Below are 72,089 nucleotides of genomic sequence, written 5' to 3'. Positions count from 1 at the left end.
TTCACCACCCTGGTCAATGTGACCTGACCATACTTCACCACTCTGGTCAATGTGTTCTGACCATACTTCACCACCCTGGTCAATGTGACCTGACCATACTTCACCACGCTGGTCAATGTGACCTGACCATACTTCACCACTCTGGTCAATGTGGACTGACCATACTTCACCACGCTGGTCAATGTGTACTGACCATACTTCACCACCCTGGTCAATGTGTACTGACCATACTTCACCACCTTGGTCAATGTGTACTGACCATACTTCACCACCCTGGTCAATGTGTACTGACCATACTTCACCACCCTGGTCAATGTGTACTGACCATACTTCACCACCCTGGTCAATGTGTACTGACCATACTTCACCACCCTGGTCAATGTGTCCTGACCATACTTCACCACCCTGGTCAATGTGTACTGACCATACTTCACCACTCTGGTCAATGTGTAATGACCATACTTCACCACGCTGGTCAATGTGTACTGACCATACTTCACCACGCTGGTCAATGTGTACTGACCATACTTCACCACGCTGGTCAATGTGACCTGACCATACTTCACCACGCTGGTCAATGTGTACTGACCATTATTCACCACGCTGGTCAATGTGTACTGACCATACTTCACCACTCTGGTCAATGTGACCTGACCATACTTCACCACGCTGGTCAATGTGACCTGACCATACTTCACCACGCTGGTCAATGTGTACTGACCATACTTCACCACGCTGGTCAATGTGTACTGACCATACTTCACCAAGCTGGTCAATGTGTACTGACCATACTTCACCACGCTGGTCAATGTGACCTGACCATACTTCACCACGCTGGTCAATGTGTACTGACCATACTTCACCACGCTGGTCAATGTGTACTGACCATACTTCACCACGCTGGTTAATGTGTACTGACCATACTTCACCACTCTGGTCAATGTGTACTGACCATACTTCACCACGCTGGTCAATGTGGACTGACCATACTTCACCACGCTGGTCAATGTGTACTGACCATACTTCACCACCCTGGTCAATGTGTACTGACCATACTTCACCACCCTGGTCAATGTGTACTGACCATACTTCACCACCCTGGTCAATGTGTACTGACCATACTTCACCACGCTGGTCAATGTGTACTGACCATACTTCACCACCCTGGTCAATGTGACCTGACCATACTTCACCACTCTGGTCAATGTGTACTGACCATACTTCACTACCCTGGTCAATGTGACCTGACCATACTTCACCACGCTGGTCAATGTGACCTGACCATACTTCACCACTCTGGTCAATGTGTACTGACCATACTTCACTACCCTGGTCAATGTGACCTGACCATACTTCACCACGCTGGTCAATGTGACCTGACCATACTTCACCACTCTGGTCAATGTGTACTGACCATACTTCACCACGCTGGTCAATGTGACCTGACCATACTTCACCACGCTGGTCAATGTGTACTGACCATTATTCACCACGCTGGTCAATGTGTACTGACCATACTTCACCACGCTGGTCAATGTGTACTGACCATACTTCACCACGCTGGTCAATGTGTAGTGACCATACTTCACCACGCTGGTCAATGTGGACTGACCATACTTCACCACGCTGGTCAATGTGTACTGACCATACTTCACCACCCTGGTCAATGTGTACTGACCATACTTCACCACCCTGGTCAATGTGTACTGACCATACTTCACCACCCTGGTCAATGTGTACTGACCATACTTCACCACGCTGGTCAATGTGTACTGACCATACTTCACCACCCTGGTCAATGTGACCTGACCATACTTCACCACTCTGGTCAATGTGTACTGACCATACTTCACTACCCTGGTCAATGTGACCTGACCATACTTCACCACGCTGGTCAATGTGACCTGACCATACTTCACCACTCTGGTCAATGTGTACTGACCATACTTCACTACCCTGGTCAATGTGACCTGACCATACTTCACCACGCTGGTCAATGTGACCTGACCATACTTCACCACTCTGGTCAATGTGTACTGACCATACTTCACCACGCTGGTCAATGTGACCTGACCATACTTCACCACGCTGGTCAATGTGTACTGACCATTATTCACCACGCTGGTCAATGTGTACTGACCATACTTCACCACGCTGGTCAATGTGTACTGACCATACTTCACCACGCTGGTCAATGTGACCTGACCATACTTCACCACGCTGGTCAATGTGACCTGACCATACTTCACCACGCTGGTCAATGTGTACTGACCATACTTCACCACGCTGGTCAATGTGTACTGACCATACTTCACCAAGCTGGTCAATGTGTACTGACCATACTTCACCACGCTGGTCAATGTGACCTGACCATACTTCACCACGCTGGTCAATGTGTACTGACCATACTTCACCACGCTGGTCAATGTGTACTGACCATACTTCACCACGCTGGTCAATGTGTACTGACCATTATTCACCACGCTGGTCAATGTGTACTGACCATACTTCACCACGCTGGTCAATGTGTACTGACCATACTTCACCACTCTGGTCAATGTGACCTGACCATACTTCACCACGCTGGTCAATGTGACCTGACCATACTTCACCACGCTGGACAATGTGTACTGACCATACTTCACCACGCTGGTCAATGTGTACTGACCATACTTCACCAAGCTGGTCAATGTGTACTGACCATACTTCACCACGCTGGTCAATGTGACCTGACCATACTTCACCACGCTGGTCAATGTGTACTGACCATACTTCACCACGCTGGTCAATGTGTACTGACCATACTTCACCACGCTGGTCAATGTGTACTGACCATACTTCACCACTCTGGTCAATGTGTACTGACCATACTTCACCACGCTGGTCAATGTGGACTGACCATACTTCACCACGCTGGTCAATGTGTACTGACCATACTTCACCACCCTGGTCAATGTGTACTGACCATACTTCACCACCCTGGTCAATGTGAACTGACCATACTTCACCACCATGGTCAATGTGTACTGACCATACTTCACCACGCTGGTCAATGTGTACTGACCATACTTCACCACCCTGGTCAATGTGACCTGACCATACTTCACCACTCTGGTCAATGTGTACTGACCATACTTCACCACCCTGGTCAATGTGACCTGACCATACTTCACCACGCTGGTCAATGTGACCTGACCATACTTCACCACTCTGGTCAATGTGGACTGACCATACTTCACCACGCTGGTCAATGTGTACTGACCATACTTCACCACCCTGGTCAATGTGTACTGACCATACTTCACCACCCTGGTCAATGTGTACTGACCATACTTCACCACCCTGGTCAATGTGTACTGACCATACTTCACCACCCTGGTCAATGTGTACTGACCATACTTCACCACCCTGGTCAATGTGTACTGACCATACTTCACCACCCTGGTCAATGTGTACTGACCATACTTCACCACCCTGGTCAATGTGTACTGACCATACTTCACCACTCTGGTCAATGTGTAATGACCATACTTCACCACGCTGGTCAATGTGTACTGACCATACTTCAACACGCTGGTCAATGTGTACTGACCATACTTCACCACGCTGGTCAATGTGGACTGACCATACTTCACCACGCTGGTCAATGTGTACTGACCATTATTCACCACGCTGGTCAATGTGTACTGACCATACTTCACCACGCTGGTCAATGTGTACTGACCATACTTCACCACTCTGGTCAATGTGACCTGACCATACTTCACCACGCTGGTCAATGTGACCTGACCATACTTCACCACGCTGGTCAATGTGTACTGACCATACTTCACCACGCTGGTCAATGTGTACTGACCATACTTCACCAAGCTGGTCAATGTGTACTGACCATACTTCACCACGCTGGTCAATGTGACCTGACCATACTTCACCACGCTGGTCAATGTGTACTGACCATACTTCACCACGCTGGTCAATGTGTACTGACCATACTTCACCACGCTGGTCAATGTGTACTGACCATTATTCACCACGCTGGTCAATGTGTACTGACCATACTTCACCACGCTGGTCAATGTGTACTGACCATACTTCACCACTCTGGTCAATGTGACCTGACCATACTTCACCACGCTGGTCAATGTGACCTGACCATACTTCACCACGCTGGTCAATGTGTACTGACCATACTTCACCACGCTGGTCAATGTGTACTGACCATACTTCACCAAGCTGGTCAATGTGTACTGACCATACTTCACCACGCTGGTCAATGTGACCTGACCATACTTCACCACGCTGGTCAATGTGTACTGACCATACTTCACCACGCTGGTCAATGTGTACTGACCATACTTCACCACGCTGGTCAATGTGTACTGACCATACTTCACCACTCTGGTCAATGTGTACTGACCATACTTCACCACGCTGGTCAATGTGGACTGACCATACTTCACCACGCTGGTCAATGTGTACTGACCATACTTCACCACCCTGGTCAATGTGTACTGACCATACTTCACCACCCTGGTCAATGTGTACTGACCATACTTCACCACCCTGGTCAATGTGTACTGACCATACTTCACCACGCTGGTCAATGTGTACTGACCATACTTCACCACCCTGGTCAATGTGACCTGACCATACTTCACCACTCTGGTCAATGTGTACTGACCATACTTCACCACCCTGGTCAATGTGACCTGACCATACTTCACCACGCTGGTCAATGTGACCTGACCATACTTCACCACTCTGGTCAATGTGGACTGACCATACTTCACCACGCTGGTCAATGTGTACTGACCATACTTCACCACCCTGGTCAATGTGTACTGACCATACTTCACCACCCTGGTCAATGTGTACTGACCATACTTCACCACCCTGGTCAATGTGTACTGACCATACTTCACCACCCTGGTCAATGTGTACTGACCATACTTCACCACCCTGGTCAATGTGTACTGACCATACTTCACCACCCTGGTCAATGTGTACTGACCATACTTCACCACCCTGGTCAATGTGTACTGACCATACTTCACCACTCTGGTCAATGTGTAATGACCATACTTCACCACGCTGGTCAATGTGTACTGACCATACTTCAACACGCTGGTCAATGTGTACTGACCATACTTCACCACGCTGGTCAATGTGGACTGACCATACTTCACCACGCTGGTCAATGTGTACTGACCATTATTCACCACGCTGGTCAATGTGTACTGACCATACTTCACCACGCTGGTCAATGTGTACTGACCATACTTCACCACTCTGGTCAATGTGACCTGACCATACTTCACCACGCTGGTCAATGTGACCTGACCATACTTCACCACGCTGGTCAATGTGTACTGACCATACTTCACCACGCTGGTCAATGTGTACTGACCATACTTCACCAAGCTGGTCAATGTGTACTGACCATACTTCACCACGCTGGTCAATGTGACCTGACCATACTTCACCACGCTGGTCAATGTGTACTGACCATACTTCACCACGCTGGTCAATGTGTACTGACCATACTTCACCACGCTGGTCAATGTGTACTGACCATACTTCACCACTCTGGTCAATGTGTACTGATCATACTTCACCACGCTGGTCAATGTGGACTGACCATACTTCACCACGCTGTTCAATGTGTACTGACCATACTTCACCACCCTGGTCAATGTATACTGACCATACTTCACAACCCTGGTCAATGTGTACTGACCATACTTCACCACCCTGGTCAATGTGTACTGACCATACTTCACCACGCTGGTCAATGTGTACTGACCATACTTCACCACCCTGGTCAATGTGACCTGACCATACTTCACCACTCTGGTCAATGTGTACTGACCATACTTCACCACCCTGGTCAATGTGACCTGACCATACTTCACCACGCTGGTCAATGTGACCTGACCATACTTCACCACTCTGGTCAATGTGTACTGACCATACTTCACCACGCTGGTCAATGTGACCTGACCATACTTCACCACGCTGGTCAATGTGTACTGACATTATTCACCACGCTGGTCAATGTGTACTGACCATACTTCACCACGCTGGTCAATGTGTACTGACCATACTTCACCACTCTGGTCAATGTGACCTGACCATACTTAACCACGCTGGTCAATGTGACCTGACTATACTTCACCACGCTGGTCAATGTGTACTGACCATACTTCACCACGCTGGTCAATGTGTACTGACCATACTTCACCAAGCTGGTCAATGTGTACTGACCATACTTCACCACGCTGGTCAATGTGACCTGACCATACTTCACCACGCTGGTCAATGTGTACTGACCATACTTCACCACGCTGGTCAATGTGTACTGACCATACTTCACCACGCTGGTCAATGTGTACTGACCATACTTCACCACGCTGGTCAATGTGTACTGACCATACTTCACCACGCTGGTCAATGTGTACTGACCATACTTCACCACTCTGGTCAATGTGTACTGACCATACTTCACCACGCTGGTCAATGTGGACTGACCATACTTCACCACGCTGGTCAATGTGTACTGACCATACTTCACCACCCTGGTCAATGTGTACTGACCATACTTCACCACCCTGGTCAATGTGTACTGACCATACTTCACCACCCTGGTCAATGTGTACTGACCATACTTCACCACGCTGGTCAATGTGTACTGACCATACTTCACCACCTTGGTCAATGTGACCTGACCATACTTCACCACTCTGGTCAATGTGTACTGACCATACTTCACCACCCTGGTAAATGTGACCTGACCATACTTCACCACGCTGGTCAATGTGACCTGACCATACTTCACCACTCTGGTCAATGTGGACTGACCATACTTCACCACGCTGGTCAATGTGTACTGACCATACTTCACCACCCTGGTCAATGTGTACTGACTATACTTCACCACCCTGGTCAATGTGTACTGACCATACTTCACCACCCTGGTCAATGTGTACTGACCATACTTCACCACCCTGGTCAATGTGTACTGACCATACTTCACCACGCTGGTCAATGTGTACTGACCATACTTCACCACCCTGGTCAATGTGACCTGACCATACTTCACCACTCTGGTCAATGTGTACTGACCATACTTCACCACCCTGGTCAATGTGTACTGACCATACTTCACCACGCTGGTCAATGTGTACTGACCATACTTCACCACCCTGGTCAATGTGTACTGACCATACTTCACCACGCTGGTCAATGTGACCTGACCATACTTCACCACCCTGGTCAATGTGTACTGACCATACTTCACCACGCTGGTCAATGTGGACTGACCATAATTCACCACGCTGGTCAATGTGACCGGACCATACTTCACCACCCTGGTCAATGTGTACTGACCATACTTCACCACCCTGGTCAATGTGTACTGACCATACTTCACCATGCTGGTCAATGTGTACTGACCATACTTCACCACCCTGATCAATGTGACCTGACCATACTTCACCACTCTGGTCAATGTGTACTGACCATACTTCACCACCCTGGTCAATGTGTACTGACCATACTTCACCACCCTGGTCAATGTGTACTGACCATACTTCACCACCCTGGTCAATGTGTACTGACCATACTTCACCACCCTGGTCAATGTGTACTGACCATACTTCACCACTCTGGTCAATGTGTACTGACCATACTTCACCACGCTGGTCAATGTGTACTGACCATACTTCACCACGCTGGTCAATGTGACCTGACCATACTTCACCACTCTGGTTAATGTGGACTGACCATACTTCACCACGCTGGTCAATGTGGACTGACCATACTTCACCAGGCTGGTCAATGTGGACTGACCATACTTCACCACGCTGGTCAATGTGTACTGACCATACTTCACCACGCTGGTCAATGTGTACTGACCATACTTCACCACGCTGGTCAATGTGTACTGACCATACTTCACCAAGCTGGTCAATGTGTACTGACCATACTTCACCACGCTGGTCAATGTGACCTGACAATACTTCACCACGCTGGTCAATGTGTACTGACCATACTTCACCACGCTGGTCAATGTGTACTGACCATACTTCACCACGCTGGTCAATGTGTACTGACCATACTTCACCACTCTGGTCAATGTGACCTGACCATACTTCACCACGCTGGTCAATGTGTACTGACCATACTTCACCACGCTGGTCAATGTGTACTGACCATACTTCACCACGCTGGTCAATGTGACCTGACCATACTTCACCACCCTGGTCAATGTGTACTGACCATACTTCACCACCCTGGTCAATGTGTACTGACCATACTTCACCACCCTGGTCAATGTGTACTGACCATACTTCACCACGCTGGTCAATGTGTACTGACCATACTTCACCACCCTGGTCAATGTGACCTGACCATACTTCACCACTCTGGTCAATGTGTACTGACCATACTTCACCACCCTGGTCAATGTGACCTGACCATACTTCACCACGCTGGTCAATGTGTACTGACCATACTTCACCACCCTGGTCAATGTGTACTGACCATACTTCACCACCCTGGTCAATGTGTACTGACCATACTTCACCACCCTGGTCAATGTGTACTGACCATACATCACCACCCTGGTCAATGTGTACTGACCATACTTCACCACTCTGGTCAATGTGTACTGACCATACTTCACCACGCTGGTCAATGTGTACTGACCATACTTCACCACGCTGGTCAATGTGTACTGACCATACTTCACCACGCTGGTCAATGTGACCTGACCATACTTCACCACGCTGGTCAATGTGTACTGACCATTATTCACCACGCTGGTCAATGTGTACTGACCATACTTCACCACGCTGGTCAATGTGTACTGACCATACTTCACCACTCTGGTCAATGTGACCTGACCATACTTCAGCACGCTGGTCAATGTGACCTGACCATACTTCACCACGCTGGTCAATGTGTACTGACCATACTTCACCACGCTGGTCAATGTGTACTGACCATACTTCACCAAGCTGGTCAATGTGACCTGACCATACTTCACCACGCTGGTCAATGTGTACTGACCATACTTCACCACGCTGGTCAATGTGTACTGACCATACTTCACCACGCTGGTCAATGTGTACTGACCATACTTCACCACTCTGGTCAATGTGTACTGACCATACTTCACCACGCTGGTCAATGTGGACTGACCATACTTCACCACGCTGGTCAATGTGTACTGACCATACTTCACCACCCTGGTCAATGTGTACTGACCATACTTCACCACCCTGGTCAATGTGTACTGACCATACTTCACCACCCTGGTCAATGTGTACTGACCATACTTCACCACGCTGGTCAATGTGTACTGACCATACTTCACCACCCTGGTCAATGTGTACTGACCATACTTCACCACCCTGGTCAATGTGACCTGACCATACTTCACCACTCTGGTCAATGTGTACTGACCATACTTCACCACCCTGGTCAATGTGACCTGACCATACTTCACCACGCTGGTCAATGTGACCTGACCATACTTCACCACTCTGGTCAATGTGTACTGACCATACTTCACCACGCTGGTCAATGTGACCTGACCATACTTCACCACGGTGGTCAATGTGTACTGACCATACTTCACCACGCTGGTCAATGTGACCTGACCATACTTCACCACGCTGGTCAATGTGACCTGACCATACTTCACCACGCTGGTCAATGTGTACTGACCATACTTCACCACGCTGGTCAATGTGTACTGACCATACTTCACCACGCTGGTCAATGTGACCTGACCATACTTCACCACGCTGGTCAATGTGTACTGACCATACTTCACCACGCTGGTCAATGTGTACTGACCATACTTCACCACGCTGGTCAATGTGTACTGACCATACTTCACCACTCTGGTCAATGTGTACTGACCATACTTCACCACGCTGGTCAATGTGGACTGACCATACTTCACCACGCTGGTCAATGTGTACTGACCACACTTCACCACCCTGGTCAATGTGTACTGACCACACTTCACCACCCTGGTCAATGTGTACTGACCATACTTCACCACCCTGGTCAATGTGTACTGACCATACTTCACCACGCTGGTCAATGTGTACTGACCATACTTCACCACGCTGGTCAATGTGACCTGACCATACTTCACCACTCTGGTCAATGTGTACTGACCATACTTCACCACCCTGGTCAATGTGACCTGACCATACTTCACCACGCTGGTCAATGTGACCTGACCATACTTCACCACGCTGGTCAATGTGTACTGACCATACTTCACCACCCTGGTCAATGTGTACTGACCATACTTCACCACCCTGGTCAATGTGTACTGACCATACTTCACCACCCTGGTCAATGTGTACTGACCATACTTCACCACCCTGGTCAATGTGTACTGACCATACTTCACCACCAAGGTCAATGTGTACTGACCATACTTCACCACCCTGGTCAATGTGTACTGACCATACTTCACCACCCTGGTCAATGTGTACTGACCATACTTCACCACGCTGGTCAATGTGTACTGACCATACTTCACCACGCTGGTCAATGTGACCTGACCATACTTCACCACGCTGGTCAATGTGACCTGACCATACTTCACCACGCTGGTCAATGTGTACTGACCATTATTCACCACGCTGGTCAATGTGTACTGACCATACTTCACCACGCTGGTCAATGTGTACTGACCATACTTCACCACTCTGGTCAATGTGACCTGACCATACTTCACCACGCTGGTCAATGTGACCTGACCATACTTCACCACGCTGGTCAATGTGTACTGACCATACTTCACCACGCTGGTCAATGTGTACTGACCATACTTCACCAAGCTGGTCAATGTGTACTGACCATACTTCACCACGCTGGTCAATGTGACCTGACCATACTTCACCACGCTGGTCAATGTGTACTGACCATACTTCACCACGCTGGTCAATGTGTACTGACCATACTTCACCACGCTGGTCAATGTGTACTGACCATACTTCACCACGCTGGTCAATGTGTACTGACCATACTTCACCACTCTGGTCAATGTGTACTGACCATACTTCACCACGCTGGTCAATGTGGACTGACCATACTTCACCACGCTGGTCAATGTGTACTGACCATACTTCACCACCCTGGTCAATGTGTACTGACCATACTTCACCACCCTGGTCAATGTGTACTGACCATACTTCACCACGCTGGTCAATGTGTACTGACCATACTTCACCACCCTGGTCAATGTGACCTGACCATACTTCACCACACTGGTCAATGTGTACTGACCATACTTCACCACCCTGGTCAATGTGACGTGACCATACTTCACCACGCTGGTCAATGTGACCTGACCATACTTCACCACTCTGGTCAATGTGTACTGACCATACTTCACCACGCTGGTCAATGTGACCTGACCATACTTCACCACGCTGGTCAATGTGTACTGACCATTATTCACCACGCTGGTCAATGTGTACTGACCATACTTCACCACGCTGGTCAATGTGTACTGACCATACTTCACCACTCTGGTCAATGTGACCTGACCATACTTCACCACGCTGGTCAATGTGACCTGACCATACTTCACCACGCTGGTCAATGTGTACTGACCATACTTCACCACGCTGGTCAATGTGTACTGACCATACTTCACCAAGCTGGTCAATGTGTACTGACCATACTTCACCACGCTGGTCAATGTGACCTGACCATACTTCACCACGCTGGTCAATGTGTACTGACCATACTTCACCACGCTGGTCAATGTGTACTGACCATACTTCACCACGCTGGTCAATGTGTACTGACCATACTTCACCACTCTGGTCAATGTGTACTGACCATACTTCACCACGCTGGTCAATGTGGACTGACCATACTTCACCACGCTGGTCAATGTGTACTGACCATACTTCACCACCCTGGTCAATGTGTACTGACCATACTTCACCACCCTGGTCAATGTGTACTGACCATACTTCACCACCCTGGTCAATGTGTACTGACCATACTTCACCACGCTGGTCAATGTGTACTGACCATACTTCACCACCCTGGTCAATGTGACCTGACCATACTTCACCACTCTGGTCAATGTGTACTGACCATACTTCACCACCCTGGTCAATGTGACCTGACCATACTTCACCACGCTGGTCAATGTGACCTGACCATACTTCACCACTCTGGTCAATGTGGACTGACCATACTTCACCACGCTGGTCAATGTGTACTGACCATACTTCACCACCCTGGTCAATGTGTACTGACCATACTTCACCACGCTGGTCAATGTGTACTGACCATACTTCACCACCCTGGTCAATGTGTACTGACCATACTTCACCACCCTGGTCAATGTGTACTGACCATACTTCACCACGCTGGTCAATGTGTACTGACCATACTTCACCACCCTGGTCAATGTGACCTGACCATACTTCACCACTCTGGTCAATGTGTACTGACCATACTTCACCACCCTGGTCAATGTGTACTGGCCATACTTCACCACGCTGGTCAATGTGTACTGACCATACTTCACCACCCTGGTCAATGTGTACTGACCATACTTCACCACGCTGGTCAATGTGACCTGACCATACTTCACCACCCTGGTCAATGTGTACTGACCATACTTCACCACGCTGGTCAATGTGGACTGACCATACTTCACCACGCTGGTCAATGTGACCGGACCATACTTCACCACGCTGGTCAATGTGTACTGACCATACTTCACCACGCTGGTCAATGTGTACTGACCATACTTCACCACTCTGGTCAATGTGTACTGACCATACTTCACCACGCTGGTCAATGTGGACTGACCATACTTCACCACGCTGGTCAATGTGTACTGACCATACTTCACCACCCTGGTCAATGTGTACTGACCATACTTCACCACCCTGGTCAATGTGTACTGACCATACTTCACCACCCTGGTCAATGTGTACTGACCATACTTCACCACGCTGGTCAATGTGTACTGACCATACTTCACCACCCTGGTCAATGTGACCTGACCATACTTCACCACTCTGGTCAATGTGTACTGACCATACTTCACCACCCTGGTCAATGTGACCTGACCATACTTCACCACGCTGGTCAATGTGACCTGACCATACTTCACCACTCTGGTCAATGTGGACTGACCATACTTCACCACGCTGGTCAATGTGTACTGACCATACTTCACCACCCTGGTCAATGTGTACTGACCATACTTCACCACCCTGGTCAATGTGTACTGACCATACTTCACCACCCTGGTCAATGTGTACTGACCATACTTCACCACCCTGGTCAATGTGTACTGACCATACTTCACCACGCTGGTCAATGTGTACTGACCATACTTCACCACCCTGGTCAATGTGACCTGACCATACTTCACCACTCTGGTCAATGTGTACTGACCATACTTCACCACCCTGGTCAATGTGTACTGGCCATACTTCACCACGCTGGTCAATGTGTACTGACCATACTTCACCACCCTGGTCAATGTGTACTGACCATACTTCACCACGCTGGTCAATGTGACCTGACCATACTTCACCACCCTGGTCAATGTGTACTGACCATACTTCACCACGCTGGTCAATGTGGACTGACCATACTTCACCACGCTGGTCAATGTGACCGGACCATACTTCACCACCCTGGTCAATGTGTACTGACCATACTTCACCACCCTGGTCAATGTGTACTGACCATACTTCACCATGCTGGTCAATGTGTACTGACCATACTTCACCACCCTGATCAATGTGACCTGACCATACTTCACCACTCTGGTCAATGTGTACTGACCATACTTCACCACCCTGGTCAATGTGTACTGACCATACTTCACCACCCTGGTCAATGTGTACTGACCATACTTCACCACCCTGGTCAATGTGTACTGACCATACTTCACCACCCTGGTCAATGTGTACTGACCATACTTCACCACTCTGGTCAATGTGTACTGACCATACTTCACCACGCTGGTCAATGTGTACTGACCATACTTCACCACGCTGGTCAATGTGACCTGACCATACTTCACCACTCTGGTTAATGTGGACTGACCATACTTCACCACGCTGGTCAATGTGGACTGACCATACTTCACCAGGCTGGTCAATGTGGACTGACCATACTTCACCACGCTGGTCAATGTGTACTGACCATACTTCACCACGCTGGTCAATGTGTACTGACCATACTTCACCACGCTGGTCAATGTGTACTGACCATACTTCACCACGCTGGTCAATGTGTACTGACCATACTTCACCACTCTGGTCAATGTGACCTGACCATACTTCACCACTCTGGTCAATGTGTACTGACCATACTTCACCACCCTGGTCAATGTGACCTGACCATACTTCACCACGCTGGTCAATGTGTACTGACCATACTTCACCACCCTGGTCAATGTGTACTGACCATACTTCACCACCCTGGTCAATGTGTACTGACCATACTTCACCACCCTGGTCAATGTGTACTGACCATACATCACCACCCTGGTCAATGTGTACTGACCATACTTCACCACTCTGGTCAATGTGTACTGACCATACTTCACCACGCTGGTCAATGTGTACTGACCATACTTCACCACGCTGGTCAATGTGTACTGACCATACTTCACCACGCTGGTCAATGTGACCTGACCATACTTCACCACGCTGGTCAATGTGTACTGACCATTATTCACCACGCTGGTCAATGTGTACTGACCATACTTCACCACGCTGGTCAATGTGTACTGACCATACTTCACCACTCTGGTCAATGTGACCTGACCATACTTCAGCACGCTGGTCAATGTGACCTGACCATACTTCACCACGCTGGTCAATGTGTACTGACCATACTTCACCACGCTGGTCAATGTGTACTGACCATACTTCACCAAGCTGGTCAATGTGACCTGACCATACTTCACCACGCTGGTCAATGTGTATTGACCATACTTCACCACGCTGGTCAATGTGTACTGACCATACTTCACCACGCTGGTCAATGTGTACTGACCATACTTCACCACTCTGGTCAATGTGTACTGACCATACTTCACCACGCTGGTCAATGTGGACTGACCATACTTCACCACGCTGGTCAATGTGTACTGACCATACTTCACCACCCTGGTCAATGTGTACTGACCATACTTCACCACCCTGGTCAATGTGTACTGACCATACTTCACCACCCTGGTCAATGTGTACTGACCATACTTCACCACGCTGGTCAATGTGTACTGACCATACTTCACCACCCTGGTCAATGTGACCTGACCATACTTCACCACTCTGGTCAATGTGTACTGACCATACTTCACCACCCTGGTCAATGTGACCTGATCATACTTCACCACGCTGGTCAATGTGACCTGACCATACTTCACCACTCTGGTCAATGTGTACTGACCATACTTCACCACGCTGGTCAATGTGACCTGACCATACTTCACCACGGTGGTCAATGTGTACTGACCATACTTCACCACGCTGGTCAATGTGTACTGACCATACTTCACCACGCTGGTCAATGTGTACTGACCATACTTCACCACTCTGGTCAATGTGACCTGACCATACTTCACCACGCTGGTCAATGTGACCTGACCATACTTCACCACGCTGGTCAATGTGTACTGACCATACTTCACCACGCTGGTCAATGTGTACTGACCATACTTCACCACGCTGGTCAATGTGACCTGACCATACTTCACCACGCTGGTCAATGTGTACTGACCATACTTCACCACGCTGGTCAATGTGTACTGACCATACTTCACCACGCTGGTCAATGTGTACTGACCATACTTCACCACTCTGGTCAATGTGTACTGACCATACTTCACCACGCTGGTCAATGTGGACTGACCATACTTCACCACGCTGGTCAATGTGTACTGACCACACTTCACCACCCTGGTCAATGTGTACTGACCACACTTCACCACCCTGGTCAATGTGTACTGACCATACTTCACCACCCTGGTCAATGTGTACTGACCATACTTCACCACGCTGGTCAATGTGTACTGACCATACTTCACCACCCTGGTCAATGTGACCTGACCATACTTCACCACTCTGGTCAATGTGTACTGACCATACTTCACCACCCTGGTCAATGTGACCTGACCATACTTCACCACGCTGGTCAATGTGACCTGACCATACTTCACCACGCTGGTCAATGTGTACTGACCATACTTCACCACCCTGGTCAATGTGTACTGACCATACTTCACCACCCTGGTCAATGTGTACTGACCATACTTCACCACCCTGGTCAATGTGTACTGACCATACTTCACCACCCTGGTCAATGTGTACTGACCATACTTCACCACCAAGGTCAATGTGTACTGACCATACTTCACCACCCTGGTCAATGTGTACTGACCATACTTCACCACCCTGGTCAATGTGTACTGACCATACTTCACCACTCTGGTCAATGTGTAATGACCATACTTCACGCTGGTCAATGTGTACTGACCATACTTCACCACGCTGGTCAATGTGTACTGACCATACTTCACCACGCTGGTCAATGTGACCTGACCATACTTCACCACGCTGGTCAATGTGTACTGACCATTATTCACCACGCTGGTCAATGTGTACTGACCATACTTCACCACGCTGGTCAATGTGTACTGACCATACTTCACCACTCTGGTCAATGTGACCTGACCATACTTCACCACGCTGGTCAATGTGACCTGACCATACTTCACCACGCTGGTCAATGTGTACTGACCATACTTCACCACGCTGGTCAATGTGTACTGACCATACTTCACCAAGCTGGTCAATGTGTACTGACCATACTTCACCACGCTGGTCAATGTGACCTGACCATACTTCACCACGCTGGTCAATGTGTACTGACCATACTTCACCACGCTGGTCAATGTGTACTGACCATACTTCACCACGCTGGTCAATGTGTACTGACCATACTTCACCACGCTGGTCAATGTGTACTGACCATACTTCACCACTCTGGTCAATGTGTACTGACCATACTTCACCACGCTGGTCAATGTGGACTGACCATACTTCACCACGCTGGTCAATGTGTACTGACCATACTTCACCACGCTGGTCAATGTGTACTGACCATACTTCACCACTCTGGTCAATGTGACCTGACCATACTTCACCACGCTGGTCCATGTGACCTGACCATACTTCACCACGCTGGTCAATGTGTACTGACCATACTTCACCACGCTGGTCAATGTGTACTGACCATACTTCACCACGCTGGTCAATGTGACCTGACCATACTTCACCACGCTGGTCAATGTGTACTGACCATACTTCACCACGCTGGTCAATGTGTACTGACCATACTTCACCACGCTGGTCAATGTGTACTGACCATACTTCACCACTCTGGTCAATGTGTACTGACCATACTTCACCACGCTGGTCAATGTGGACTGACCATACTTCACCACGCTGGTCAATGTGTACTGACCACACTTCACCACCCTGGTCAATGTGTACTGACCACACTTCACCACCCTGGTCAATGTGTACTGACCATACTTCACCACCCTGGTCAATGTGTACTGACCATACTTCACCACGCTGGTCAATGTGTACTGACCATACTTCACCACCCTGGTCAATGTGACCTGACCATACTTCACCACTCTGGTCAATGTGTACTGACCATACTTCACCACCCTGGTCAATGTGACCTGACCATACTTCACCACGCTGGTCAATGTGACCTGACCATACTTCACCACGCTGGTCAATGTGTACTGACCATACTTCACCACCCTGGTCAATGTGTACTGACCATACTTCACCACCCTGGTCAATGTGTACTGACCATACTTCACCACCCTGGTCAATGTGTACTGACCATACTTCACCACCCTGGTCAATGTGTACTGACCATACTTCACCACCAAGGTCAATGTGTACTGACCATACTTCACCACCCTGGTCAATGTGTACTGACCATACTTCACCACCCTGGTCAATGTGTACTGACCATACTTCACCACTCTGGTCAATGTGTAATGACCATACTTCACGCTGGTCAATGTGTACTGACCATACTTCACCACGCTGGTCAATGTGTACTGACCATACTTCACCACGCTGGTCAATGTGACCTGACCATACTTCACCACGCTGGTCAATGTGTACTGACCATTATTCACCACGCTGGTCAATGTGTACTGACCATACTTCACCACGCTGGTCAATGTGTACTGACCATACTTCACCACTCTGGTCAATGTGACCTGACCATACTTCACCACGCTGGTCAATGTGACCTGACCATACTTCACCACGCTGGTCAATGTGTACTGACCATACTTCACCACGCTGGTCAATGTGTACTGACCATACTTCACCAAGCTGGTCAATGTGTACTGACCATACTTCACCACGCTGGTCAATGTGACCTGACCATACTTCACGCTGGTCAATGTGTACTGACCATACTTCACCACGCTGGTCAATGTGTACTGACCATACTTCACCACGCTGGTCAATGTGTACTGACCATACTTCACCACGCTGGTCAATGTGTACTGACCATACTTCACCACTCTGGTCAATGTGTACTGACCATACTTCACCACGCTGGTCAATGTGGACTGACCATACTTCACCACGCTGGTCAATGTGTACTGACCATACTTCACCACCCTGGTCAATGTGTACTGACCATACTTCACCACCCTGGTCAATGTGTACTGACCATACTTCACCACGCTGGTCAATGTGTACTGACCATACTTCACCACCCTGGTCAATGTGACCTGACCATACTTCACCACTCTGGTCAATGTGTACTGACCATACTTCACCACCCTGGTCAATGTGACGTGACCATACTTCACCACGCTGGTCAATGTGACCTGACCATACTTCACCACTCTGGTCAATGTGTACTGACCATACTTCACCACGCTGGTCAATGTGACCTGACCATACTTCACCACGCTGGTCAATGTGTACTGACCATTATTCACCACGCTGGTCAATGTGTACTGACCATACTTCACCACGCTGGTCAATGTGTACTGACCATACTTCACCACTCTGGTCAATGTGACCTGACCATACTTCACCACGCTGGTCAATGTGACCTGACCATACTTCACCACGCTGGTCAATGTGTACTGACCATACTTCACCACGCTGGTCAATGTGTACTGACCATACTTCACCAAGCTGGTCAATGTGTACTGACCATACTTCACCACGCTGGTCAATGTGACCTGACCATACTTCACCACGCTGGTCAATGTGTACTGACCATACTTCACCACGCTGGTCAATGTGTACTGACCATACTTCACCACGCTGGTCAATGTGTACTGACCATACTTCACCACTCTGGTCAATGTGTACTGACCATACTTCACCACGCTGGTCAATGTGGACTGACCATACTTCACCACGCTGGTCAATGTGTACTGACCATACTTCACCACCCTGGTCAATGTGTACTGACCATACTTCACCACCCTGGTCAATGTGTACTGACCATACTTCACCACCCTGGTCAATGTGTACTGACCATACTTCACCACGCTGGTCAATGTGTACTGACCATACTTCACCACCCTGGTCAATGTGACCTGACCATACTTCACCACTCTGGTCAATGTGTACTGACCATACTTCACCACCCTGGTCAATGTGACCTGACCATACTTCACCACGCTGGTCAATGTGACCTGACCATACTTCACCACTCTGGTCAATGTGGACTGACCATACTTCACCACGCTGGTCAATGTGTACTGACCATACTTCACCACCCTGGTCAATGTGTACTGACCATACTTCACCACCCTGGTCAATGTGTACTGACCATACTTCACCACCCTGGTCAATGTGTACTGACCATACTTCACCACCCTGGTCAATGTGTACTGACCATACTTCACCACGCTGGTCAATGTGTACTGACCATACTTCACCACCCTGGTCAATGTGACCTGACCATACTTCACCACTCAGGTCAATGTGTACTGACCATACTTCACCACCCTGGTCAATGTGTACTGGCCATACTTCACCACGCTGGTCAATGTGTACTGACCATACTTCACCACCCTGGTCAATGTGTACTGACCATACTTCACCACGCTGGTCAATGTGACCTGACCATACTTCACCACCCTGGTCAATGTGTACTGACCATACTTCACCACGCTGGTCAATGTGGACTGACCATACTTCACCACGCTGGTCAATGTGACCGGACCATACTTCACCACCCTGGTCAATGTGTACTGACCATACTTCACCACCCTGGTCAATGTGTACTGACCATACTTCACCATGCTGGTCAATGTGTACTGACCATACTTCACCACCCTGATCAATGTGACCTGACCATACTTCACCACTCTGGTCAATGTGTACTGACCATACTTCACCACCCTGGTCAATGTGTACTGACCATACTTCACCACCCTGGTCAATGTGTACTGACCATACTTCACCACCCTGGTCAATGTGTACTGACCATACTTCACCACCCTGGTCAATGTGTACTGACCATACTTCACCACTCTGGTCAATGTGTACTGACCATACTTCACCACGCTGGTCAATGTGTACTGACCATACTTCACCACGCTGGTCAATGTGACCTGACCATACTTCACCACTCTGGTTAATGTGGACTGACCATACTTCACCACGCTGGTCAATGTGGACTGACCATACTTCACCAGGCTGGTCAATGTGGACTGACCATACTTCACCACGCTGGTCAATGTGTACTGACCATACTTCACCACGCTGGTCAATGTGTACTGACCATACTTCACCACACTGGTCAATGTGTACTGACCATACTTCACCACGCTGGTCAATGTGTACTGACCATACTTCACCACTCTGGTCAATGTGTACTGACCATACTTCACCACTCTGGTCAATGTGTACTGACCATACTTCACCACGCTGGTCAATGTGGACTGACCATACTTCACCACGCTGGTCAATGTGTACTGACCATACTTCACCACCCTGGTCAATGTGTACTGACCATACTTCACCACCCTGGTCAATATGTACTGACCATACTTCACCACCCTGGTCAATGTGTACTGACCATACTTCACCACGCTGGTCAATGTGTACTGACCATACTTCACCACCCTGGTCAATGTGACCTGACCATACTTCACCACTCTGGTCAATGTGTACTGACCATACTTCACCACCCTGGTCAATGTGACCTGACCATACTTCACCACGCTGGTCAATGTGACCTGACCATACTTCACCACTCTGGTCAATGTGTACTGACCATACTTCACCACGCTGGTCAATGTGACCTGACCATACTTCACCACGCTGGTCAATGTGTACTGACCATTATTCACCACGCTGGTCAATGTGTACTGACCATACTTCACCACGCTGGTCAATGTGTACTGACCATACTTCACCACTCTGGTCAATGTGACCTGACCATACTTCACCACGCTGGTCAATGTGACCTGACCATACTTCACCACGCTGGTCAATGTGTACTGACCATACTTCACCACGCTGGTCAATGTGTACTGACCATACTTCACCAAGCTGGTCAATGTGTACTGACCATACTTCACCACGCTGATCAATGTGACCTGACCATACTTCACCACGCTGGTCAATGTGTACTGACCATACTTCACCACGCTGGTCAATGTGTACTGACCATACTTCACCACGCTGGTCAATGTGTACTGACCATACTTCACCACTCTGGTCAATGTGTACTGACCATACTTCACCACGCTGGTCAATGTGGACTGACCATACTTCACCACGCTGGTCAATGTGTACTGACCATACTTCACCACCCTGGTCAATGTGTACTGACCATACTTCACCACCCTGGTCAATGTGTACTGACCATACTTCACCACTCTGGTCAATGTGTACTGACCATACTTCACCACCCTGGTCAATGTGTACTGACCATACTTCACCACCCTGGTCAATGTGTACTGACCATACTTCACCACCCTGGTCAATGTGTACTGACCATACTTCACCACCCTGGTCAATGTGTACTGACCATACTTCACCACTCTGGTCAATGTGTACTGACCATACTTCACCACGCTGGTCAATGTGTACTGACCATACTTCACCACGCTGGTCAATGTGACCTGACCATACTTCACCACTCTGGTTAATGTGGACTGACCATACTTCACCACGCTGGTCAATGTGGACTGACCATACTTCACCAGGCTGGTCAATGTGGACTGACCATACTTCACCACGCTGGTCAATGTGTACTGTGTTGTATACGGCCCTTTTTCCACAATTAATATCCATAAGAATATTTACGGATGCATACACCTAGATTTCTTTTTCCTTTCTTTCGTGACAAACAATATATATATTTTTTAATGAATCAAACCAGTAAGCCAGAAACACGAAAAACCAGATGTCGGTCATAAACAGACCATTAAAGAATAAAGAAATAATAAAACTCTCAAGGCGAGGATGTAACAGCTATCGGCGAAAATCTCCAGATGAACAAGAGTTTGATGGGCCCCTTAGGAAAGGTCCCTCCGAGGTCAGAACACCAAGAGAGCAGACACCAGACGCCAACAGGGTAAATCGTATACATATTCTTTTCCTTATTTTCCAGTAAAACAACAAAAAAATTAAAAGGCAACAACAAGAATAAGATAAAATTAGCGATCCTAACGCTCACTCCAATTAAGAACAGGCCACCAGACACAACAGTGAATTATTATCCAATGATTAATTCGCTATCAAATGATTTTCACCTTTAATACTTTTACTGTTAAAACAAAGCTTGGAACAAGAATACCGAGTCACATCAAAGGTTATCGAGAAGGAATGAGACAACGGGCAAACTTGCGAAAGAGTTTAAACAATATTCCAAGCAACCCCGACCACATTTGTCTCTCTCACAGCGCGGAGAAGCAGGAATTGCACCTTATCACAAGGGGCCATCTGGAAAAGCCAGCCGGGTTTGATGAGGAGACACACCCACCCCACACACGGCAACCAGGCAAAGAAAGTTTTAAAGAAAATTGCAAAATAATATTAATAATAACAACGTGTTAACCTTACACGACATTCCATTATAGAACCTTACAGAACCAAGGGATATGGATTCCAACAATCAAGAAACGGACCTCTTAAACTCAGGATGATAATTATTTTTCTTTTTAATAATTCCATCATAACAATTCGAACCTCGGTAAAACCGAGAGGTGTCGGGAGGACGCAGTTACAAACACGAGTCTTGGCGAACATGGGACCAAATGGTATTTGAGCAATATAAGTCAAAAGTATAAAGAGGTGCTCCCGGCCACCTTTGTCTTTCCCTGCAGAACGTGATAAAATGCATACGCTCGGAAGAGCATCTTCACTTGGAAATAAATCAAATACTATGAATCACAAGCAGGATCATAACTGTGTATGATAAGATACCAACTGTGATGTGAAATGTTAAACTTAAAAAAAAATCTTAACCATTTCTTTGTGCGTCGGAACGCGTACGGAAAAGGGGGGGGGAACCCGCCCCTCTCTCTGGGTGGAGGGATTAGACAACCAGACGCCACCAAGATGAATCGAGGTGTCTGTTGTCTTGATGTTTATGGCTTGAGGAAAGACCCGAACAGGGCCATGTCATAAATGACACACACACAAACATACACACTGACACCCGAACCCCCCCCCCACCACCGACACACGAACCCCCCCCACCGACATACGATCAGATCAAAGATAGCTCCACCTCGTGAGGGGGAGCCGAGAAGGGGAGAGATTTTTGGCATAAAAAGGAGCCGTTTCAGCATTGAAATCAGCTCATCAGCCCTCGGGGCCAACTCATCAGCCCTCGGGGGCAGCTCAACAGAAGAAGACTCATCTCAACTCAGCTCAACAGAAGAAGACTCATCTCAACTCAACTCAGCAGAAGAAAACTTGACCTGTCGCTCGCGAGCGCAGCGTCAGCTACTACAGCAGCGGAAAGAGCGCGTGCCGGCGTAGCTCATCCAGCAGTGGAGGAAACTGCTGTCAGCGAATCAGCACGGGCGCGTTCGCGCATCTTCAAGGAGAAAGAGCGCGGCCAGCAACGCCAAGCAAGAGCGTGCAGCAGCTCAGCCAGCAGTGGAGAGAAACTGCTATCAGCGAATCAGCACGGGCGCGTTCGCGCATCTTCAAGGAGAAAGAGCGCGGCCAGCAACGCCAAGCAAGAGCGTGCAGCAGCTCAGCCAGCAGTGGAGAGAAACTGCTATCAGCGAATCAGCACGGGCGCGTTCGCGCGTCTTCAAGGAGAAAGAGCGCGCGCCACCAGCGTGCCATCGGCACCAGCATCAGCACCAGCGCGCCGCTGCGGGCGTGCTTCTAACGCCGTCTCCCAGACGGTCATCTCAGCTACAACAACGCATCTACTCGTTCACCAACGTCCGTCGAGTCCGAACCAACTACTGAAAGAAGAATCAACTGATACGTATGATACACTGCCCCCACTACACACAAACCAGACGTCTGCTTGACGCAAAGAATCGATTCTGAACATTGGCCTACTCTTACACCACTCACACCATTCAACACACACACACGGGTCATTAACAAAGCCTAAAAACCTCAAGCCATTGAACCATCCGTGATTGTGGAAACATCGCAACGACCGAGTGAATAATCCATCGTTTTTAAGAGTGTTCATAATTTTTCTCTGTAATATTGTGCTGGGGCTGTACTTCTAACCGCATAAATTACCAACTGACCCATTAACAAGGATTAATTCTTGGCTCCTCACCACGGAGCGCCGCTCGCGGGGATAGAGAGCTTGTTCAACCGGTTCCCTGTCAGGGGTCTGGCCACAATCAATTAAAAGATTGGCCCGAGATAAGGATCTCAAAAGGAAACATCGCCACCCATTGAGTCGCGTTGAGAAGTTGATTAGGAATACTTGAGTCGTTCGTTAATATTTGTCTTTCTGCATAATCTTGCCGGTATCCACGAATGAAATAACGAATTCAAACGCATATTTGTGCCTCCAAGAATAATACCGGTTGGAGTGCCCTGTCAACGAGTAGCGTTGCATAATAATCAGTCATCCTATTGTTAACAACGTGACAATAATTGCATTAAGGGCCGCGCATGATCAGTGACCGAATGCTGTTTTGTGTGACGATTCAAGTAACGAAGCTTTGTGGCCATCGAGTGGTGTTGATAAGGCAATTAGAAGTATTACAGTCGAACGCTTTAAATTCATAATCGTTATGAATCAGTGAACGAACATCAACGTGGTACTGTGCTGACGATTTCAAGCATAATAACTTCGCATATCAGAATGTATTAAGGATGGGATACGAATCAAAGACCAAGTGCCGTGTTGTGTAACAATTCAAGCATACGAGTTTGCATATTATAAAGTTAAGGTTTGATAGAATAGTTCGCATGTTTTTAATCTCTCTCTCAACAACCGATCGATTGCGTTACGCGTCGGGAATTAACCACAGGTGCCGCTATCGAGGTGAAACAACGCAATCGTGATGGTATCGTGTTAACGCTGTGTTGAAATTCCAAAATCCCGAGATTGAGTTTTTCATATTATCCAAAAATTAAAGTTAGCTAGAAATAAAATTGATTAACGCAGAAGGTTTGTGTGTGATTCTTCCTGAAATTCTGCATAATATTGTTCTGCGTATGAGATCTGAATCCTGGGGACCTATCATAAGCACACTATCACCACATGATCCATAACACACATAATCCGTAATGTTCAATCGAGAGTAATCGTATCCTTATCGATAATACGGAATTGAAGAGCAGAGTCGAATCGTCTCTCTCTCATTCACGCTCACAACGCCTGCGTCACTGCATACGATTAATTGCGTTATTCCAATTCATAACACAATCCTCGTCACCGAGGCTCGACCTGATAATCCATAACGACCTGCATTATCATAACCACGCCCACTCGCATAAATTAATACGATTATCTCTCGAATCAGCATAATTTATGCACATAATTACACTAATTAACATAATTTCGGATACATTATGCAAATTTTAAATTTCATTTAATTTTCATTATTTTCATCAATTTTCATAACACCTATATATACAACATATTGGGCGCGTCGTCCGGGATCTCTCGCAGACAGTTTATGCTTGAATTAAGGAACAAATCACTGTTGTATTAACCAAGGTTATGATCTAACGTTACCCTGTGACTGTAACGGGTGTAAAACAAACAAAAAAAAACGCACTCTGAAGGGAAATTCCAGAGTAGCAGGGTATAACAAAGACAGTTGAAGTAAGATTATTTGCTCGAGTCAAACTGACCACACCCTGTGATACAAGTGTTTTTATACGTGCTCTGAAGGGAATACCAGAGTCACACGAGTCGAACTGATGCATTCTGGATACAACTGTTTTGATATGCACTCTGAAGTGAAATTCCAGAGATGCTCGTATTAAGAGTAATTTTTGAGTGGATTGCGGGATATTGGGAACTTGTACCAAAAAGGTCAGGCCGATCTGCTACAGAGCAAACAAATCAGGGAGACACATGGAAGGGGAGCTGTATTGATGACATTGGGACACTGCTTAAGAACTGGATAAAATGGGAGAAAAGCGAACACGATGTAAAAACATCAGGAATAACTACGCTGAACTCAGACCCTCTCGCACAGACAGACAAACAGAGATTATGGGAGGTGGAAAATTTCGGAAAAGAAACAGGTGGGACTGATAACCCCGAAGTCAGAGTAAGACAGAATATTAAAACTAAATCACCAGGAGATTCTGTACTAATAACGCGAGAAAGGGCGGAGCCGAAGCTCCGAGGCAACTCTCCAGGAAAACGCACACCACGCACAGACGGCCGACACAAACATCGCGACAGGCACGACGCACCAGACAAATATAAATCAAACACCCCACAAAAACCACATAAGTATGAGCCATGGGACAAACATGAGTCACCGAGCAAAGTTGACCCACGTTATAGGCGCAAAATACACTACAAAAATCATGTTAAGCAACGCCACCGTGATGTTAATGACTCATCCGAATCTGACTCGGATGACGATGATCAACTTTCCGAATATTCGTTCAGTAGTAACACTCTGAAATTGATGGACAAAGCTCTCGTCAGAATTCCCTATTTTGATCCACACAATAAGAACAGGGACATTCACACTCACATCGCAACGGTAGAAGCAGAAGCAATGATCAGGGGTCTGAGGAAAACGGATGAAAAAGCGAGTTTGCTGAAACGCAGCTTGCATGGACAGTCCATATCATGGGTAAAATTGCTACCATACGAGGTTCGGAACGATTTTAAAAAGCTGAGCCTGGCAGTGATTCGGAAGTTTGGAGAATATTCAACACTGTCTGAGGGATTTAACGCTGCAAAATCTATGACCCAGTGTGCAGACGAGGATCCTCGGGATTACCTCATGCGATTTAAAATAGCGTACTATGCGGGCGATGTGGATCAGTATCACGAAGGTGACAAAAGGTTCAAAATTATGTTTTTTGGATCTTTGAGTCCAGAGATTACAGAAATTGTGGGAATGGTCTTGAATCCAGAGACAGCCTCCTTAGACCACATAGTGGATCGGGCACACATGGCTTGGCTGTACCGGGCTAAAAACAATGATTTCACAGCACACAGTGAACGGGACAAGGCAACCAGCCTATCAGAGGAAAATAAAAAACATGTGAGGCATTTGATGCACGCAGGCCCACAGTGCAGAAAACAAAAAGCACCCACGGATTACCAACATAATTACATACACGGGTGGTCAGATAACAATTACACGAGACAATGGCACGCAGACCGGGAGCGATCGCAGCGTGCAGGGACGCGTATTTGCGACAATCGCAACGTGTGGAGACCACGAGCAAAGTCGGACCAGTGCCCAATTCCACGGCACACAGAGCAGGAGCGATCGCAGCATGTAGGGACGCGTATTTGCGAGAATCGCAACGCGTGGAAACCACGAGCAAAGTCAGACCAGTTCCCAATTCCACGGCACACAGGCCAGGAGCGTTCGCAGCGTGCAGAGACGCGTATTTGCGACAATCGCCACGGGTGGAAGCAAAGAGCAGGACCATATCTTCACCCAATGCAGCGGCACACAGCCGGCCAAAATTACCCACACAGATGGCGAGATAACAATTACGGTCGACAGTGGCACATAGAGAATGGGCGGCCACGACACACAAAGACACATAATCGCGAGAATCACAGCGTGTATAGGCCAAGAGCAGAATCACGCCGATTCCCCATTCCACGATACACAAGGGGCACACATGGCTTGGCTGTAACAAAGAGGGTGACATGGGCACGTGATAAATCGCTCACACTGGTTGAGAGGAAAATGACAGGGAAAGAGGTGTCCGCTGATCTGAAAAAAAAATCACAGCCCTTGGAAAAAATCAAGCAGGCTGGAGGTTACAAACAGAACCAGGAGGGGAACCATGATTATGGAAAACTAAAAGCGCCATGCACACGCTTTGATGTGGTAGGGAACGCGAGAGTCGCTCCCGTGGTGAACCCACCTATTGAACAAGGAAAATTAACCATGAAGCGTGATCTAACAGGAAATTATAACCAACAGGATCGGGAGGAGAAACATGCTTGTTTGGTAAATGGAAACGCGATCAATTGTGTCGCAAAATTGCGTGAGAGTACAGTAAAAGTGCCAGGGAAACGCGTTACGGAGACAAAAATCCATGATGGATTGGGGAATGTGTGGAAATCCAGCACACGCAAAAACATGGAATCGAATCGAGGCACGGAATCGGATCGTGGTACGGAGTCAGCAAATCTGCACATGGCTGCGGAGAAGGCAAATGACCCCAACAGTCGAGCACGGAAACTCGTGTTGTGTACTAATCCTGGTGGCGTGCGACATGGCTTCACGCCACATAAACCCACAGGGAAGGCGAGGGATAAAAAAAATTACCGATACGAACCAAGGAACCGTGCTCATTTGGCTAAAGCCATACCGACGATGAACCAAAACGACGATGTGATGATGTTGCATGGAAAGGTCACAGGTTACTCGAAAATACCTGGTCATGAGAAAAATTATTCTGTACTTTTGACCAAACGTGGCAGTAAGGTTGCCAATAACTTGGTAAACATTAAACAAAGAGATGCCAGGAGGGAAACGGTGTACCACCGGGCTCGAAACCGCTATCCAGTGTTTCCCAGGAACTGAAACAAAAATCAAAGCAATAATTGATAAGACCCGATGTAACATGTTGCCTTAATTTTTCTCTTTTTCCTGTTCTTTTATTTTCTTATTTCAAATGTAATCATGCTAAGTTGTGACACGTACGCGCGCGTTGTAAGGAAAAATCACAAACTTGAAGACAATCGATAGTTCATGGTGGAAAAAGGCATTTTTCTTTAATATTAAAAATAACCGGTGGCAGACCACCGATCATTTTTAAAAGGGCGGAATGTTGTATACGGCCCTTTTTCCACAATTAATATCCATAAGAATATTTACGGATGCATACACCTAGATTTCTTTTTCCTTTCTTTCGTGACAAACAATATATATATTTTTTAATGAATCAAACCAGTAAGCCAGAAACACGAAAAACCAGATGTCGGTCATAAACAGACCATTAAAGAATAAAGAAATAATAAAACTCTCAAGGCGAGGATGTAACAGCTATCGGCGAAAATCTCCAGATGAACAAGAGTTTGATGGGCCCCTTAGGAAAGGTCCCTCCGAGGTCAGAACACCAAGAGAGCAGACACCAGACGCCAACAGGGTAAATCGTATACATATTCTTTTCCTTATTTTCCAGTAAAACAACAAAAAAATTAAAAGGCAACAACAAGAATAAGATAAAATTAGCGATCCTAACGCTCACTCCAATTAAGAACAGGCCACCAGACACAACAGTGAATTATTATCCAATGATTAATTCGCTATCAAATGATTTTCACCTTTAATACTTTTACTGTTAAAACAAAGCTTGGAACAAGAATACCGAGTCACATCAAAGGTTATCGAGAAGGAATGAGACAACGGGCAAACTTGCGAAAGAGTTTAAACAATATTCCAAGCAACCCCGACCACATTTGTCTCTCTCACAGCGCGGAGAAGCAGGAATTGCACCTTATCACAAGGGGCCATCTGGAAAAGCCAGCCGGGTTTGATGAGGAGACACACCCACCCCACACACGGCAACCAGGCAAAGAAAGTTTTAAAGAAAATTGCAAAATAATATTAATAATAACAACGTGTTAACCTTACACGACATTCCATTATAGAACCTTACAGAACCAAGGGATATGGATTCCAACAATCAAGAAACGGACCTCTTAAACTCAGGATGATAATTATTTTTCTTTTTAATAATTCCATCATAACAATTCGAACCTCGGTAAAACCGAGAGGTGTCGGGAGGACGCAGTTACAAACACGAGTCTTGGCGAACATGGGACCAAATGGTATTTGAGCAATATAAGTCAAAAGTATAAAGAGGTGCTCCCGGCCACCTTTGTCTTTCCCTGCAGAACGTGATAAAATGCATACGCTCGGAAGAGCATCTTCACTTGGAAATAAATCAAATACTATGAATCACAAGCAGGATCATAACTGTGTATGATAAGATACCAACTGTGATGTGAAATGTTAAACTTAAAAAAAAATCTTAACCATTTCTTTGTGCGTCGGAACGCGTACGGAAAAGGGGGGGGGAACCCGCCCCTCTCTCTGGGTGGAGGGATTAGACAACCAGACGCCACCAAGATGAATCGAGGTGTCTGTTGTCTTGATGTTTATGGCTTGAGGAAAGACCCGAACAGGGCCATGTCATAAATGACACACACACAAACATACACACTGACACCCGAACCCCCCCCCCACCACCGACACACGAACCCCCCCCACCGACATACGATCAGATCAAAGATAGCTCCACCTCGTGAGGGGGAGCCGAGAAGGGGAGAGATTTTTGGCATAAAAAGGAGCCGTTTCAGCATTGAAATCAGCTCATCAGCCCTCGGGGCCAACTCATCAGCCCTCGGGGGCAGCTCAACAGAAGAAGACTCATCTCAACTCAGCTCAACAGAAGAAGACTCATCTCAACTCAACTCAGCAGAAGAAAACTTGACCTGTCGCTCGCGAGCGCAGCGTCAGCTACTACAGCAGCGGAAAGAGCGCGTGCCGGCGTAGCTCATCCAGCAGTGGAGGAAACTGCTGTCAGCGAATCAGCACGGGCGCGTTCGCGCATCTTCAAGGAGAAAGAGCGCGGCCAGCAACGCCAAGCAAGAGCGTGCAGCAGCTCAGCCAGCAGTGGAGAGAAACTGCTATCAGCGAATCAGCACGGGCGCGTTCGCGCATCTTCAAGGAGAAAGAGCGCGGCCAGCAACGCCAAGCAAGAGCGTGCAGCAGCTCAGCCAGCAGTGGAGAGAAACTGCTATCAGCGAATCAGCACGGGCGCGTTCGCGCGTCTTCAAGGAGAAAGAGCGCGCGCCACCAGCGTGCCATCGGCACCAGCATCAGCACCAGCGCGCCGCTGCGGGCGTGCTTCTAACGCCGTCTCCCAGACGGTCATCTCAGCTACAACAACGCATCTACTCGTTCACCAACGTCCGTCGAGTCCGAACCAACTACTGAAAGAAGAATCAACTGATACGTATGATACACTGCCCCCACTACACACAAACCAGACGTCTGCTTGACGCAAAGAATCGATTCTGAACATTGGCCTACTCTTACACCACTCACACCATTCAACACACACACACGGGTCATTAACAAAGCCTAAAAACCTCAAGCCATTGAACCATCCGTGATTGTGGAAACATCGCAACGACCGAGTGAATAATCCATCGTTTTTAAGAGTGTTCATAATTTTTCTCTGTAATATTGTGCTGGGGCTGTACTTCTAACCGCATAAATTACCAACTGACCCATTAACAAGGATTAATTCTTGGCTCCTCACCACGGAGCGCCGCTCGCGGGGATAGAGAGCTTGTTCAACCGGTTCCCTGTCAGGGGTCTGGCCACAATCAATTAAAAGATTGGCCCGAGATAAGGATCTCAAAAGGAAACATCGCCACCCATTGAGTCGCGTTGAGAAGTTGATTAGGAATACTTGAGTCGTTTGTTAATATTTGTCTTTCTGCATAATCTTGCCGGTATCCACGAATGAAATAACGAATTCAAACGCATATTTGTGCCTCCAAGAATAATACCGGTTGGAGTGCCCTGTCAACGAGTAGCGTTGCATAATAATCAGTCATCCTATTGTTAACAACGTGACAATAATTGCATTAAGGGCCGCGCATGATCAGTGACCGAATGCTGTTTTGTGTGACGATTCAAGTAACGAAGCTTTGTGGCCATCGAGTGGTGTTGATAAGGCAATTAGAAGTATTACAGTCGAACGCTTTAAATTCATAATCGTTATGAATCAGTGAACGAACATCAACGTGGTACTGTGCTGACGATTTCAAGCATAATAACTTCGCATATCAGAATGTATTAAGGATGGGATACGAATCAAAGACCAAGTGCCGTGTTGTGTAACAATTCAAGCATACGAGTTTGCATATTATAAAGTTAAGGTTTGATAGAATAGTTCGCATGTTTTTAATCTCTCTCTCAACAACCGATCGATTGCGTTACGCGTCGGGAATTAACCACAGGTGCCGCTATCGAGGTGAAACAACGCAATCGTGATGGTATCGTGTTAACGCTGTGTTGAAATTCCAAAATCCCGAGATTGAGTTTTTCATATTATCCAAAAATTAAAGTTAGCTAGAAATAAAATTGATTAACGCAGAAGGTTTGTGTGTGATTCTTCCTGAAATTCTGCATAATATTGTTCTGCGTATGAGATCTGAATCCTGGGGACCTATCATAAGCACACTATCACCACATGATCCATAACACACATAATCCGTAATGTTCAATCGAGAGTAATCGTATCCTTATCGATAATACGGAATTGAAGAGCAGAGTCGAATCGTCTCTCTCTCATTCACGCTCACAACGCCTGCGTCACTGCATACGATTAATTGCGTTATTCCAATTCATAACACAATCCTCGTCACCGAGGCTCGACCTGATAATCCATAACGACCTGCATTATCATAACCACGCCCACTCGCATAAATTAATACGATTATCTCTCGAATCAGCATAATTTATGCACATAATTACACTAATTAACATAATTTCGGATACATTATGCAAATTTTAAATTTCATTTAATTTTCATTATTTTCATCAATTTTCATAACACCTATATATACAACAACTGACCATACTTCACCACGCTGGTCAATGTGTACTGACCATACTTCACCACGCTGGTCAATGTGTACTGACCATACTTCACCACGCTGGTCAATGTGTACTGACCATACTTCACCACTCTGGTCAATGTGTACTGACCATACTTCACCACGCTGGTCAATGTGGACTGACCATACTTCACCACGCTGGTCAATGTGTACTGACCATACTTCACCACCCTGGTCAATGTGTACTGACCATACTTCACCACCCTGGTCAATGTGTACTGACCATACTTCACCACCCTGGTCAATGTGTACTGACCATACTTCACCACGCTGGTCAATGTGTACTGACCATACTTCACCACCCTGGTCAATGTGACCTGACCATACTTCACCACTCTGGTCAATGTGTACTGACCATACTTCACCACCCTGGTCAATGTGACCTGACCATACTTCACCACGCTGGTCAATGTGACCTGACCATACTTCACCACTCTGGTCAATGTGTACTGACCATACTTCACCACGCTGGTCAATGTGACCTGACCATACTTCACCACGCTGGTCAATGTGTACTGACCATTATTCACCACGCTGGTCAATGTGTACTGACCATACTTCACCACGCTGGTCAATGTGTACTGACCATACTTCACCACTCTGGTCAATGTGACCTGACCATACTTCACCACGCTGGTCAATGTGACCTGACCATACTTCACCACGCTGGTCAATGTGTACTGACCATACTTCACCACGCTGGTCAATGTGTACTGACCATACTTCACCAAGCTGGTCAATGTGTACTGACCATACTTCACCACGCTGATCAATGTGACCTGACCATACTTCACCACGCTGGTCAATGTGTACTGACCATACTTCACCACGCTGGTCAATGTGTACTGACCATACTTCACCACGCTGGTCAATGTGTACTGACCATACTTCACCACTCTGGTCAATGTGTACTGACCATACTTCACCACGCTGGTCAATGTGGACTGACCATACTTCACCACGCTGGTCAATGTGTACTGACCATACTTCACCACCCTGGTCAATGTGTACTGACCATACTTCACCACCCTGGTCAATGTGTACTGACCATACTTCACCACCCTGGTCAATGTGTACTGACCATACTTCACCACGCTGGTCAATGTGTACTGACCATACTTCACCACCCTGGTCAATGTGACCTGACCATACTTCACCACTCTGGTCAATGTGTACTGACCATACTTCACCACCCTGGTCAATGTGACCTGACCATACTTCACCACGCTGGTCAATGTGACCTGACCATACTTCACCACTCTGGTCAATGTGGACTGACCATACTTCACCACGCTGGTCAATGTGTACTGACCATACTTCACCACCCTGGTCAATGTGTACTGACCATACTTCACCACCCTGGTCAATGTGTACTGACCATACTTCACCACCCTGGTCAATGTGTACTGACCATACTTCACCACCCTGGTCAATGTGTACTGACCATACTTCACCACGCTGGTCAATGTGTACTGACCATACTTCACCACGCTGGTCAATGTGTACTGACCATACTTCACCACCCTGGTCAATGTGACCTGACCATACTTCACCACTCTGGTCAATGTGTACTGACCATACTTCACCACCCTGGTCAATGTGTACTGACCATACTTCACCACGCTGGTCAATGTGTACTGACCATACTTCACCACCCTGGTCAATGTGTACTGACCATACTTCACCACTCTGGTCAATGTGACCTGACCATACTTCACCACGCAGGTCAATGTGACCTGACCATACTTCACCACGCTGGTCAATGTGTACTGACCATACTTCACCACGATGGTCAATGTGTACTGACCATACTTCACCACGCTGGTCAATGTGTACTGACCATACTTCACCACGCTGGTCAATGTGACCTGACCATACTTCACCACGCTGGTCAATGTGTACTGACCATACTTCACCACGCTGGTCAATGTGTACTGACCATACTTCACCACGCTGGTCAATGTGTACTGACCATACTTCACCACTCTGGTCAATGTGACCTGACCATACTTCACCACGCTGGTCAATGTGTACTGACCATACTTCACCACGCTGGTCAATGTGTACTGACCATACTTCACCACTCTGGTCAATGTGTACTGACCATACTTCACCACGCTGGTCAATGTGGACTGACCATACTTCACCACGCTGGTCAATGTGTACTGACCATACTTCACCAACCTGGTCAATGTGTACTGACCATACTTCACCACCCTGGTCAATGTGTACTGACCATACTTCACCACCCTGGTCAATGTGTACTGACCATACTTCACCACCCTGGTCAATGTGACCTGACCATACTTCACCACTCTGGTCAATGTGTACTGACCATACTTCACCACCCTGGTCAATGTGTACTGACCATACTTCACCACCCTGGTCAATGTGTACTGACCATACTTCACCACGCTGGTCAATGTGTACTGACCATACTTCACCACCCTGGTCAATGTGACCTGACCATACTTCACCACTCTGGTCAATGTGTACTGACCATACTTCACCACCCTGGTCAATGTGACCTGACCATACTTCACCACGCTGGTCAATGTGACCTGACCATACTTCACCACTCTGGTCAATGTGGACTGACCATACTTCACCACCCTGGTCAATGTGTACTGACCATACCTCACCACCCTGGTCAATGTGTACTGACCATACTTCACCACCCTGGTCAATGTGTACTGACCATACTTCACCACCCTGGTCAATGTGTACTGACCATACTTCACCACCCTGGTCAATGTGTACTGACCACACTTCACCACTCTGGTCAATGTGTACTGACCATACTTCACCACGCTGGTCAATGTGTACTGACCATACTTCACCACGCTGGTCAATGTGACCTGACCATACTTCACCACGCTGGTCAATGTGTACTGACCATACTTCACCACGCTGGTCAATGTGTACTGACCATTCTTCACCACGCTGGTCAATGTGTACTGACCATACTTCACCACGCTGGTCAATGTGTACTGACCATATTTCACCACGCTGGTCAATGTGTACTGACCATACTTCACCACGCTGGTCAATGTGGACTGACCATACTTCACCACGCTGGTCAATGTGACCTGACCATACTTCACCACGCTGGTCAATGTGTACTGACCATAATTCACCACGCTGGTCAATGTGTACTGACCATACTTCACCACGCTGGTCAATGTGTACTGACCATACTTCACCACTCTGGTCAATGTGACCTGACCATACTTCACCACGCTGGTCAATGTGACCTGACCATACTTCACCACGCTGGTCAATGTGTACTGACCATACTTCACCACGCTGGTCAATGTGTACTGACCATACTTCACCACGCTGGTCAATGTGTACTGACCATACTTCACCACTCTGGTCAATGTGACCTGACCATACTTCACCACGCTGGTCAATGTGACCTGACCATACTTCACCACGCTGGTCAATGTGTACTGACCATACTTCACCACGATGGTCAATGTGTACTGACCATACTTCACCATGCTGGTCAATGTGTACTGACCATACTTCACCACGCTGGTCAATGTGACCTGACCATACTTCACCACGCTGGTCAATGTGTACTGACCATACTTCACCACGCTGGTCAATGTGTACTGACCATACTTCACCACGCTGGTCAATGTGTACTGACCATACTTCACCACTCTGGTCAATGTGACCTGACCATACTTCACCACGCTGGTCAATGTGTACTGACCATACTTCACCACGCTGGTCAATGTGTACTGACCATACTTCACCACTCTGGTCAATGTGGACTGACCATACTTCACCACGCTGGTCAATGTGGACTGACCATACTTCACCACGCTGGTCAATGTGTACTGACCATACTTCACCACCCTGGTCAATGTGTACTGACCATACTTCACCACCCTGGTCAATGTGTACTGACCATACTTCACCACCCTGGTCAATGTGTACTGACCATACTTCACCACCCTGGTCAATGTGACCTGACCATACTTCACCACTCTGGTCAATGTGTACTGACCATACTTCACCACCCTGGTCAATGTGTACTGACCATACTTCACCACCCTGGTCAATGTGTACTGACCATACTTCACCACGCTGGTCAATGTGTACTGACCATACTTCACCACCCTGGTCAATGTGACCTGACCATACTTCACCACTCTGGTCAATGTGTACTGACCATACTTCACCACCCTGGTCAATGTGACCTGACCATACTTCACCACGCTGGTCAATGTGACCTGACCATACTTCACCACTCTGGTCAATGTGGACTGACCATACTTCACCACCCTGGTCAATGTGTACTGACCATACTTCACCACCCTGGTCAATGTGTACTGACCATACTTCACCACCCTGGTCAATGTGTACTGACCATACTTCACCACCCTGGTCAATGTGTATTGACCATACTTCACCACCCTGGTCAATGTGTACTGACCACACTTCACCACTCTGGTCAATGTGTACTGACCATACTTCACCACGCTGGTCAATGTGTACTGACCATACTTCACCACGCTGGTCAATGTGACCTGACCATACTTCACTACGCTGGTCAATGTGTACTGACCATACTTCACCACGCTGGTCAATGTGTACTGACCATACTTCACCACGCTGGTCAATGTGTACTGACCATACTTCACCACGCTGGTCAATGTGGACTGACCATACTTCACCACGCTGGTCAATGTGACCTGACCATACTTCACCACTCTGGTTAATGTGGACTGACCATACTTCACCACGCTGGTCAATGTGGACTGACCATACTTCACCACGCTGGTCAATGTGGACTGACCATACTTCACCACGCTGGTCAATGTGTACTGACCATACTTCACCACGCTGGTCAATGTGTACTGACCATACTTCACCACGCTGGTCAATGTGTACTGACCATACTTCACCACGCTGGTCAATGTGTACTGACCATACTTCACCACGCTGGTCAATGTGTACTGACCATACTTCACCACGCTGGTCAATGTGACCTGACCATACTTCACCACGCTGGTCAATGTGTACTGACCATAATTCACCACGCTGGTCAATGTGTACTGACCATACTTCACCACTCTGGTCAATGTGACCTGACCATACTTCACCACGCTGGTCAATGTGACCTGACCATACTTCACCACGCTGGTCAATGTGTACTGACCATACTTCACCACGCTGGTCAATGTGTACTGACCATACTTCACCAAGCTGGTCAATGTGTACTGACCATACTTCACCACGCTGGTCAATGTGACCTGACCATACTTCACCACGCTGGTCAATGTGTACTGACCATACTTCACCACGCTGGTCAATGTGTACTGACCATACTTCACCACGCTGGTCAATGTGTACTGACCATACTTCACCACTCTGGTCAATGTGACCTGACCATATTTCACCACGCTGGTCAATGTGTACTGACCATACTTCACCACGCTGGTCAATGTGTACTGACCATACTTCACCACGCTGGTCAATGTGACCTGACCATACTTCACCACCCTGGTCAATGTGTACTGACCATACTTCACCACCCTGGTCAATGTGTACTGACCATACTTCACCACCCTGGTCAATGTGTACTGACCATACTTCACCACGCTGGTCAATGTGTACTGACCATACTTCACCACCCTGGTCAATGTGACCTGACCATACTTCACCACTCTGGTCAATGTGTACTGACCATACTTCACCACCCTGGTCAATGTGACCTGACCATACTTCACCACCCTGGTCAATGTGTACTGACCATACTTCACCACCCTGGTCAATGTGTACTGACCATACTTCACCACGCTGGTCAATGTGTATTGACCCTACTTCACCACCCTGGTCAATGTGACCTGACCATACTTCACCACGCTGGTCAATGTGACCTGACCATACTTCACCACGCTGGTCAATGTGTACTGACCATACTTCACCACGCTGGTCAATGTGTACTGACCATACTTCACCAAGCTGGTCAATGTGTACTGACCATACTTCACCACGCTGGTCAATGTGACCTGACCATACTTCACCACGCTGGTCAATGTGTACTGACCATACTTCACCACGCTGGTCAATGTGTACTGACCATACTTCACCACGCTGGTCAATGTGACCTGACCATACTTCACCACCCTGGTCAATGTGTACTGACCATACTTCACCACCCTGGTCAATGTGTACTGACCATACTTCACCACCCTGGTCAATGTGTACTGACCATACTTCACCACGCTGGTCAATGTGTACTGACCATACTTCACCACCCTGGTCAATGTGACCTGACCATACTTCACCACTCTGGTCAATGTGTACTGACCATACTTCACCACCCTGGTCAATGTGACCTGACCATACTTCACCACCCTGGTCAATGTGTACTGACCATACTTCACCACCCTGGTCAATGTGTACTGACCATACTTCACCACGCTGGTCAATGTGTATTGACCCTACTTCACCACCCTGGTCAATGTGACCTGACCATACTTCACCACGCTGGTCAATGTGACCTGACCATACTTCACCACGCTGGTCAATGTGTACTGACCATACTTCACCACGCTGGTCAATGTGTACTGACCATACTTCACCAAGCTGGTCAATGTGTACTGACCATACTTCACCACGCTGGTCAATGTGACCTGACCATACTTCACCACGCTGGTCAATGTGTACTGACCATACTTCACCACGCTGGTCAATGTGTACTGACCATACTTCACCACGCTGGTCAATGTGTACTGACCATACTTCACCACTCTGGTCAATGTGACCTGACCATACTTCACCACGCTGGTCAATGTGTACTGACCATACTTCACCACGCTGGTCAATGTGTACTGACCATACTTCACCACGCTGGTCAATGTGACCTGACCATACTTCACCACCCTAGTCAATGTGTACTGACCATACTTCACCACCCTGGTCAATGTGTACTGACCATACTTCACCACCCTGGTCAATGTGTACTGACCATACTTCACCACGCTGGTCAATGTGTACTGACCATACTTCACCACCCTGGTCAATGTGACCTGACCATACTTCACCACTCTGGTCAATGTGTACTGACCATACTTCACCACCCTGGTCAATGTGACCTGACCATACTTCACCACCCTGGTCAATGTGTACTGACCATACTTCACCACCCTGGTCAATGTGTACTGACCATACTTCACCACGCTGGTCAATGTGTATTGACCCTACTTCACCACCCTGGTCAATGTGACCTGACCATACTTCACCACTCTGGTCAATGTGTACTGACCATACTTCACCACCCTGGTCAATGTGACCTGACCATACTTCACCACGCTGGTCAATGTGACCTGACCATACTTCACCACTCTGGTCAATGTGTACTGACCATACTTCACCACGCTGGTCAATGTGTACTGACCATACTTCACCACCCTGGTCAATGTGTACTGACCATACTTCACCACCCTGGTCAATGTGTACTGACCATACTTCACCACCCTGGTCAATGTGTACTGACCATACTTCACCACCCTGGTTAATGTGTACTGACCATACTTCACCACTCTGGTCAATGTGTACTGACCATACTTCACCACGCTGGTCAATGTGTACTGACCATACTTCACCACGCTGGTCAATGTGTACTGACCATACTTCACCACGCTGGTCAATGTGACCTGACCATACTTCACCACGCTGGTCAATGTGTACTGACCATTATTCACCACGCTGGTCAATGTGACCTGACCATACTTCACCACCCTGGTCAATGTGTACTGACCATACTTCACCACGCTGGTCAATGTGTACTGACCATACTTCACCACCCTGGTCAATGTGACCTGACCATACTTCACCACTCTGGTCAATGTGTACTGACCATACTTCACCACCCTGGTCAATGTGTACTGACCATACTTCACCACCCTGGTCAATGTGACCTGACCATACTTCACCACTCTGGTCAATGTGTACTGACCATACTTCACCACCCTGGTCAATGTGACCTGACCATACTTCACCACGCTGGTCAATGTGACCTGACCATACTTCACCACTCTGGTCAATGTGGACTGACCATACTTCACCACGCTGGTCAATGTGTACTGACCATACTTCACCACGCTGGTCAATGTGTACTGACCATACTTCACCACGCTGGTCAATGTGTACTGACCATACTTCACCACGCTGGTCAATGTGACCTGACCATACTTCACCACGCTGGTCAATGTGTACTGACCATACTTCACCACGCTGGTCAATGTGTGATGCCGCCGCCACGGAGCCGATCGGCGGGTGGCCCACCTGCGATCTCGCCGCTCCGAGCGGCGAGGCCGACATTGCCCCCCCCCCACCGGAACACACACGCACGCACTCCCCCCCACCATTAGAGCGCGTGGGGAGACACCCTGGCCGACAGGTTTTCACCCAGAAGCCCTCGTAAAGGGATAATCTTCACGGTTTCCTGCAGCCAGGGAATTGGACGGTCTCCCCCGACGCTAACACCCACCGCGGCGCCGTGACTTTGGTTGTAATTACATGGTCACGACGGGGCTGCCGAGCCACCGCGTGTAGACAGCACACACAACACACACGGGTCAGCAGGCAGGTAGGAGGGCAGAGCCACGAGCGGCGGGAAAGCAGGGTCGCCCTCTGGCTGGAGGGTCGCTGAGCAGGTAAATTTAGATGCGGACGTCGCTGAAAGCAACGGCCCGGGGGATGCTGGGATACAGATGGGCCTACCGATTGGCGGGTGATCCCAGCGAGCTGATTGGCCCGCGAGTCGGCACCAGGTAGCCCCTTTGATGTAGAAAGAATAAAGCGGGTCAGGGCGAAGGAAAAAGGCTCTCTGGCTACTCGAGTCGACCCCAGGTCCGTCAACTCCCGAGTCCAGCCGCGCGAACGTCCGTGGGACGTATCGACGCGCCGCGAGGACCAGACGGCAGTGACGACGAACCGTGAGTAAGAGAGAGAGAGGGAGTTGGGACTTCGCTTAAGAGCAAAACAGGAGAGGGTAAAGGGGAGGACAGGTAGAGTGTAGTGCCGACTATCGAGAGATAGATTGGTCCTGCCCCGCTGATCCCGACTGACTCGGTTAAATAAGGGCTCGCCGGCGCGGTGGAATAAATCGTCGGCGGTTACATAACGGACTGGTGTGGTTTTTGCGGAAGCGTGGGTGCGCTTACTGTCGCGGTGGTCGTTACATAACAGACTGGTGTGGTTTTTTGCGCGGGTGTGGAAAGAGAGTGGAAGCGTGGGTGAGCTTGCTGTTTGCGGCGGTCGCCGCGTGTGTGGAGCGGCGCCGCGTGGAGTGTGTGCGCTACCAACCGTCGGCTGGGGACTCCCACGTTGCGAGCGGATACCCATCTCGCACGCATGCCCATCGCATAGCCCTTTAAACCCGTTTAATCCAATCCCCCCAATCGTCGGAGTGAGCACGAATGACGTCGCTTACCCTCCGACCTTTAACCCCCCTGTTACCCGCGTGTGATTGGTGCGTGGGACTGCGCGGGCGGGGAGCGTCGCGTTTGGGTGCCGGCGAAGCGCTAGCGGGTCCCAGGGAGGTCGAGTGGGATGCCCCACCGGCAGGAGACCCGGACTCGGGGGGGGACGGCACAGGGGGGGGAACAGGAGCGCGACGACCTTTCCCCGCCCGGGGAGGAGTGCGGCGGCGGCAGCTCCCACACTAGTGGAGAGTCTGGGAGCGTCGGGACTTCGCGGACAGGGTCGCAGGCAGGGGAGGTCCCGGGGGCCGGCGACCCTAACAACTGTCAGTACACTCACCATACTTAATAACCAGGCTACAGTCTACATTATAGACTGTCAGTACACTCACCATACTTAATAACCATTACTACAGTCTACATTATAGACTGTCAGTAGACTCACCATACTCAATAACCATTACTACAGTCTACATTATAGACTGTCAGTACACTCACCATACTTAATAACCATTACTACAGTCTACATTATAGACTGTCAGTACACTCACCATACTTAATAACCATTACTACAGTCTACATTATAGACTGTCAGTACACTCACCATACTTAATAACCATTACTACAGTCTACATTATAGACTGCCAGTACACTCACCATACTTAATAACCATTACTACAGTCTACATTATAGACTGTCAGTACACTCACTCAGCTTAATAACCATTACTACAGTCTACATTATAGACTGCCAGTACACTCACCATACTTAATAACCATTACTACAGTCTACATTATAGACTGCCAGTACACTCACCATACTTAATAACCATTACTAGTCTACATTATAGACTGTCAGTAAACTCACCATACTTAATAACCATTACTACAGTCAACATTATAGACTGTCAGTAAACTCACCATACTTAATAACCATTACTACAGTCAACATTATAGACTGTCAGTACACTCACCATACTTAATAACCAGGCTACAGTCTACATTATAGACTGTCAGTACACTCACCATACTTAATAACCATTACTACAGTCTACATTATAGACTGCAAGTACACTCACCATACTTAATAACCATTACTAGTCTACATTATAGACTGTCAGTAAACTCACCATACTTAATAACCATTACTACAGTCAACATTATAGACTGTCAGTAAACTCACCATACTTAATAACCATTACTACAGTCAACATTATAGACTGTCAGTACACTCACCATACTTAATAACCAGGCTATAGTCTACATTATAGACTGTCAGTACACTCACCATACTTAATAACCAGGCTACAGTCTACATTATAGACTGTCAGTACACTCACCATACTTAATAACCATTACTACAGTCTACATTATAGACTGTCAGTACACTCACTCAGGTTAATAACCATTACTACAGTCTACATTATAGACTGTCAGTACACTCACCATACTTAATAACCATTACTACAGTCTACATTATAGACTGTCAGTACACTCACCATACTTAATAACCATTACTACAGTCTACATTATAGACTGTCAGTACACTCACCATACTTAATAACCATTACTACAGTCTACATTATAGACTGTCAGTACACTCACTCAGGTTAATAACCATTACTACAGTCTACATTATAGACTGCCAGTACACTCACCATACTTAATAACCATTACTACAGTCTACATTATAGACTGTCAGTAGACTCACCATACTTAATAACCATTACTACAGTCTACATTATAGACTGTCAGTACACTCACCATACTTAATAACCATTACTACAGTCTACATTATAGACTGTCAGTACACTCACTCAGGTTAATAACCATTACTACAGTCTACATTATAGACTGCCAGTACACTCACCATACTTAATAACCATTACTACAGTCTACATTATAGACTGTCAGTAGACTCACCATACTTAATAACCATTACTACAGTCTACATTATAGACTGTCAGTACACTCACCATACTTAATAACCATTACTACAGTCTACATTATAGACTGTCAGTACACTCACCATACTTAATAACCATTACTACAGTCTACATTATAGACTGTCAGTACACTCACCATACTTAATAACCATTACTACAGTCTACATTATAGACTGTCAGTACACTCACTCAGGTTAATAACCATTACTACAGTCTACATTATAGACTGTCAGTACACTCACTCAGCTTAATAACCATTACTACAGTCTACATTATAGACTGCCAGTACACTCACCATACTTAATAACCATTACTACAGTCTACATTATAGACTGCCAGTACACTCACCATACTTAATAACCATTACTAGTCTACATTATAGACTGTCAGTAAACTCACCATACTTAATAACCATTACTACAGTCAACATTATAGACTGTCAGTAAACTCACCATACTTAATAACCATTACTACAGTCAACATTATAGACTGTCAGTACACTCACCATACTTAATAACCAGGCTACAGTCTACATTATAGACTGTCAGTACACTCACCATACTTAATAACCATTACTACAGTCTACATTATAGACTGTCAGTACACTCACCATACTTAATAACCATTACTACAGTCTACATTATAGACTGTCAGTACACTCACCATACTTAATAACCATTACTACAGTCTACATTATAGACTGTCAGTACACTCACTCAGGTTAATAACCATTACTACAGTCTACATTATAGACTGTCAGTACACTCACTCAGCTTAATAACCATTACTACAGTCTACATTATAGACTGCCAGTACACTCACCATACTTAATAACCATTACTACAGTCTACATTATAGACTGCCAGTACACTCACCATACTTAATAACCATTACTAGTCTACATTATAGACTGTCAGTAAACTCACCATACTTAATAACCATTACTACAGTCAACATTATAGACTGTCAGTAAACTCACCATACTTAATAACCATTACTACAGTCAACATTATAGACTGTCAGTACACTCACCATACTTAATAACCAGGCTACAGTCTACATTATAGACTGTCAGTACACTCACCATACTTAATAACCATTACTACAGTCTACATTATAGACTGCCAGTACACTCACCATACTTAATAACCATTACTAGTCTACATTATAGACTGTCAGTAAACTCACCATACTTAATAACCATTACTACAGTCAACATTATAGACTGTCAGTAAACTCACCATACTTAATAACCATTACTACAGTCAACATTATAGACTGTCAGTACACTCACCATACTTAATAACCAGGCTACAGTCTACATTATAGACTGTCAGTACACTCACCATACTTAATAACCAGGCTACAGTCTACATTATAGACTGTCAGTACACTCACTCAGGTTAATAACCATTACTACAGTATACATTATAGACTGTCAGTACACTCACTCAGGTTATTAACCATTACTACAGTCTACATTATAGACTGTCAGTACACTCACTCAGCTTAATAACCATTACTACAGTCTACATTATAGACTGCCAGTACACTCACCATACTTAATAACCATTACTACAGTCAACATTATAGACTGTCAGTAAACTCACCATACTTAATAACCATTACTACAGTCAACATTATAGACTGTCAGTACACTCACCATACTTAATAACCAGGCTACAGTCTACATTATAGACTGTAGTACACTCACCATACTTAATAACCATTACTACAGTCTACATTATAGACTGTCAGTACACTCACCAAACTTAATAACCATTACTACAGTCTACATTATAGACTGTCAGTACACTCACCAAACTTAATAACCATTACTACAGTCTACATTATAGACTGTCAGCACACTCACTATACTTAATAACCATTACTACAGTCTACATTATAGACTGTCAGTACACTCACCATACTTAATAACCATTACTACAGTCTACATTATAGACTGTCAGTACACTCACCATACTTAATAACCATTACTACAGTCTACATTATAGACTGTCAGTACACTCACCATACTTAATAACCATTACTACAGTCTACATTATAGACTGTCAGTACACTCACCATACTTAATAACCATTACTACAGTCTACATTATAGACTGTCAGTACACTCACCATACTTAATAACCATTACTACAGTCTACATTATAGACTGTCAGTACACTCACCATACTTAATAACCATTACTACAGTCTACATTATAGACTGTCAGTACACTCACTCAGGTTAATAACCATTACTACAGTCTACATTATAGACTGTCAGTACACTCACCATACTTAATAACCATTACTACAGTCTACATTATAGACTGTCAGTACACTCACCATACTTAATAACCATTACTACAGTCTACATTATAGACTGTCAGTACACGCACCATACTTAATAACCATTACTACAGTCTACATTATAGACTGTCAGTACACTCACTCAGGTTAATAACCATTACTACAGTCTACATTATAGACTGTCAGTACACTCACCATACTTAATAACCATTACTACAGTCTACATTATAGACTGTCAGTACACTCACCATACTTAATAACCATTACTACAGTCTACATTATAGACTGTCAGTACACTCACCATACTTAATAACCATTACTACAGTCTACATTATAGACTGTCAGTACACTCACTCAGGTTAATAACCATTACTACAGTCTACATTATAGACTGCCAGTACACTCACCATACTTAATAACCATTACTACAGTCTACATTATAGACTGTCAGTAGACTCACCATACTTAATAACCATTACTACAGTCTACATTATAGACTGTCAGTACACTCACCATACTTAATAACCATTACTACAGTCTACATTATAGACTGTCAGTACACTCACCATACTTAATAACCATTACTACAGTCTACATTATAGACTGTCAGTACACTCACCATACTTAATAACCATTACTACAGTCTACATTATAGACTGTCAGTACACTCACTCAGGTTAATAACCATTACTACAGTCTACATTATAGACTGCCAGTACACTCACCATACTTAATAACCATTACTACAGTCAACATTATAGACTGCCAGAACACTCACCATACTTAATAACCATTACTACAGTCAACATTATAGACTGTCAGTACACTCACCATACTTAATAACCAGGCTACAGTCTACATTATAGACTGTAGTACACTCACCATACTTAATAACCATTACTACAGTCTACATTATAGACTGTCAGTACACTCACCATACTTAATAACCATTACTACAGTCTACATTATAGACTGTCAGTACACTCACCAAACTTAATAACCATTACTACAGTCTACATTATAGACTGTCAGTACACTCACCAAACTTAATAACCATTACTACAGTCTACATTATAGACTGTCAGCACACTCACTATACTTAATAACCATTACTACAGTCTACATTATAGACTGTCAGTACACTCACCATACTTAATAACCATTACTACAGTCTACATTATAGACTGTCAGTACACTCACCATACTTAATAACCATTACTACAGTCTACATTATAGACTGTCAGTACACTCACCATACTTAATAACCATTACTACAGTCAACATTATAGACTGTCAGTACACTCACCATACTTAATAACCAGGCTACAGTCTACATTATAGACTGTAGTACACTCACCATACTTAATAACCATTACTACAGTCTACATTATAGACTGCCAGTACACTCACCATACTTAATAACCATTACTAGTCTACATTATAGACTGTCAGTAAACTCACCATACTTAATAACCATTACTACAGTCAACATTATAGACTGTCAGTAAACTCACCATACTTAATAACCATTACTACAGTCAACATTATAGACTGTCAGTACACTCACCATACTTAATAACCAGGCTACAGTCTACATTATAGACTGTCAGTACACTCACCATACTTAATAACCAGGCTACAGTCTACATTATAGACTGTCAGTACACTCACTCAGGTTAATAACCATTACTACAGTATACATTATAGACTGTCAGTACACTCACTCAGGTTATTAACCATTACTACAGTCTACATTATAGACTGTCAGTACACTCACTCAGCTTAATAACCATTACTACAGTCTACATTATAGACTGCCAGTACACTCACCATACTTAATAACCATTACTACAGTCAACATTATAGACTGTCAGTAAACTCACCATACTTAATAACCATTACTACAGTCAACATTATAGACTGTCAGTACACTCACCATACTTAATAACCAGGCTACAGTCTACATTATAGACTGTAGTACACTCACCATACTTAATAACCATTACTACAGTCTACATTATAGACTGTCAGTACACTCACCAAACTTAATAACCATTACTACAGTCTACATTATAGACTGTCAGTACACTCACCAAACTTAATAACCATTACTACAGTCTACATTATAGACTGTCAGCACACTCACTATACTTAATAACCATTACTACAGTCTACATTATAGACTGTCAGTACACTCACCATACTTAATAACCATTACTACAGTCTACATTATAGACTGTCAGTACACTCACCATACTTAATAACCATTACTACAGTCTACATTATAGACTGTCTACATTATAGACTGTCAGTACACTCACCATACTTAATAACCATTACTACAGTCTACATTATAGACTGTCAGTACACTCACCATACTTAATAACCATTACTACAGTCTACATTATAGACTGTCAGTACACTCACCATACTTAATAACCATTACTACAGTCTACATTATAGACTGTCAGTACACTCACCATACTTAATAACCAGGCTACAGTCTACATTATAGACTGTCAGTACACTCACCATACTTAATAACCAGGCTACAGTCTACATTATAGACTGTCAGTACACTCACCATACTTAATAACCATTACTACAGTCTACATTATAGACTGTCAGTAGACTCACCATACTTAATAACCATTACTACAGTATACATTATAGACTGTCAGTACACTCACCATACTTAATAACCATTACTACAGTCTACATTATAGACTGTCAGCACACTCACTATACTTAATAACCATTACTACAGTCAACATTATAGACTGTCAGTACACTCACCATACTTAATAACCAGGCTACAGTCTACATTATAGACTGTCAGTACACTCACCATACTTAATAACCAGGCTACAGTCTACATTATAGACTGTCAGTACACTCACCATACTTAATAACCATTACTACAGTCTACATTATAGACTGTCAGTACACTCACTCAGGTTAATAACCATTACTACAGTATACATTATAGACTGTCAGTACACTCACTCAGGTTATTAACCATTACTACAGTCTACATTATAGACTGTCAGTACACTCACTCAGCTTAATAACCATTACTACAGTCTACATTATAGACTGCCAGTACACTCACCATACTTAATAACCATTACTACAGTCTACATTATAGACTGTCAGTAGACTCACTCAGGTTAATAACCATTACTACAGTATACATTATAGACTGTCAGTACACTCACTCAGGTTAATAACCATTACTACAGTCTACATTATAGACTGTCAGTACACTCACTCAGCTTAATAACCATTACTACAGTCTACATTATAGACTGCCAGTACACTCACCATACTTAATAACCATTACTACAGTCAACATTATAGACTGTCAGTACACTCACCATACTTAATAACCATTACTACAGTCTACATTATAGACTGTCAGTAGACTCACTCAGGTTAATAACCATTACTACAGTATACATTATAGACTGTCAGTACACTCACTCAGGTTAATAACCATTACTACAGTCTACATTATAGACTGTCAGTACACTCACCATACTTAATAACCATTACTACAGTCTACATTATAGACTGTCAGTACACTCACCATACTTAATAACCATTACTACAGTCTACATTATAGACTGTCAGTACACTCACCATACTTAATAACCATTACTACATTCTACATTATAGACTGTCAGTACACTCACCATACTTAATAACCATTACTACAGTCTACATTATAGACTGTCAGTACACTCACCATACTTAATAACCAGGCTACAGTCTACATTATAGACTGTCAGTACACTCACCATACTTAATAACCAGGCCACAGTCTACATTATAGACTGTCAGTACACTCACCATACTTAATAACCATTACTACAGTCTACATTATAGACTGTCAGTAGACTCACCATACTTAATAACCATTACTACAGTATACATTATAGACTGTCAGTACACTCACCATACTTAATAACCATTACTACAGTCTACATTATAGACTGTCAGCACACTCACCATACTTAATAACCATTACTACAGTCAACATTATAGACTGTCAGTAAACTCACCATGCTAAATAACCATTACTACAGTCAACATTATAGACTGTCAGTACACTCACCATACTTAATAACCAGGCTACAGTCTACATTATAGACTGTCAGTACACTCACCATACTTAATAACCAGGCTACAGTCTACATTATAGACTGTCAGTACACTCACCATACTTAATAACCATTACTACAGTCTACATTATAGACTGTCAGTACACTCACTCAGGTTAATAACCATTACTACAGTATACATTATAGACTGTCAGTACACTCACTCAGGTTATTAACCATTACTACAGTCTACATTATAGACTGTCAGTACACTCACTCAGCTTAATAACCATTACTACAGTCTACATTATAGACTGCCAGTACACTCACCATACTTAATAACCATTACTACAGTCTACATTATAGACTGTCAGTAGACTCACTCAGGTTAATAACCATTACTACAGTATACATTATAGACTGTCAGTACACTCACTCAGGTTAATAACCATTACTACAGTCTACATTATAGACTGTCAGTACACTCACTCAGCTTAATAACCATTACTACAGTCTACATTATAGACTGCCAGTACACTCACCATACTTAATAACCATTACTACAGTCAACATTATAGACTGTCAGTACACTCACCATACTTAATAACCATTACTACAGTCTACATTATAGACTGTCAGTAGACTCACTCAGGTTAATAACCATTACTACAGTATACATTATAGACTGTCAGTACACTCACTCAGGTTAATAACCATTACTACAGTCTACATTATAGACTGTCAGTACACTCACCATACTTAATAACCATTACTACAGTCTACATTATAGACTGTCAGTACACTCACCATACTTAATAACCATTACTACAGTCTACATTATAGACTGTCAGTACACTCACCATACTTAATAACCATTACTACATTCTACATTATAGACTGTCAGTACACTCACCATACTTAATAACCATTACTACAGTCTACATTATAGACTGTCAGTACACTCACCATACTTAATAACCAGGCTACAGTCTACATTATAGACTGTCAGTACACTCACCATACTTAATAACCAGGCTACAGTCTACATTATAGACTGTCAGTACACTCACCATACTTAATAACCATTACTACAGTCTACATTATAGACTGTCAGTAGACTCACCATACTTAATAACCATTACTACAGTATACATTATAGACTGTCAGTACACTCACCATACTTAATAACCATTACTACAGTCTACATTATAGACTGTCAGCACACTCACTATACTTAATAACCATTACTACAGTCTACATTCTAGACTGTCAGTACACTCACCATACTTAATAACCATTACTAGTCTACATTATAGACTGTCAGTAAACTCACCATACTTAATAACCATTACTACAGTCAACATTATAGACTGTCAGTAAACTCACCATGCTTAATAACCATTACTACAGTCAACATTATAGACTGTCAGTACACTCACCATACTTAATAACCATTACTACAGTCTACATTATAGACTGTCAGTACACTCACCATACTTAATAACCATTACTACAGTCTACATTATAGACTGTCAGTACACTCACCATACTTAATAACCATTACTACAGTCTACATTATAGACTGTCAGTACACTCACTCAGGTTAATAACCATTACTACAGTCTACATTATAGACTGCCAGTACACTCACCATACTTAATAACCATTACTACAGTCAACATTATAGACTGTCAGTACACTCACCATACTTAATAACCAGGCTACAGTCTACATTATAGACTGTAGTACACTCACCATACTTAATAACCATTACTACAGTCTACATTATAGACTGTCAGTACACTCACCATACTTAATAACCATTACTACAGTCTACATTATAGACTGTCAGTACACTCACCAAACTTAATAACCATTACTACAGTCTACATTATAGACTGTCAGTACACTCACCAAACTTAATAACCATTACTACAGTCTACATTATAGACTGTCAGCACACTCACTATACTTAATAACCATTACTACAGTCTACATTATAGACTGTCAGTACACTCACCATACTTAATAACCATTACTACAGTCTACATTATAGACTGTCAGTACACTCACCATACTTAATAACCATTACTACAGTCTACATTATAGACTGTCAGTACACTCACCATACTTAATAACCATTACTACAGTCTACATTATAGACTGTCAGTACACTCACTCAGGTTAATAACCATTACTACAGTCTACATTATAGACTGCCAGTACACTCACCATACTTAATAACCATTACTACAGTCTACATTATAGACTGTCAGTACACTCACCATACTTAATAACCATTACTACAGTCTACATTATAGACTGTCAGTACACTCACCATACTTAATAACCATTACTACAGTCTACATTATAGACTGTCAGTACACTCACCATACTTAATAACCATTACTACAGTCTACATTATAGACTGTCAGTACACTCACCATACTTAATAACCAGGCTACAGTCTACATTATAGACTGTCAGTAAACTCACCATACTTAATAACCATTACTACAGTCAACATTATAGACTGTCAGTACACTCACCATACTTAATAACCATTACTACATTCTACATTATAGACTGTCAGTACACTCACCATACTTAATAACCATTACTACAGTCTACATTATAGACTGTCAGTACACTCACCATACTTAATAACCAGGCTACAGTCTACATTATAGACTGTCAGTACACTCACCATACTTAATAACCAGGCTACAGTCTACATTATAGACTGTCAGTACACTCACCATACTTAATAACCATTACTACAGTCTACATTATAGACTGTCAGTAGACTCACCATACTTAATAACCATTACTACAGTATACATTATAGACTGTCAGTACACTCACCATACTTAATAACCATTACTACAGTCTACATTATAGACTGTCAGCACACTCACTATACTTAATAACCATTACTACAGTCTACATTCTAGACTGTCAGTACACTCACCATACTTAATAACCATTACTAGTCTACATTATAGACTGTCAGTAAACTCACCATACTTAATAACCATTACTACAGTCAACATTATAGACTGTCAGTAAACTCACCATGCTTAATAACCATTACTACAGTCAACATTATAGACTGTCAGTACACTCACCATACTTAATAACCATTACTACAGTCTACATTATAGACTGTCAGTACACTCACCATACTTAATAACCATTACTACAGTCTACATTATAGACTGTCAGTACACTCACCATACTTAATAACCAGGCTACAGTCTACATTATAGACTGTCAGTACACTCACCATACTTAATAACCATTACTACAGTCTACATTATAGACTGTCAGTACACTCACCATACTTAATAACCAGGCTACAGTCTACATTATAGACTGTCAGTACACTCACCATACTTAATAACCAGGCTACAGTCTACATTATAGACTGTCAGTACACTCACCATACTTAATAACCATTACTACAGTCTACATTATAGACTGTCAGTAGACTCACCATACTTAATAACCATTACTACAGTATACATTATAGACTGTCAGTACACTCACCATACTTAATAACCATTACTACAGTCTACATTCTAGACTGTCAGTACACTCACCATACTTAATAACCATTACTAGTCTACATTATAGACTGTCAGTAAACTCACCATACTTAATAACCATTACTACAGTCAACATTATAGACTGTCAGTAAACTCACCATGCTTAATAACCATTACTACAGTCAACATTATAGACTGTCAGTACACTCACCATACTTAATAACCATTACTACAGTCTACATTATAGACTGTCAGTACACTCACCATACTTAATAACCATTACTACAGTCTACATTATAGACTGTCAGTACACTCACCATACTTAATAACCAGGCTACAGTCTACATTATAGACTGTCAGTACACTCACCATACTTAATAACCATTACTACAGTCTACATTATAGACTGTCAGTACACTCACCATACTTAATAACCAGGCTACAGTCTACATTATAGACTGTCAGTACACTCACCATACTTAATAACCAGGCTACAGTCTACATTATAGACTGTCAGTACACTCACCATACTTAATAACCATTACTACAGTCTACATTATAGACTGTCAGTAGACTCACCATACTTAATAACCATTACTACAGTATACATTATAGACTGTCAGTACACTCACCATACTTAATAACCATTACTACAGTCTACATTCTAGACTGTCAGTACACTCACCATACTTAATAACCATTACTAGTCTACATTATAGACTGTCAGTAAACTCACCATACTTAATAACCATTACTACAGTCAACATTATAGACTGTCAGTAAACTCACCATGCTTAATAACCATTACTACAGTCAACATTATAGACTGTCAGTACACTCACCATACTTAATAACCAGGCTACAGTCTACATTATAGACTGTCAGTACACTCACCATACTTAATAACCAGGCTACAGTCTACATTATAGACTGTCAGTACACTCACCATACTTAATAACCATTACTACAGTCTACATTATAGACTGTCAGTACACTCACTCAGGTTAATAACCATTACTACAGTATACATTATAGACTGTCAGTACACTCACTCAGGTTATTAACCATTACTACAGTCTACATTATAGACTGTCAGTACACTCACTCAGCTCAATAACTATTACTACAGTCTACATTATTGACTGCCAGTACACTCACCATACTTAATAACCGTTACTACAGTCTACATTATAGACTGTCAGTAGACTCACTCAGGTTAATAACCATTACTACAGTATACATTATAGACTGTCAGTACACTCACTCAGGTTAATAACCATTACTACAGTCTACATTATAGACTGTCAGTACACTCACTCAGCTTAATAACCATTACTACAGTCTACATTATAGACTGCCAGTACACTCACCATACTTAATAACCATTACTACAGTCAACATTATAGACTGTCAGTAAACTCACCATACTTAATAACCATTACTACAGTCAACATTATAGACTGTCAGTACACTCACCATACTTAATAACCAGGCTACAGTCTACATTATAGACTGTAGTACACTCACCATACTTAATAACCATTACTACAGTCTACATTATAGACTGTCAGTACACTCACCATACTTAATAACCATTACTACAGTCTACATTATAGACTGTCAGTACACTCACCAAACTTAATAACCATTACTACAGTCTACATTATAGACTGTCAGCACACTCACTATACTTAATAACCATTACTACAGTCTACATTATAGACTGTCAGTACACTCACCATACTTAATAACCATTACTACAGTCTACATTATAGACTGTCAGTACACTCACCATACTTAATAACCATTACTACAGTCTACATTATAGACTGTCAGTGCACTCACCATACTTAATAACCATTACTACAGTCTACATTATAGACTGTCAGTACACTCACTCAGGTTAATAACCATTACTACAGTCTACATTATAGACTGCCAGTACACTCACCATACTTAATAACCATTACTACAGTCTACATTATAGACTGTCAGTAGACTCACCATACTTAATAACCATTCCTACAGTCTACATTATAGACTGTCAGTACACTCACCATACTTAATAACCATTACTACAGTCTACATTATAGACTGTCAGTACACTCACCATACTTAATAACCATTACTACAGTCTACATTATAGACTGTCAGTACACTCACCATACTTAATAACCATTACTACAGTCTACATTATAGACTGTCAGTACACTCACCATACTTAATAACCATTACTACATTCTACATTATAGACTGTCAGTACACTCACCATACTTAATAACCATTACTACAGTCTACATTATAGACTGTCAGTACACTCACCATACTTAATAACCAGGCTACAGTCTACATTATAGACTGTCAGTACACTCACCATACTTAATAACCAGGCTACAGTCTACATTATAGACTGTCAGTACACTCACCATACTTAATAACCATTACTACAGTCTACATTATAGACTGTCAGTAGACTCACCATACTTAATAACCATTACTACAGTATACATTATAGACTGTCAGTACACTCACCATACTTAATAACCATTACTACAGTCTACATTATAGACTGTCAGCACACTCACTATACTTAATAACCATTACTACAGTCTACATTCTAGACTGTCAGTACACTCACCATACTTAATAACCATTACTAGTCTACATTATAGACTGTCAGTAAACTCACCATACTTAATAACCATTACTACAGTCAACATTATAGACTGTCAGTAAACTCACCATGCTTAATAACCATTACTACAGTCAACATTATAGACTGTCAGTACACTCACCATACTTAATAACCAGGCTACAGTCTACATTATAGACTGTCAGTACACTCACCATACTTAATAACCATTACTACAGTCTACATTATAGACTGTCAGTACACTCACTCAGGTTAATAACCATTACTACAGTATACATTATAGACTGTCAGTACACTCACTCAGGTTAATAACCATTACTACAGTCTACATTATAGACTGTCAGTACACTCACTCAGCTTAATAACCATTACTACAGTCTACATTATAGACTGCCAGTACACTCACCATACTTAATAACCATTACTACAGTCTACATTATAGACTGTCAGTAGACTCACTCAGGTTAATAACCATTACTACAGTATACATTATAGACTGTCAGTACACTCACTCAGGTTAATAACCATTACTACAGTCTACATTATAGACTGTCAGTACACTCACTCAGCTTAATAACCATTACTACAGTCTACATTATAGACTGCCAGTACACTCACCATACTTAATAACCATTACTACAGTCAACATTATAGACTGTCAGTAAACTCACCATACTTAATAACCATTACTACAGTCAACATTATAGACTGTCAGTACACTCACCATACTTAATAACCAGGCTACAGTCTACATTATAGACTGTCAGTACACTCACCATACTTAATAACCAGGCTACAGTCTACATTATAGACTGTCAGTACACTCATTCAGCTTAATAACCATTACTACAGTCTACATTATAGACTGCCAGTACACTCACCATACTTAATAACCATTACTACAGTCAACATTATAGACTGTCAGTAAACTCACCATACTTAATAACCATTACTACAGTCAACATTATAGACTGTCAGTACACTCACCATACTTAATAACCAGGCTACAGTCTACATTATAGACTGTCAGTACACTCATTCAGCTTAATAACCATTACTACAGTCTACATTATAGACTGCCAGTACACTCACCATACTTAATAACCATTACTACAGTCAACATTATAGACTGTCAGTAAACTCACCATACTTAATAACCATTACTACAGTCTACATTATAGACTGTCAGTACACTCACCATACTTAATAACCATTACTACAGTCTACATTATAGACTGTCAGTACACTCACCATACTTAATAACTGTGTGTGTAGTGTGTGTGTACTGTGTGTGTAGTGTGTGAATACTGTGTGTGTAGTGTGTGAATACTGTGTGTGTAGTGTGTGTGAGTACGGTGTGTGTAGTGTGTGAATACTGGGTGTGTAGTGTGTGAATACTGTGTGTAGTGTGTGAATACTGTGTGTAGTGTGTGAATACTGTGTGTGTAGTGTGTGAGTACTGTGTGTGTAAGTACTGTGTGTGTAGTGTGTGTGTAGTGTGTGAGTACTGTGTGTGTGTAGTGTGTGTGTAGTGTGTGAGTACTGTGTGTAGTGTGTGAGTACTGTGTGTGTATTGTGTGAATACTGTGTGTATTGTGTGAGTACTGTGTGTGTAGTGTGTGAGTACTGTGTGTGTAGCGTGTGAGTACTGTGTGTAGTGTGAGTACTGTGTGTGTAGTGTGTGAGTACTGTGTGTGTAGTGTGTGAGTACTGTGTGTAGTGTGTGAATACTGTGTGTGTAGTGTGTGTACTGTGTGTGTAGTGTGTGAGTACTGTGTGTGGATTGTGTGAATACTGTGTGTATTGTGTGAGTACTGTGTGTGTAGTGTGTGAGTACTGTGTGTAGTGTGTGAGTACTGTGTGTAGTGTGAGTACTGTGTGTAGTGTGTGAGTACTGTGTGTGTAGTGTGTGAGTACTGTGTGTGTAATGTGTGAGTACTGTGTGTGTAGTGTGTGAATACTGTGTGTAGTGTGTGAGTACTGTGTGTGTAGTGTGTGAGTACTGTGTGTGTAGTGTGTGTGTACTGTGTGTGTGAGTAATGTGTGTGTAGTGTGTGAGCACTGTGTGTGTAGTGTGTGAGTACTCTGCGTGTAATGTCTGAATACTGTGTGTGTAGTGTGTGTGTAGTGTGTGTGTGAGTACTGTGTGTGTAGTGTGTGAGCACTGTGTGTGTAGTGTGTGAGTACTCTGCGTGTAATGTCTGAATACTGTGTGTGTACTGTGTGTGTAGTGTGTGAGTACTGTGTGTAGTGTGTGAGTAATGTGTGTGTAGTGTGTGAATACTGGGTGTGAGTACTGTGTGTGTAGTGTGTGTGTACTGTGTGTGTAGCGTGTGTGTACTGTGTGTGTAGTGTGAATACTGTGTGTAATGTGTGTGAGTACGGTGTGTGTAGTGTGTGAATACTGGGTGTGTAGTGTGTGAATACTGTGTGTAGTGTGTGAATACTGTGTGTGTAGTGTGTAAGTACTGTGTGTGTAGTGTGTGTGTAGTGTGTGAGTACTGTGTGTGTAGTGTGTGAGTACTGTGTGTAGTGTGTGAGTACTGTGTGTGTAGCGTGTGAGTACTGTGTGTAGTGTGAGTACTGTGTGTGTAGTGTGTGTACTGTGTGGTGTGTGAGTACTGTGTGTGTATTGTGTGAATACTGTGTGTAGTGTGTGAGTACTGTGTGTGTAGTGTGTGAGTACTGTGTGTGTAGTGTGTGAGTACTGTGTGTGTAGTGTGTGAGTACTGTGTGTGTAGTGTGTGAATACTGTGTGTAGTGTGTGAATACTGTGTGTAGTGTGTGAATACTGTGTGTAGTGTGTGAGTACTGTGTGTGTAGTGTGTGAGTACTGTGTGTGTAGTGTGTGAGTACTGGGTGTGTAGTGTGTGTGTACTGTGTGTAGTGTGTGAATACTGTATGTGTAGTGTGTGAGTACTGTGTGTGTAGTGAGTACTGTGTGTGTAGCGTGTGAGTACTGTGTGTGTAGCGTGTGAGTACTGTGTGTGTAGTGTGAGTACTGTGTGTGTAGTGTGTGAGTACTGTGTGTGTAGTGTGCGTGTACTGTGTGTGTAGTGTGTGAATACTGTGTGTGTATTGTGTGAGTACTGTGTGTGTAGTGTGTGAATACTGGGTGTAGTGTGTGAGTACTGTGTGTGTAGTGTGTGAGTACTGTGTGTAGTGTGAGTACTGTGTGTGTAGTGTGTGTACTGTGTGTAGTGTGTGAGTACTGTGTGTGTATTGTGTGAATACTGTGTGTAGTGTGTGAGTACTGTGTGTGTAGTGTGTGAGTACTGTGTGTAGTGTGTGAGTACTGTGTGTAGTGTGTGAGTACTGTGTGTGTAGTGTGTGAGTACTGTGTGTGTAGTGTGTGAGTACTGTGTGTGTAGTGTGTGAGTACTGTGTGTGTAGTGTGTGAGTACTGTGTGTGTAGTGTGTGAATACTGTGTGTAGTGTGTGAATACTGTGTGTAGTGTGTGAATACTGTGTGTAGTGTGTGAGTACTGTGTGTGTAGTGTGTGAGTACCGTGTGTGTAGTGTGTGAGTACTGTATGTGTAGTGTGTGAGTACTGTGTGTGTAGTGTGTGAGTACTGTGTGTGTAGCGTGTGAGTACTGTGTGTGTAGTGTGAGTACTGTGTGTGTAGTGTGTGAGTACTGTGTGTGTAGTGTGCGTGTACTGTGTGTGTAGTGTGTGAATACTGTGTGTGTATTGTGTGAGTACTGTGTGTGTAGTGTGTGAATACTGGGTGTAGTGTGTGAGTACTGTGTGTGTAGTGTGCGTGTACTGTGTGTGTAGTGTGTGTGTACTGTGTGTGTAGTGTGTACTGTGTGTGTAGTGTGTGAGTACTGTGTGTGTAGTGTGTGAATACTGTGTGTGTAGTGTGTGAGTACTGTGTGTAGTGTGTGAGTACTGTGTGTGTAGTGTGTGAATACTGTGTGTAGTGTGAGTACTGTGTGTGTAGTGTGTGAGTACTGTGTGTGTAGTGTGTGAATACTGTGTGTGTAGTGTGTGAGTACTGTGTGTGTAGTGTGTGAGTACTGTGTGTGTAGTGTGTGAGTACTGTGTGTAGTGTGTGAGTACTGTGTGTGTAGTGTGTGAATACTGTGTGTGTATTGTGTGAATACTGTGTGTGTAGTGTGCGTGTACTGTGTGTGTAGTGTGCGTGTACTGTGTGTGTAGTGTGTGAATACTGTGTGTAGTGTGTGAATACTGTGTGTGTAGTGTATGTGTACTGTGTGTAGTGTGTGAGTACTGTGTGTAGTGTGTGAATACTGTGTGTGTAGTGTATGTGTACTGTGTGTGTAGTGTGTGAGTACTGTGTGTAGTGTGTGAGTACTGTGTGTGTAGTGTGTGAGTACTGTGTGTGTAGTGTGTGAGTACTGTGTGTGTAGTGTGTGAATACTGGGGGAAGCATACCAAAACAGACAAGGTTTAGCAAAATTTGGAAACCATATAAAGCAACGCAGACGGTCGGTCAAAACACAATCAACGCATAGTCTGATTGATTACGCTATTTCAAAGATTGCTAAAGTGCAAGTTAAGTATGAACTTCAAAACACAGACCGCACACACACACAGACATTCAAGCAGAGCGGACCAGCACAGAGGCAGCACACAGTGGGAGTCGCGTTCAAATTTAGCTCTTCTGTACCTGATGATGGCCGCTTGTGTTGCGGCCGAAACGTCCTACGCTATCACGTCATTTCATTAATTTATTTCTTATTCGTACGTGACTTTACCGAAAAAAACACGCAAAGAGTAATTCCTGCAAGTCACGAATGCTTCGAACCGAGTCTCAAGTACTGTTACAGGATACAAACGTGGCGAGTTTGGCTGTTTGCGTGAATACCGTCTGTTGTAAAACAGCGCATGTGTAACAACACAACCTTGTGGCAACAACAACAACAACCCGCGTGTGGAACAACACAACCTTGCGGCAACAACAACCCGCGTGTGGAACAACACAACCTTGCGGCAACAACAACCCGCGTGTGGAACAACACAACCTTGTGGCAACAACAACAACAACCCGCGTGTGGAACAACACAACCTTGCGGCAACAACAACCCGCGTGTGGAACAACACAACCTTGTGGCAACAACAACAACCCGCGTGTGGATGCCGCGCGCGTTATCCAGCACCGCATGTTCACACAGCGTGAGAGAGTGTGTTGCTTGTGAATCTCACCGTGTGTGTGCCGTGTGTGTGTGTACGTGTGTGTGTGTGCTGCAAGTGGCGGGAAGTCGTGGGCCGTGTTCAAGTCGGCGACGCGGGCACGAACCTTCACTTGGCTGCTCGCGTTCCCAAGGAAGAAGTTGTAACGCCGCTTGCTGTAGTTGTAACCCTGAGGTTGTAGTAGTAACAACGCCGCTTGCTGTAGTTGTAACCCTGAGGTTGTAGTAGTAACAACGCCGCTTGCTGTAGTTGTAACCCTGAGGTTGTAGTAGTAACAACACCGCTGTAGTTATAACCCTGAGGTTGTAGTAGTAACAACACCGCTGCTGTAGTAGTAACCCTGAGGTTGTAGTAGTAACAACACCGCTGTAGTTATAACCATGAGGTTGTAGTAGTAACAACACCGCTGTAGTTGTAACCCTGAGGTTGTAGTAGTAACAACACCGCTTGCTGTAGTTGTAACCCTGAGGTTGTAGTAGTAACAACACTGCTGCTGTAGTTTTAACCCTGAGGTTGTAGTAGTAACAACACTGCTGCTGTAGTTATAACTCTGAGGTTGTAGTAGTAACAACACTGCTGCTGTAGTTATAACCCTGAGGTTGTAGTAACACCGCTGCTGCTGCTGCGATGTTGGCGGGGTAATGAACTCTGGCGATATCAAAAGTGTCGGGAAATCACGTGACGTTGCAACGCCTCTTTAGTTCCATCTGTCTGTTACAAACCCCCCCACCCCCACACCGGGATACAGAGGTCGCTGTTTTCACAACTGACACAGCCACCAAAGACAAAAGACCCCCCCATACCGGTGGTGTTGTTGTAGCCTGTGGCGGACTTCTGGGGCAAGTGCTGTTCAGCGAGCAGCGCCTCTTGAATGCCGGAACGGTACACGGAAAGGGGTGGGCGGCCAGCACCACGCCCGGCTGTCTTTGTCTCCCCGAGTAAACCGAATTTATTATCAAACGCATCACAACATTGTACCGCTAAAATAAAATGCAAAGACAATTTAACAAAAAAATGTTTTAAGTAGCGGCTTTGATTAGACGCCGCATCGGCTACTCAATTTGAGGCTGAGTCGACCTAGGGGAGGCCCAGGACCAGTTCGGATAATCGTCATTCGCGTTTGCTGACCGTGTGCGGGAATCGAACTCGGCGAGGCCGCTAACCGCTGCGCCACCGCTCCTCTCTGAAACAGAGGTCGCTGTTTTCACACAGCCTCGGGTCACTTAAGCATCATGGCACCGAGACAGAGGTTACAGCCTCGAGTTGCTTCTGTCTGTTACGAAGACAGAGGTTACTGAAACAGAGGTCGCTGTTTTCACACAGCCTCGGGTCACTTAAGAATCATGGCACCGAGACAGAGGTTACAGCCTCGAGTTGCTTCTGTCTATTAAGAAGACAGAGGTTACTGAAACAGAGGTCGCTGTTTTCACACAGCCTCGGTTCACTTAAGCATCATGGCACCGAGACAGAGGTTACAGCCTCGAATTGCTTCTGTCTGTTACGAAGACAGAGGTCACTGTTTGGAAGAAAATAAGAATTAATGTTGATTTGAAGCTTTCGTGAATGCAGGAATCTATACTCTGGTTAAAATTCTGATTTATTTTATACCTACGTGACTTTACCGAAAGAACTAAAAAAATAAGAATTAAGTTTTACCCTGTCTGGCAATAAAAAACCCCTTTTTTTGCGAGGAATCAACTCTGCTGCATTAACCGCACGCACTTGTGATGAACACGCAAACACAACATGCTCTGATAATATATGCAAATCTAGAATTAATATATGGCGTGTCTCCCGCACACAACGCGTCATCCACCACCAGACACCCCCCGGCGCCTCTGCGGCCCCCGGCAACAGTCCCAGCCAATCACCGCCGTCGCTTCTCGTCTACCTTTGATTGGGCCCAACCGATGACGTCACCTCACAGCTTCTGCCTCCTCTCAGACACCCCCCGGCGCCTCTGCAGCCCCCGGCAACAGTCCCAGCCAATCACCGTTAGCGCCACGGGCAGCGATTTGTCACTGGGTAAACAGCGGGAGGGGGGCGGGGGCGCGGGTGGGGGGGATGACGAGACTCCTCCCCCCCCACCACCCCCCAACAGCCGGGGGCGTTCGATTGGATGCGCAGGATGACGTCAGATGATCCGGGTACTAACGGGTTTTTGTTGCCATATAAGGGAGTGGGAGCGGAGCAAAAAAATTCTGCGGAGTCATTCAGGAACGTCGGCACGAAGTTCAGGCGGCCTCAGCCGTCCTCAACATTCCGCGTGAGGTTCGCAGGGTGGAGTTCAGGGCGAGCCTTTCCCCCCCCCAAGCCCCATCGGGCAGCGTAAAGAAGAGGTGAGTGGATACCGGTAAAAGGCGAGGTCGGCTGTTCCGGTCGAGCTTAGGCGATAGACTGCGCTCGGCGACGAGGCCTATTCTCTCACCCTCTACTAGCCTCTCCACTGCTAGCCTGTTCTCTCTCACGCTCCTAGCCTCTCTACTGCTAGCCTGTTCTCTCACTCTCCTTAGCCTCTCCACTGCTAGCCTGTTCTCTCACGCTCCTAGCCTCTCCACTGCTAGCCTGTTCTCTCTCACGCTCCTAGCCTCTCCACTGCTGCCCTGTTCTCTCTCTCCAAGCCTCTCCACTGCTAGCCTGTTCTCTCACTCTCCTAGCCTCTCCACTGCTAGCCTGTTCTCTCACCCTCTCCTAGCCTCTCCACTGCTAGCCTGTTCTCTCACCCTCTCCTAACCTCTCCACTGCTAGCCTGTTCTCTCTCACTCTCCTAGCCTCTCCACTGCTAGCCTGTTCTCTCTCACTCTTCTAGCCTCTCCACTGCTAGCCTGTTCTCTCACGCTCCTTAGCCTCTCCACTGCTAGCCTGTTCTCTCACTCTCCTAGCCTCTCCACTGCTAGCCTGTTCTCTCTCACGCTCCTAGCCTCTCTACTGCTAGCCTGTTCTCTCACTCTCCTTAGCCTCTCCACTGCTAGCCTGTTCTCTCACGCTCCTAGCCTCTCCACTGCTAGCCTGTTCTCTCTCACGCTCCTAGCCTCTCCACTGCTGCCCTGTTCTCTCTCTCCAAGCCTCTCCACTGCTAGCCTGTTCTCTCACTCTCCTAGCCTCTCCACTGCTAGCCTGTTCTCTCACCCTCTCCTAGCCTCTCCACTGCTAGCCTGTTCTCTCTCACTCTCCTAGCCTCTCCACTGCTAGCCTGTGCTCTCACCCTCCTGGCCTCTCCACTGTTAGCCTGTTCTCTCACGCTCCTAGCCTCTCCACTGCTAGCCTATTCTCTCTCTCCTAGCCTCTCTACTGCTAGCCTGTTCTCTCACGCTCCTAGCCACTCCACTGCTAGCCTGTTCTCTCACCCTCCTAGCCTCTCCACTGCTTGCCTGTTGTCTCACTCTCCTAGCCTCTCCACTGCTAGCCTGTTCTCTCACACTCCTTAGCCTCTCCACTGCTAGCCTGTTCTCTCTCTCACTCTCCTAGCCTCTCCACTGCTAGCCTGTTCGCTCTCACACTCCTAGCCTCTCTACTGCTAGCCTGTTCTCTCACTCTCCTTAGCCTCTCCACTGCTAGCCTGTTCTCTCACGCTCCTAGCCTCTCCACTGCTAGCCTGTTCTCTCTCACGCTCCTAGCCTCTCCACTGCTGCCCTGTTTTCTCTCTCCAAGCCTCTCCACTGCTAGCCTGTTCTCTCACTCTCCTAGCCTCTCCACTGCTAGCCTGTTCTCTCACCCTCTCCTAGCCTCTCCACTGCTAGCCTGTTCTCTCACCCTCCTGGCCTCTCCACTGCTAGCCTGTGCTCTCACGCTCCTAGCCTCTCCACTGCTAGCCTGTTCTCTCTCCTAGTCTCTCCACTGCTAGCCTGTTCTCTCACGCTCCTAGCCTCTCCACTGCTAGCCTGTTCTCTCACCCTCCTAGCCTCTCCACTGCTAGCCTGTTCTCTCACTCTCCTAGCCTCTCCACTGCTAGCCTGTTCTCTCACGCTCCTAGCCTCTCCACTGCTAGCCTGTTCTCTCACCCTCCTAGCCTCTCCACTGCTAGCCTGTTCTCTCACGCTCCTAGCCTCTCCACTGCTAGCCTGTTCTCTCACGCTCCTAGCCTCTCCACTGCTAGCCTGTTCTCTCTCACGCTCCTAGCCTCTCCACTGCTGCCCTGTTCTCTCTCTCCAAGCCTCTCCACTGCTAGCCTGTTCTCTCACTCTCCTAGCCTCTCCACTGCTAGCCTGTTCTCTCACCCCCTCTCCTAGCCTCTCCACTGCTAGCCTGTTCTCTCACCCCCTCTCCTAGCCTCTCCACTGCTAGCCTGTTCTCTCTCACTCTTCTAGCCTCTACACTGCTAGCCTGTTCTCTCACGCTCCTTAGCCTCTCCACTGCTAGCCTGTTCTCTCACGCTCCTAGCCTCTCCACTGCTAGCCTGTTCTCTCACCCTCCTAGCCTCTCCACTGCTAGCCTGTTCTCTCACGCTCCTAGCCTCTCCACTGCTAGCCTGTTCTCTCACCCTCCTAGCCTCTCCACTGCTAGCCTGTTCTCTCTCACTCTCCTAGCCTCTCCACTGCTAGCCTGTTCTCTCACCCTCCTAGCCTCTCCACTGCTAGCCTGTTCTCTCTCACTCTCCTAGCCTCTCCACTGCCTGCCTGTTCTCTCTCACTCTCCTAGCCTCTCCACTGCTAGCCAGTTCTCTCTCACGCTCCTAGCCTCTCCACTGCTAGCCTGTTCTCTCACGCTCCTAGCCTCTCCACTGCTAGCCTGTTCTCTCTCACGCTCCTAGCCTCTCCACTGCTGCCCTGTTCTCTCTCTCCAAGCCGCTCCACTGCTAGCCTGTTCTCTCACTCTCCTAGCCTCTCCACTGCTAGCCTGTTCTCTCACCCTCTCCTAGCCTCTCCACTGCTAGCCTGTTCTCTCACCCTCTCCTAGCCTCTCCACTGCTAGCTTGTTCTCTCTCACTCTCCTAGCCTCTCCACTGCTAGCCTGTTCTTTCTCACTCTTCTAGCCTCTCCACTGCTAGCCTGTTCTCTCACGCTCCTTAGCCTCTCCACTGCTAGCCTGTTCTCTCTCACTCTCCTAGCCTCTCCACTGCTAGCCTGTTCTCTCTCACGCTCCTAGCCTCTCTACTGATAGCCTGTTCTCTCACTCTCCTTAGCCTCTCCACTGCTAGCCTGTTCTCTCACGCTCCTAGCCTCTCCACTGCTAGCCTGTTCTCTCTCACGCTCCTAGCCTCTCCACTGCTGCCCTGTTCTCTCTCTCCAAGCCTCTCCACTGCTAGCCTGTTCTCTCACTCTCCTAGCCTCTCTACTGCTAGCCTGTTCTCTCACCCTCTCCTAGCCTCTCCACTGCTAGCCTGTTCTCTCACCCTCTCCTAGCCTCTCCACTGCTAGCCTGTTCTCTCTCACTCTCCTAGCCTCTCCACTGCTCGCCTGTTCTCTCTCTCTCTCCTAGCCTCTCTACTGCTAGCCTGTTCTCTCTCACGCTCCTAGCCTCTCCACTGCTAGCCTGTTCTCTCTCTCCAAGCCTCTCCACTGCTAGCCTGTTCTCTCACTCTCCTAGCCTCTCCACTGCTAGCCTGTTCTCTCACCCTCTCCTAGCCTCTCCACTGCTAGCCTGTTCTCTCACCCTCCTGGCCTCTCCACTGCTAGCCTGTGCTCTCACGCTCCTAGCCTCTCCACTGCTAGCCTGTTCTCTCTCCTAGTCTCTCCACTGCTAGCCTGTTCTCTCACGCTCCTAGCCTCTCCACTGCTAGCCTGTTCTCTCACCCTCCTAGCCTCTCCACTGCTAGCCTGTTCTCTCACTCTCCTAGCCTCTCCACTGCTAGCCTGTTCTCTCACGCTCCTAGCCTCTCCACTGCTAGCCTGTTCTCTCACCCTCCTAGCCTCTCCACTGCTAGCCTGTTCTCTCACGCTCCTAGCCTCTCCACTGCTAGCCTGTTCTCTCACGCTCCTAGCCTCTCCACTGCTAGCCTGTTCTCTCTCACGCTCCTAGCCTCTCCACTGCTGCCCTGTTCTCTCTCTCCAAGCCTCTCCACTGCTAGCCTGTTCTCTCACTCTCCTAGCCTCTCCACTGCTAGCCTGTTCTCTCACCCCCTCTCCTAGCCTCTCCACTGCTAGCCTGTTCTCTCACCCCCTCTCCTAGCCTCTCCACTGCTAGCCTGTTCTCTCTCACTCTTCTAGCCTCTACACTGCTAGCCTGTTCTCTCACGCTCCTTAGCCTCTCCACTGCTAGCCTGTTCTCTCACGCTCCTAGCCTCTCCACTGCTAGCCTGTTCTCTCACCCTCCTAGCCTCTCCACTGCTAGCCTGTTCTCTCACGCTCCTAGCCTCTCCACTGCTAGCCTGTTCTCTCACCCTCCTAGCCTCTCCACTGCTAGCCTGTTCTCTCTCACTCTCCTAGCCTCTCCACTGCTAGCCTGTTCTCTCACCCTCCTAGCCTCTCCACTGCTAGCCTGTTCTCTCTCACTCTCCTAGCCTCTCCACTGCCTGCCTGTTCTCTCTCACTCTCCTAGCCTCTCCACTGCTAGCCAGTTCTCTCTCACGCTCCTAGCCTCTCCACTGCTAGCCTGTTCTCTCACGCTCCTAGCCTCTCCACTGCTAGCCTGTTCTCTCTCACGCTCCTAGCCTCTCCACTGCTGCCCTGTTCTCTCTCTCCAAGCCGCTCCACTGCTAGCCTGTTCTCTCACTCTCCTAGCCTCTCCACTGCTAGCCTGTTCTCTCACCCTCTCCTAGCCTCTCCACTGCTAGCCTGTTCTCTCACCCTCTCCTAGCCTCTCCACTGCTAGCTTGTTCTCTCTCACTCTCCTAGCCTCTCCACTGCTAGCCTGTTCTTTCTCACTCTTCTAGCCTCTCCACTGCTAGCCTGTTCTCTCACGCTCCTTAGCCTCTCCACTGCTAGCCTGTTCTCTCTCACTCTCCTAGCCTCTCCACTGCTAGCCTGTTCTCTCTCACGCTCCTAGCCTCTCTACTGATAGCCTGTTCTCTCACTCTCCTTAGCCTCTCCACTGCTAGCCTGTTCTCTCACGCTCCTAGCCTCTCCACTGCTAGCCTGTTCTCTCTCACGCTCCTAGCCTCTCCACTGCTGCCCTGTTCTCTCTCTCCAAGCCTCTCCACTGCTAGCCTGTTCTCTCACTCTCCTAGCCTCTCTACTGCTAGCCTGTTCTCTCACCCTCTCCTAGCCTCTCCACTGCTAGCCTGTTCTCTCACCCTCTCCTAGCCTCTCCACTGCTAGCCTGTTCTCTCTCACTCTCCTAGCCTCTCCACTGCTCGCCTGTTCTCTCTCTCTCTCCTAGCCTCTCTACTGCTAGCCTGTTCTCTCTCACGCTCCTAGCCTCTCCACTGCTAGCCTGTTCTCTCACCCTCCTGGCCTCTCCACTGCTAGCCTGTTCTCTCACGCTCCTAGCCTCTCCACTGCTAGCCTATTCTCTCTCTCCTAGCCTCTCTACTGCTAGCCTGTTCTCTCACGCTCCTAGCCACTCCACTGCTAGCCTGTTCTCTCACCCTTCTAGCCTCTCCACTGCTAGCCTGTTCTCTCACCCTCCTAGCCTCTCCACTGCTAGCCTGTTCTCTCACTCTCCTAGCCTCTCCACTGCTAGCCTGTTCTCTCACGCTCCTAGCCTCTCCACTGCTAGCCTGTTCTCTCACCCTCCTAGCCTCTCCACTGCTAGCCTGTTCTCTCTCACTCTCCTAGCCTCTCCACTGCTAGCCTGTTCTCTCACCCTCCTAGCCTCTCCACTGCTAGCCTGTTCTCTCTCACTCTCCTAGCCTCTCCACTGCCTGCCTGTTCTCTCTCACTCTCCTAGCCTCTCCACTGCTAGCCAGTTCTCTCACCCTCCTAGCCTCTCCACTGCTAGCCTGTTCTCTCTCACGCTCCTAGCCTCTCTACTGCTAGCCTGTTCTCTCACGCTCCTAGCCTCTCCACTGCTAGCCTGTTCTCTCACTCTCCTAGCCTCTCCACTGCTAGCCTGTTCTCTCTCTCTCCTAGCCTCTCCACTGCTAGCCTGTTCTCTCTCACTCTCCTAGCCTCTCCACTGCTAGCCTGTTCTCTCTCACTCTCCTAGCCTCTCCACTGCTAGCCTGTTCTCTCTCACTCTCCTAGCCTCTCCACTGCTAGCCTGCTCTCTCTCACGCTCCTAGCCTCTCTACTGCTAGCCTGTTCTCTCACTCTCATAGCCTCTCCACGGCTAGCCTGTTCTCTCTCACCCTCCTAGCCTCTCTACTGCTATCCTGTTCTCTCACGCTCCTAGCCTCTCCACTGCTAGCCTGTTCTCTCACGCTCCTTAGCCTCTCCACTGCTAGCCTGTTCTCTCTCTCACTCTCCTAGCCTCTCCACTGCTAGCCTGTTCTCTCTCACGCTCCTAGCCTCTCTACTGCTAGCCTGTTCTCTCACTCTCCTTAGCCTCTCCACTGCTAGCCTGTTCTCTCACGCTCCTAGCCTCTCCACTGCTGCCCTGTTCTCTATCTCCAAGCCTCTCCACTGCTAGCCTGTTCTCTCACCCTCCTGGCCTCTCCACTACTAGCCTGTTCTCTCACGCTCCTAGCCTCTCCACTGCTAGCCTGTTCTCTCTCTCCTAGCCTCTCCACTGCTAGCCTGTTCTCTCACGCTCCTCGCCTCTCCACTGCTAGCCTGTTCTCTCACCCTCCTAGCCTCTCCACTGCTAGCCTGTTCTCTCACTCTCCTAGCCTCTCCACTGCTAGCCTGTTCTCTCACCCTCCTAGCCTCTCCACTGCTAGCCTGTTCTCTCTCACTCTCCTAGCCTCTCCACTGCCTGCCTGTTCTCTCACTCTCCTAGCCTCTCCACTGCTAGCCTGTTCTCTCTCATGCTCCTAGCCTCTCCACTGCTAGCCTGTTCTCTCACCCTCCTAGCCTCTCCACTGCTAGCCTGTTCTCTCCCCCTCCTAGCCTCTCCACTGCTAGCCTGTTCTCTCTCACTCTCCTAGCCTCTCCACTGCCTGCCTGTTCTCTCTCACTCTCCTAGCCTCTCCACTGCTAGCCTGTTCTCTCTCACGCTCCTAGCCTCTCCACTGCTAGCCTGTTCTCTCACCCTCCTAGCCTCTCCACTGCTAGCCTGTTCTCTCTCACGCTCCTAGCCTCTCTACTGCTAGCCTGTTCTCTCACGCTCCTAGCATCTCCACTGCTAGCCTGTTCTCTCACTCTCCTAGCCTCTCCACTGCTAGCCTGTTCTCTCACTCTCCTAGCCTCCACTGCTAGTCTGTTCTCTCTCTCCTAGCCTCTCCACTGCTAGCCTGTTCTCTCTCACTCTCCTAGCCTCTCCACTGCTAGCCTGTTCTCTCTCATTCTCCTAGCCTCTCCACTGCTAGCCTGTTCTCTCTCACCCTCCTAGCCTCTCCACTGCTAGCCTGTTCTCTCTCACTCTCCTAGCCTCTCCACTGCTAGCCTGTTCTCTCTCACGGTCCTAGCCTCTCCACTGCTGCCCTGTTCTCTCTCTCCAAGCCTCTCCACTGCTAGCCTGTTCTCTCACTCCAAGCCTCTCCACTGCTAGCCTGTTCTCTCACTCTCCTAGCCTCTCCACTGCTAGCCTGTTCTCTCACCC

Source organism: Petromyzon marinus, unplaced genomic scaffold (assembly GCF_048934315.1).
Source record: "Petromyzon marinus isolate PM22_M1 ecotype Great Lakes invasive population unplaced genomic scaffold, UKy_Petmar_22M1.pri1.0 PM_G_Scaffold_39, whole genome shotgun sequence".
Taxonomy (NCBI): Eukaryota; Metazoa; Chordata; class Hyperoartia; order Petromyzontiformes; family Petromyzontidae; genus Petromyzon; species Petromyzon marinus.
The sequence above is the reverse complement of the archived record's forward strand: the minus strand, read 5'-3'. Positions refer to the sequence as shown.